Genomic DNA, 72,089 nt, shown 5'->3' with positions numbered 1-72,089 from the left:
TTCGCAACCTCTTTTACTTTTCTTGTGCTCTCTTGTGCATGTTGTACCGTCACCTCAGTTAACCCTGTTGAATCATCTATCTCAATAGGTACTGGCACAAGTGTTTCAATAGGTCAGCTTTCGCGAGCAATCTCTTGCTCCAGATCTAGGTCTCTACCATTTCGTAGACTCACTGCCATAAGCTGTTTTGGGCCCTGGTCTTTTGGATTGACTTGTGTGTCAGCAGGTAATGTCCCTTGGGGACGATTGTTTAGAGCTATAGAAATCTGTCCTAATTGAATCCCAATCCCCTTTATCGCTGATTCATGTGAGTCCACTCTCTCTTGCATTTTTCCAGTGGACCCAATCAGTTGTTGCAGCATTCTTGTTATTGCTGCCCAGCATTCCCTTAAGTTTAGCAAACCCATCATCTTATCTCATAATCTATTGTTGTTGCAGTTGTTGATAAGCCAGATGCTGATTTTGCTGGTTGTAACCCTGTTGCCTTTGGTAAGGCACCACTTGACCCTATGGTCGCATAGCTCCAAGATTGTTGCTATCGTTGTACTGCTGCTGTGCTGGTCTATATTGTTGATTCTGTTGACCCCAATTCTGACCACCTTGCCTCTATCCCCCATAGTTGGCTACATAGTTCATATCTTCCTAATAGTGCTGGTTGTCACCTTTCGCACTCAACGATCATACATAAGGTTGGTTAATGCATGGTGTACATAAGCCCCCATGAGTTGCGTCAACAGTGCACCTGCTGCTTCTGGCCTGATTCATCGATCTTTTTGGTGAGGATACTCATTTGCGTCATTAGAGTGGCCATATTTTTGGCTATAGAGTTGTTTGGGTCCAAAGCCACAGAGTGAACTACAGGAGTAATCGCAGAGTCTTTTGTCATCCATCCTGAGTTTTGAACCATTTTATCGAGTACTGAGCACCTAATTTTTTACTATGCTTGAATTTTTTCCCACTAATACCTCACTTCTCACTCCATCTTTTCCGCTCCCATCTTCCCACGCGTGTCCCCACTCCACTTTCCTTTGCTCCCCACTCTTTGTCCCCAAACTCTTTATACTCCACTTTCCCTTGTCCCCCATGCTTGTCCCTCACTCACAAACTCTATACCACTCTCCCTAGAACTTTTCGCCTAGGGCGATCCAACTCATATTTCTGGGTAGAAGTACTCTTCACCTAGGTTGGTTTTACGTAGCTTAACCCAGGTAGAACCTTTTCGCCTAGGGGGATCCAGCTCATATTTCTGGGTAGAAGTACTCTTCGCCTAGATTGGTTTTACGTAGCTTAACCTAGGTAGAACCTTTTCGCCTAGGGGGATCCAGCTCAAAGTTCCGGGTAGAAGTACTCTTCGCCCAGGTTATTTTTTTGTAGCTTAACCCAGGTAGAACCTTTTCGCCTAGGGGGAACCAGCTTATAGTTCCGGGTAAAAGTACTCTTCACCCAGGCTGTTTTTCGTAGCTTAAACCAGGTAGAACCTTTTTGCCTAGGGGGATCCAGCTCATAGTTCCGGGTAGAAGTACTCTTCGCTCAGGTTGTTTTACGTAGCTTAACCCAGGTAGAACCTTTTCGCCTAGGGGGATCTATCTCATAGTTCCGAGTAGAAGTACTATTCGCTCAAGTTCTTATACGTAGCTTAACCCAAGTAGAACCTTTTCGCCTAGGGGGATCCAACTCATATTTCCGGGTAGAAGTACTCTTCCCCTAGGTTGGTTTTACGTAGCTTAACCCAGGTAGAACCTTTTTGCCTAGGGGGATCCAGCTCACAGTTCCGGGTAGAAGTAGTCTTCGCCCAAGTTGTTTTTCATAGCTTAACCCAGGTAGAACCTTTTCGCCTAGGGGGATCCAGCTCATAGTTCCGGGTAGAAGTACTCTTCGCCCAGGTTATTTTTCGTAGCTTAACCCAGGTAGAACCTTTTCGCCTAGGGGGATCCAACTCATAATTCCGGGTAGAAGTACTCTTCGCCCAGGCTATTTTTCGTAGCTTAAACCAGGTAGAACCTTTTCGCCTAGGGGGATCCAGCTCATAGTTCCGGGTAGAAGTACTCTTCGCTCAGGTTGTTTTATGTAGCTTAACCCAGGTAGAATCTTTTCGCCTAGGGGGGTCCATCTCATAGTTCCGGGTAGAAGTACTCTTCACTCAGGTTGTTTTACGTAGCTTAACCCAGGTAGAACCTTTTCGCCTAGGGGGATCCAGCTCATAGTTCCGGGTAGAAGTACTCTTCGCTCAGGTTGTTTTAAGTAGCTTAACCCAGGTAGAACATTTTCGCCTAGGGGTATCCAGCTCATAGTTCCGGGTAGAAGTACTCTTCGCCCAGGCTGTTTTTCTTAGCTTAAACCAGGTAGAACCTTTTTGCCTAGGGGGATCCAGCCCATAGTTCCGGGTAGAAGTAATCTTCGCTCATGTTGTTTTACGTTAGCTTAACCTAGGTAGAACCTTTTCGCCTAGGGTGATCCAGCTCATATTTACGGGTAGAAGTACACTTCGCCTAGGTTTTTTTTTACGTAGCTTAACCCAGGTAGAACATTTTCATCTAGAGGGATCCAGCTCATATTTCCGGGTAGAAGTACTCTTCGCCCAAGCTGGTTTTCATAGTTTAACCAGGCATAACCTTTTCGCCAAGGGGATTCAGCATTTCTTTTTCAGTAATGCAGGGCGCCAACCCCTGATAGCATTTCCTTTTCAGTAATACATGGCGTCAACCCCTGGTTACATTTCTTTTTTATTAATACAGGGCGCCAACCCCTGGTTACATGTCCTTTCCAGTAATACAGGGCGCCAACCCCTGGTTATATTTTCTTTTCACTAATACAGGGCTCCAACCCCTGGTTACATTTCCTTTTCAGTAATACAGGGCTCCAACCCCTGGTTATATTTCCTTTCCAGTAATACAGGGCACCAACCCCGGTTACATTTCTTTTCCAGTAATACAAGGCGCCAACCCCTGGTTATATTTCCTTTCCAGTAATACAGGGCGCCAACCCCTGGTTACGTTTCTTTTTCAGTAATACAGGGTGCTAACCCCTGGTTACATTTCCTTCTCAGTAATATAGGGCATCATCCCCTAATTACATTTCCTTACCAGTACAGGATACACCACTCCCTGATTTCCTTACCAGTATAGGGTATACCAATCCCTAGCTGTGTTATCCAACATAGGGTACACCACTCCTTAGTTGATTTGATCTTAGATGCAGGATACACCACTCCCTGATATCGTTGCCAATATAGGGTATCCCATCTTCTAGCCACGTTTTCCCAACATAAGGTACACTAATCCTTAGTTGAGACATTCTTTTGGACAATAAAGGAACACCATCCAAAAAAAATAATACAAAAAATCATCATGATATTTTTAGGGTACACCATTCCCGATTTTAATTTTATATATTTTCTTTCAATATAGTAGTTTAGAATTTTGATGTAATAGCAGGACCACGAACCGGAGCCTCGACGGAACCTCACTCGACTCTCCAACTCATTATTCTATCATTTTTCTTGAACTACACGTGACCTGATTCCCTTATACCCGGGATATGTCGGCTGTCCAAACCAAGACTCGGCTGCACTCTTTTCTCTTATCTCTTTCCTTTTTGAATAATGGTATGGCCAAAAATTAGGCATATCGCTCATCTTTTCTTTGCCCAAAAATTCTTCATGTTTCCCCCACTCCTGGTTCCCCATGCTTATCCCTCACTCACAAACTCTATACCACTCTCCCTACCCATTAAAAACAACCCATAACTCCTTTCTTCTTGAAGGGAGAACGGACAGAACCCCCTCCCTTTAAAAAAAACCCTTCCCCCATTTTGAAAACCCTAACTAGAGCCGCCCCTCCCTCGCTTCTCCCTTTTCATCTCTCTCAAAACCAGACTCCTTCCCCTCTCTCTGAAATCGAGCGGCAACCCACTCCAAAAAAAATCCCATTTTTTCCCCCTTCAATATTTGATCTCCAACACCAGCTAAGAGAGACCACCATCTAAAGAGAAATAGACCATAACATAGCTACGAATCAGTGTTTGAGTATCATTAAACGGTGTTAAGCATTTTCAGATTCAAAATTACTTTGTTTTGATATCTATTTCTCCCTTTCTTCTACTGTTTTATGCTTAATGTGATATCATGCTTTTTACTAATTTTTTCAGTCGTTGCTCTATGCTGTTGAATGAGTTCTCGCCTCACTCCTCTAATTTGAGAATGTCTTAATATCTCTTTACTCTACTTGGTCTTTTGTTTTAGTTTAATGTGCGTTTGAATAAGTTTTAATGGCTATGATGAATTTATTATTACTGTTACAACTCTTCATTAAGAGGTAGATGTTTGATGCTTTAAAGACTAACTTTTGCTTACGTAAGAATTTAATTCACTAATTAATTAGATTGATTTTAAAACAAGTGTTAGGCTATGGAATTGGGAATCGAAAATGAAAAGAAGCTTGAGCATCAGAAATATTTTACGGTTTATATTCTTTTATTTTGAATCGCTAGAATGCTTTAGGCACACTAATTAATCGAATCCTCATGATTATGTATACGTTCGCGTGACATAATTACGATTTTCAAACTTAAAACTAAGGTATACGTTCGCGTGACTTTGGCCAAACAATCTTAATAATTAATAAAGCGTGATTAATTGTGTACATGTACGCGTGACATGATTCTTGACGCGTCGAACGAAATGAGTACACGTACGCGTGACTCGTTTTAAGACAATTCCATGTCCATAATAACAAAGTAATTTAAAAGCGGTAAAAGATTAAAATGCACATAGGTTTACAACATGTTATAATTCAAATAATACAAGTCAAATATAACCAATAAAGCTACCGTGCTAGAACCACGGGACTTGGGCATGCCTTACACCTTCTCCCCAGTTAAAAAAATTTCTTACCCGGACTTTGTTTTCGCAGATCAATAATAATAGAGTCAAACATTTCTTTGACTAGGGATTCAAATAAAATGTTACTTGGAACACCCAAAAAATTAATTCCAAGTGGCGACTCTGTAAATAAAATAATCTCTACTCAAATTTGTCACTTTAATTGGAAAAACTCTTTAACCCACAATCCATAACATACATATCTTCTGGGGTTAAAAAGGAGGTGTGACAGCTATGGCGACTCTGCTGGGTGCATGAATTCGAGCTTGCACATTGACTTTATTTGACTTTATTAATTTTGTATATATTGTGATTTATTTGTGCCTAATGTGCTACCTGTTTGCTTTTTATCGCTTTGATATTGTTAAACTGTACATATAAACTGTCTTCTCTCGCACCCCTCTGAGTCTTCTTGAATTTAAATTGGGCATTTTCTTGACATAACCCGCTTTATTTGAGATAGCCGAGGTGCTTGTTACCCGGTGAAGGATTTTAGTCACACATATTTTAGGCGGGGAGCACCACCAGCTAAGTCGGAAAGCAATGCTACCAGTACGCTGACCCTCCTCGGCTCGAGTTGTCCGCTCGAGTAAACCAGTCTAGATACCTACTCCACCAGGATTTAAACCTAGAAGAACAAACCTCATGCCGGATCCCTAGTAGGTTCACTTTATTTGCATCACATGCATTTGACTTAGCGAAGCTCGGCACAGGGGCCGAGTCCGTATAAGACAGGTACCCTCTTTGAGACCATCATGTTCACTTATGTGCTACTTGTTACATCATTTGGAAGACTTGCTTGCATTATTGACCGGTTTTAGAAAATTAGTTGGGCTGAATAAAAAATAAAATAAAAAATAATAAAAAATTATTCTCCTAGTTTAGTACAACTAATCCTTTTTTAATGAGATTTTTGTAGTAGTGTGACATGAGGTGTAAACATTAATTTTCAATAAAAATCAAAAGAGAAATACTTGGTTTCACCGAATTACGCGGGTCTGATTCTCACCGGATGTGAGATACGTAGGCAAACCTCATCGGTTCCGGCCCCCAATATTTCAAAAAGAAAAAATCCAAAAAATATTTTCCTTTTCATTTAATTCCTTCTTTAGAAGTCTTTCCTTAAAAAATCCCATATAAAACAAATTAAAACCAAAAATATTTTCTTTCTTTTTAGAAGTCTTTCATTCGAAAAGAAAAACAAATCAAAAATATTTTTTTTTCTTCTTTAGAAGTCTCTCTCCGGAAAATAAAATCAAAAGAAAAAAAATATATTCTCTTTCTTCTTTAGTCTTTCTTTTCAAAAACAAAATTGAAATCCAAAAATATTTTCTTTCTTCTTAATAAGTCTTTCTTTCGAAAATTAAAAAAAAAAAAAAAAAAAATTCAAAATCCAAAAAAAAAATGTTAGTTTATTTACTTTATTCCTAATCTTTACCGAACTACGCGGGTCTGATTCTCACCGGATGTGAGATACGTAGGCAAACCTCATCGTTCCGGCCCCAATTTTCAAAAATCCAAAAATATTTTTCTTTAATTCTTTCTTTAGAAGTCTTTCCTTAGAAAATTCCAAATAAAAAAAATTATAATCAAAAATATTTTCTTTCTTTTTAGAAGTCTTTCATTTGAAAAGAAAATCAAATCAAAACCTAAAAAAATATTTTCTTTCTTTTGAAATTTACAAAAAAAAAAAGTCAAAATTCAAAAGTATTTTCTTTCTTCTTTAGAAGTCTTTCTTTCACCAATTCCAAAAAAACAAATCGAAAAAAAAAATTAAAAATATTTTCTTTTCTAGGAGATTTTATCGGATTAATTGTATATGAAAAAAAGGAAGTTAGTTTATCTATTTTATTTCTGATCTACCGAACCACGTGGGTCTAATTCTCACCGGATGTGAGATACGTAGGCAAACCTCATCGGTTCCGACCCCCAATTTTTAAAAATCCAAAAAAATATTTTTCTTTAATTCCTTCTTTAGAAGTCTTTCTTTGAGACGTCAAATCCAAAATTCCAAAAATATTTTCTTCCTTTTATTTTTTTTAAAAAAAATATCTTTCTCCCAAAATTTAAAAAAAAAAATCAAAATCCAAAAAAATATTTTCAGTCTTTTTAAATTTACAAAAGAAAAATTAAAATACTTTCTTTCTTTTTTTAAAAAAGTATTTCTTTTGAAGATTCCAAAAAAAAAATCTGTCTTTAGAAGGTTTCTTTCAAAAAAAAAAAAAAATTCCCAACAAAAAAAAATCCGAAATATTTTTCCTTGTTAGCATCATTTATGGGATTATTTGTATATGAGTAAAAAAAAAAAAGTTAGTATATTTTACTTTATTCCTGATTTGCCTGAACTACGCAAGATCTGATTCATGCAGCGTCATGCTACGTAGGCAATCCTCATCGGATTCGATCATAGCCATAAATAAATTGAGTGAAAAAAATAAACCGAAAAAAAGAACAAAAACAAAATTGAGTGAAAAAGAAAAGAGTGACAAAAAATAACAGAGAAAAACAAAGAGCGAAAAACAACAAAAAGAGAAAAGAAATCAAAAAAAAAATATTTCAAAAAAAAAAAGAAAAAAAAAGAGAGCCCCCGAGATGGAATCAGTTCACCCCTGTTAGTGAATCATACTCGAGCTCGCTCTAAAGCTAGTCAGGCTAGGTCTACTACAGCCAACAGCTCCGAACCGGCCAAACCCTGAGTTCTCCTCACATCGGGCTAATGCTAGATGTGAATATTACTCTAGAGCAGTGTGACATGATACGAAAGACTGTTGGACTCTTAAGAGAGCAGTGGAAGACCTCATCGAGGTCAAGACAATAATGCTTAGAGATGAAGAGGCCCCTAATATGATGAACAATCCTTTGCATGTTCACATCAATGGACCAGTAGTCGGAATGATCCATGAAGATGAGGAATTTGATCTGGCACTGAAGGCCATTGCATCCATTACCGAGACAGAAGAAAAGCAAAAAAACGGTCGTCAAATCTGAAAGTCCCCCATCAGACGGGAGACTCAGTAGCCAGTCTTGCTATCTTTTTTGCGTCCAGATTATTTCAGGGTATAATCCAGATGTTTTACATTATTGTCTTACTTTCCGATGAAAACCCTTCTATCTTTAAAATTCAAAAAAAGAAAAATATCAAATTCAAAAAAAAAAATCAATTAAATGAAATTAATATTTCATTGTCTAGGAATGTCTCTTTTCTTAATCTTGTCACCTTTCTTATTCTTTTTTTTTTGAGTTCTGTTAATGCAGATTTTAATAACATGACATACTTGCGGACTTCATGCCCAGATCCTAAAATGCTGTCAGACCTCGAAAAAATGAATCAAGAAACAGAATGTTTTGAAGACAAAGCTTGTAAGAAAATACATAGAAATCATAAGAAGTTGAAATTCCTTCTCTTCAGATCATTGTTGAAGCCGAGATTGAGGATAAAGATTGGGTCAAGAACCGATTAGAATAATTGACACTGATTGATGAAAAATGATTGGCCGTAATTTGCCACGGGCAGTTGTACCAACAAAGAATGGCTCGTGCAACCCAGGAAATTTGAAATAGGATAACTCATTCTGAGACGTATCTTCCCACCTTATGAAGAAGCTAAAGGAAAATTGGCTCTAAATTGGAAAGGTCCATACATTATAACGAGAGTACTGCCAAAAGAGAACGTTGTACCTGGGAAGCATCGAAGGAAATGTCCTGAAACAATTGTCAACGCGGATGTAGTCAAAAGGTATTATGTTTGACCCTCTATGTAGCATTAATGTTCTTTGGTTGGGATGACGAAGGCTTTCATTCTCACTACTCAAACACCATCAACTCTTTGCTAACCTTTTTGTGCTGGTTACCTTTCTTTGATTACCCTCTTTGGTACCTGAAGATGCTATTAAAAGAAAAAATAATAATAAAAAAGAAAAAAAAGGAAAAGGAAAGAAAAAGAAAACAAAACAGACAGAAAGACAAAAGTAAAAAAAATAGTTCATGTTAAATTGAACTACGTTTGACTTGATTCCGAAAGGATACGTAGGCAGCCTCTCTCTGGGGTTCAATCACACCAAAAAAAAAATCCAAATTCCCCCAAAATTGAAACTGGGGAAGATGTTATAATGATTCGGCGATGGTTTCGCCTGAAAGGTTCCAAAGTTGTAATTTAATCCAAATTCTTTTTACCCCAAATCATGTTCAAGTCCTTTCAATCAATCGGCAAAAAAGGTTCAAAATGGGAGATACAGTTTACTTGGATCTGATATAATAAAATGAGAGAGTCTTATTGGTGAAAACCCTCACGGGCACTGCAAAGCGACGATGAGTAAAGAAACTAAAATGAGAGAGTCTTGTTAGTGAAAATTCGCAAAGAGCACTATAAGGCGATGGTGAGAAGAGAAATGAGAGAGGTTAGTTGGTGAAAACCCGCAAAGGGCGCCACTGATCGAAAAGAGGATCTTCACATACATTGGCATTGACACAACCCTAGGCAAGGTTTCTCGGTTTCAAGGCAAAAGTTGTGATGAATTTTTGAGAGTCGGACAGTTGACACAAATCAGGCATCCAACCCAAAAGGCATGTTATGTTCATTGAAGTCCGCATGTACTTCAGATAAGTCCTTCTTTTTCTTTCCCTAAAAGGGATACCTTTTGTTTTAAACTCATTCTTCATTCCATTGTTTGTTTTTCTTTGAATCCTTTTCGGTCTAATTTTGTTCCGAATACTGAGACAAAGAAGATATGGCAAGACTGATTTACAGGACTTTCATTTGCCGCAAGCTGATATTCAAGAGGCACCCAGCCTTTGCAGGGGCATCAAGTCATCCCTGACTAGCCATGGTGGTTGATGCTTTGAAATCAAAAACTCTCAAAAGGAGGAAATCGAATTGAAAGTGCCTACAAGGGCAAAATAAAGTTGAAAAGGTTAAGTCCTAAGTGGCTAACTGTTTTGGCAAAGTTTGAAAAGCCAAAGGTTGCCCAATGCTCTAAAATTGAAAGTTGTAGAGGAAAAAAGTCGAAAGTGAAATGCCACAAAGGCAAAAATAAAGTTGAAAAGGTTAAGTCCCACGCGACCAACCGTCATGTAAAAGTCTGAAAAGTCAAAGGCTCTCCGGGGCCAGAAATGCAAGTGGTATTCACGAAACATCTAGTGGGAGGTTGAAATCATCATCAAAAGAAGATGGGCACAAAGCCAACCTGCCAAAGACATCAAGGCCCAAAACAGATCACCACTTTTAAAACTCACAATTTTTCTTTGTTTGCAGCAGGAAACAAAGCAGTGCAGAATGGCTATTCTTAAAGGACAAATGTCACCAAAGGCGAGTTTTGCAAAATCTCTATTTTCTTTTATTTTCAGCATGCATCACTATTACAGATTATTTTTGTAGCTTAACCCAAGTAGAACCTATTCGCCTAGGGGATCCAGCTCACAGTTCCGGGTAGAAGTACTCTTCGCCCAGGTTGTTTTTCGTAGCTTAACCCAGGTAGAACATTTTCGCCTAGGGGAATCCAGCTCATAGTTTCCAGGTAGAAGTACTCTTCCCTCATGTTGTTATACAGAGCTTAAACCAGGTAGAACCTTTACGCCAAGGGGGATCCAGCTCATAGTTCTGGGTAGAAGTACTCTTCGCTTAAGTTGTTTTTCGTAGCTTAACCCAGGTAGAACCTTTTCGCCTAGGGGGATCCAACTCATATTTCCGGGTAGAAGTACTTTTTGCCTAGGTTGGTTTTACGAAGCTTAACCCAGGTAGAACCTTTTCGCCTAGGGAGATCCAGCTCACAGTTCCGGGTAGAAGTACTCTTCGCCCAGGTTATTTTTCGTAGCTTAACCCAGGTAGAACCTTTTCGCCTAGGGGGATCCAGCTCATAGTTCCGGGTAAAAGTACTCTTCGCCCAGGTTGTTTATCGTAGCTTAACCCAGGTAGAACCTTTTCGCCTAGGGGAATCTAGCTCATAGTTCCGAGTAGAAGTACTTTTCGCTCAGGTTGTTTTATGTAGCTTAACCCAGGTAGAACCTTTTCGCCTAGGGGGATCCAGCTCATAGTTCCGAGTAGAAGTACTCTTCGCTCAGGTTGTTTTACGTAGCTTAACCCAGGTAGAACCTTTTCGCCTTGGGGGATCTAACTTATATTTCTGGGTAGAAGTACTCTTCGCCTAGGTTGGTTTTACGTAGCTTAACCCAGGTAGAACCTTTTCGCCTAGGGGGATCCAGCTGACAGTTCCGGGTAGAAGTACTCTTCGCCCAGGTTGTTTTACGTAGCTTAACCCAGGTAGAACCTTTTCGCCTAGGGGGATCCAGCTCATAGTTCCGGGTAGAAGTACTCTTCGCCCAGGTTGTTTTTCGTAGCTTAACCCAGGTAGAACCTTTTTGCTTAGGGGGATCTAGCTCATAGTTCCGGGTAGAAGTACTCATCGCCCAGGCTGTTTTATGTAGCTTAAACCAGGTAGAACCTTTTCGCCTAGGGGGATCCAGCTCATAGTTTCGGGTAGAGGTACTCTTCGCTCAGGTTGTTTTACGTAGCTTAACCCAGGTAGAACCTTTTCGCCTAGGAGGATCCAGCTCATAGTTCCGGGTAGAAGTACTCTTCACTCAGTTTGTTTTACGTAGCATAACCCAGGTAGAACCTTTTTGACTAGGGGATCCAGCTCATAGTTCCGGGTAGAAGTACTCTTCGCTCAGGTTATTTTTCGTAGCTTAACCCAGGTAGAACATTTTCGCCTAGGGGGATCCAGCTCATAGTTCCAGGTAGAAGTACTCTTCGCTCAGGTTGTTTTACGTAGCTTAACCCAGGTAGAACCTTTTCGCCTAAGGGGATCCAACTCATAGTTTTCGGGTAGAAGTACACTTCGCTCAGGTTGTTTTACGTTAGCTTAACCCAGGTAGAACCTTTTCGGCTAGGGGGATCCAGCTCATATTTTCGGGTAGAAGTACTCTTCGCCTAGGTTGTTTTTACCTAGCTTAACCCAGGTATAACATTTTCACCTAGGGGGATCCAGCTCATATTTTCGGGTAGAAGTACTCTTCGCCCAAGCTGTTTTTCATAGTTTAACCCAGGCAGAACCTTTTCGCCAAGGGTATTCAGCATTTTGTTTTCAGTAATACAGAGCGCCAACCCCTGGTTGCATTTCCTTTTCAGTAATACAGGGCGCCAACCCCTGGTTACATTTCCTTTTCATTAATATAGGGCGCCAACCCCTGGTTACATTTTCTTTCCAGTAATACAGGGCGTCAACCCCTGGTTACATTTCCTTTTCAGTAATACAGGGCTCCAACCCCTGGTTACATTTTCTTTCTAGTAATACAGGGAGCCAACCCCTGGTTACATTTCTTTTTCAATAATACAGGCCTCCAACCCCTGGTTACATTTCCTTTCCAGTAATAAAGGGCGCCAACCCCTGGTTACATTGCTTTTTCAGTAATACAGGGTGCCAACCCCTGGTTATATTTTCTTTTTCCAGTAATACAGGGCGCCAACCCATGATTATATTTCTTTTTCAGTAATACAGAGAAACAACCCCTAGTTACATTTACTTTTAGTAATACAGGGCACCAACCCCTGGTTATATTTCCTTCTTAGTAATATAGGGCATCATCCCCTGATTGCATTTCCTTACCAGTACAGGGTACACCACTCCCTGATTTCCTTACCAGTATAGGGTACACCAATCCCTAGCTATGTTATCCAATATAGGGTATGCCACTCCTTAGTTGATTTGATCTTAGATGCAGGATACACCACTCCCTGATATCATTGCCAATATAGGGTATCCCATTCTCTAGCCACATTTTCCCAACATAAGGTACACCAATCCTTAGTTGAGACATTCTTTTGGACAATAAAGGAACACCATCCAAACAAAAACACAAAAAATTATCATGATCTTTTTAGGGTACACCATTCCCGATTTTATTTTTATTTATTTGCTTTCAATATAGTAGTTTAGAATTTTATTACAATAACTCACGAAATTTTCCTAGTGAAAACTGGGGCAGAAAAATTTCATTTGTTTGTTTGTATGTGATGTCTGAGCAGGTTTTACCTCAAGGCACATGGTTCGAGATGAACAAAAGAAGAAGTCTCAATCCAGAATAAAGAAAAGAAAAGGAAAAGAAGTGAATCCAAATGTAGAAGCAGATGGAAAGGATATGGACTGCTCAAGACATGACTGAAGTTACGAACTTCACATTTTCCGTTTTGCTCAGAAGAAGCCGTAGAAGAATGAACTAGCACCTACAGATAGTAAGCATCAAGGTTCAGATCAGAGTCTGCATGAACAACCAGTCAAGACTTAAGATCAAGCTACAAAAGACTTATAGATAGGAATCTTGTAACTCATAGTTGATAGGCTTGTTTAGATTCTTTCGATTTTGATATAATAGCAGGACTACGAACCGGAGCCTCGACGGAACCTCACTCGACTCTCCAACTCATCATTCTATCATTTTTCTTGAACTACACGTTACCTGATTCCCTTATACCCGGGATATGTCGGCTGTCCAAACCAAGACTCGGTCACACTCTTTTCTCTTATCTCTTCCCTTTTAGAATAATGGTATGGCCAAAAATTAGGCATATCGCTCATCTTTTCTTTGCCTGAAAACTCTTTATATTTCCAAGCAAAGAGGGGCATGCTGTGAGCGCCTAATTTTTGACCATGCTTGAATTGTTTCCCACTCATCCTACTAATACCTCACTTATCACTCCATCTTTTCCGCTCCCATCTTCCCACGTGTGTCCCCACTCTACTTTCCTTTGCTCCCCACTCTTTGTCCCCCCCCCACTCTTTATACTCCACTTTCCCTTGTCCCCCACTCCTGGTTCCCCATGCTTATCCCTCACTCACAAACTCCATACCACTCTCCCTACCCATTAAAAACAACCCATAACTCCTTTCTTCTTGAAGGGAGAACGGACAGAACCCCTTCCCTTTAAAAAAAACCCTTCCCCCATTTTGAAAACCCTAGCTAGCGCCGCCCCTCCCTTGCTTCTCCCTTTTCATCTTTCTCAAAACAAGGCTCCTTCCCCTCTCTCTCTGAAATCGAGCGGCAACCCACTCCAAAAATATCCCATTTTTTCCCCTTCAATATTTGATCTCCAACACCAGCTAAGAGCGACCACCATCTAAAGAGAAACAGACCATAACACTGCTACGAATTAGTGTTTGAGTATCATTGAAGAAGATACAAAACACTTTAGTTTTCCTCTCTGTTTTTAATCCGATTTCGAGAGGAAAAATCAGAACAAAATTTGGTTGTAAGCCGAGGTTTGAAGCTGGTTTGAATCGTCGTCGAGGCTTGTAGTCTGAGGTTTTCGGGCAGATTCGTTGTTCTGTTGAGGTTGTCGTTGTCCAAATTTTCCGGTATTAAGCATTTTCAAATTCAAAATTACTTTGTTTTGAGGTCTATTTCTCCCTTTCTTCTACTGTTTTATGCCTAATGTGATATCATGCTTTTTACTAATTTTTTCAGTCGTTGCTCTGTGCTGTTGAATGAGTTCTCGCCTCACTCCTCTATTTTGAGAATGTCTTAATATCTCTTTACTCTACTTGGTCTTGTTGTTTAGTTTAATGTGCATTTGAATGAGTTTTAATGGCTATGATGAATTTATTATTACTGTTACAACTCTTCATTAAGAGGTAGATGTTTGATGCTTTCAAGACTAACTTTTGCTTACGTAAGAATTTAATTCACTAATTAATTAGATTGATTTTAAAACAAGTGTTAGGCTATGGAATTGGGAATCGAAAATGAAAAGAAGCTTGAGCATCAGAAATATTTTACTGTTTATATTCTTTTATTTTGAATCGCTAGAATGCTTTAGGCACACTAATTAATTGAATCCTCGTGATTATATATACGTTCGCATGACATAATTACGATTTTCAAACTTAAAACTAAGGTATACGTTCGCGTGACTTTGGCCAAATAATCTTAATAATTAATAAAGCGTGATTAATTGTGTACACGTACGCGTGACATGATTCTTGACGCGTCGAACGAAATGAGTACATGTACGCGTTACTCGTTTTAAGACAATTCCATGTCCATAATAACAAAGTAATTTAAAAGCGGTAAAAGATTAAAATGCACATAGGTTTACAACATGTTATAATTCAAATAATACAAGCCAAATATAATCAATAAATCTACCGTGCTAAAACCACGGGACTTGAAAATGCCTTACACCTTCTCCCCAGTCAAAAGAATTCCTTACCCGGACTTTGTTTTCGCAGACCAATAATGTCATGACCCAATTTTACCTATAGGTCATGATGACGCCCAACACTGCAGCTAGGCAAGCCAACTAATAAGTCAAACGTACATTGGTTAAACTTTTATTCTAAGAAAATAATTAAATACCAACTTCTACCAATGTGTGTACCAAGACCCGGTGTCACAAGTGCATGAGCATCTAGTAGATAATACAAAACTCTAAATACTGTCTGAAATAAAATAGACAGAATATAAATATAAGAAGAGACACTGGTAGCTGCAGAACGGCTCAGAAAGGCAGCTCACCACTATGCCTCGGGATGACGTGGGTATGTGATGATAGGTCCTCCACTAGTACCTATCTCAGATCCTACACAAAATGTGTAGCAAGTGTAGTATGAGTACGTAAACAACGTATACCCAGTAAGTATCAAGCCTAATCTCGAAGTGGTAGAGACGAGATGGCCGACTTTGACACTCACTATGGGTCAATAATAACTGAAATAAAACTAGGATATTTAAATCAGCATAAATTACAGAATTTATAATAATTTATTTAATCATCGGAAATAATCAAATTCCTTCAAATGTAACAATTCTCAATATATTAATTAAATTCCTTCAATTCAAATAATTTCCAATTTATCAATTAAATCTCATTTACAGGAGTAACAATTAATTCCTTAACAAGCAAGAATAATAATTCATTAAATTCCAAAGATTTTCCAATTTATTAATTAGCTTCACAAGCTGAAATAAATTATTAAAGCATCGTGTAATTATTATTATTATTATTAAGCACGATTTCTGCCGAGGACGTATGGCCCGATCCAGAGTGTCGTGTACACTGCCGAGGGACGTGCGGCGTGATCCATAGATGCATCTATCCTGCCGAGGCGTTCGGCTCGCTCCACAAGAAAGGAGGACATTTTCTAATGTGCCTCCGGAAGGAGAGTATATTTATTATAAGGTAAATTAGGGAGGAGAATAATTTCTTTTAACAATTAATTGATTTAAACAAAAATTAAGCATATGAGATTTTCATCCTTTAATATCTTTATCTAACAATTCACAATATGTTCATATATATCAATTAATATAAATAAATCAAAGAATACAATTTACACAAGTAAGGCATGCTTTGAGTCCTAAACTACCCGGACTTTAGCATTAATAGTAGCTACGCACGGACTCTCGTCACCTTGTGTGTACGTAGCCCCCCACAATTAGCAACAATTATTTAATCTTAATCACCTATGAGGTAATTTCTCCCTCACAAGATTAGACAAGAGACTTACCTTGTCTTGCTCCAATTTAATCCACTATAAGGCCTTTTCCACGATTACCCAACTCCGTCTGGCTCGAATCTAGCCAAAATAATTCGATACAATCACTAAATATTATAGGATTCAATTCTATAAGAAAATACTACATTTTAAAGAAAAGATCCCGAAATTAATTAAAATTTGCCCGCGGGACCCACATCTCGGAATCCGGCGAAAGTTACGAAATCCGACAACCCATTTAATTACGAGTCCAACCATGCCAGTTTCACTCAAATCCGACTCCGAATCGATACTGAAATCTCAAAAATTCGTTTCTATGAGATTTCTAAAAATTTCCCAAATTTAAATCTCAAAACACTAATTTATGGTGAAAACAATAATATACTTGTATATGTAGACCAAATCCGAGTTAGAATTACTTACCCCAATGTTTTTCCCTTGAAAATCTATCAAAAGTCGCCTATGCTCAAGCTCAAGTTCGTCAAAAATGGCAAATGGGACGAATGTCCTCTGTTTTAATAACTTACAGCTCTGTCCAGTTGGATTAAGGAGCTCGATCAGGGGAGCTCGATCTCGGGAGCTCAATCTCAGGGAGCTCGATCTTGGGAGCTCGATCTCAGGGAGCTCGATCTTGGGAGCTGGTCATGGCCTCGATCAGGCCTCGAGCCTGGGACATGGTCATGGCCTCGATCAAGTTCGATCTTGGGTCTTGATCCTGGCCCTCGAGCCTTGCCTTCGATCATGGCCCTCGAGCCTTGCCTTCGATCGTGGCTTCGATACTGAGCCCCGTCCCTGGCTTCGACTCAGGCCTCGATCGTGGGCTCGATATCTGGGTTCGATCTGGGGCTTGATCACAACCCAGAATATACAGCAGAAGGGAAAATTGCAGTAGCTTTTTAAGTCCAACTTTTGATCCGTTAACCATCCGAAACTCACCCGAGGCCCTCGGGACCTCAACCAAATATACCAACAAGTCCTAAAATATCATACGAACTTAGCCGAACCTCTAAATCACATCAAACAATGCTAAAACCATGAATCATACCCCAATTCAAGCTTAATGAAACTAAGAGTTTTCAACTTCTACATTCGATGTCGGAACCTATCAAATCAACTCCGATTGACCTCAAATTTTATACAAAAGTCATAAATTATATAATGGAGCTATGAAAACTTTTGGAACTGGATTCCGACTCCGGTATCAAAAAGTCAACTCATCGGTCAAACTTCCAAACTTAAATTCTTGTTTTTAGCCATTTCAAGCCTAATTTAATTACGGACTTACAAATAAAATTCCGAACACGCTCTTAAGTCCAAAATCACCATACGGAGCTGTTGGAATCATCAAAATTCTATTCCGGGGTCGTTTTTCTCAAAATGTTGACCGAAGTCAAACTTAGCACTTTAAGGCCAGCTTAAGGAACCAAGTGTTCCGATTTCACCCCAAACACTTCCAAATCCCGAACCAACCATCCCCGCTAGTCATAAATCATTACAAGCACCTACGGAAAGTTTTATTTTAGGGAACGGGGTTTTAAAAGTTAAAATGATCGGTTGGGTCATTATATTCTCCACCTCTTAAACAAACGTTCTTTCTCGAACGGTTTTAGAATTGTACCTGGAGTGCTGAATAAGTGTGGATATCTGCTACGCATGTCTTCCTCGGCCTCCCAAGTCGCTTCCTCGACTGGTTGGCCCCTCCACTGGACTTTTACTGCAGAAATCCTCTTGGACCTCAACTGGCGAACTTGTTTATCAACAATGGCAATTGGCTCCTCTTCATAACCCAAGCTATTATCTAGTTGAACTGTGCTGAAGTCTAACACATGTGATAGGTCGGCATGATACTTCCGGAGCATAGATACGTGGAAAACCGAATGAACTCCTGATAGGCTAGGAGGCAATGCAAGCTCATAAGCAACCTCCCCAACTCGTTTCAACACCTCAAATGGGCCTATAAACCTTGGGCTCAACTTGCCCTTCTTCCCGAATCTCATAATTCCCTTCATCGGCGAAACCTTCAAGAGAACTTTTTCACCTACCATAAATGATATATCAAGCACTTTCTGATCCGCGTAACTCTTTTGTCTGGACTGTGCTGTACGAAGTCACTCCTGAATCAACTTTACCTTTTCCAAGGCATCACTTACCAAATCAATACCATATAACTTAGCCTCACCTGGCTCAAACCATCCGATAGGTGAACGACATCGCCGACCATATAAAGCCTCAAATGGAGCCATCTCGATGCTGGATTGGTAACTGTTATTATAAGCAAACTCGGCCAAAGGCAGGAAACGATCCCACTGACCTCCAAAGTCGATCACACATGCCCTGAGCATATCCTCCAAAATATGAATTATCCTCTCTAACTGTCCATCGGTCTACGGATGAAAGGTTATGCTGAGCTCTATACGGGTCCCCAACTCACTATGTACTGCTCTCCAGAAATATGAAGAAAGCTGAGGGCCTCTATATGATATGATGGAAATTGGCACACCGTGCAACCGAACTATCTCCTGAATATAAATCTGGGCCAACCTCTCTGAAGTATACGTAGTCACAACAGGAACAAAATGTGCCGACTTAGTCAACCTGTCAACAATGACCCAAACTGCATCAAACTTCCGCAAGGTCCGCGGCAACCCAACTACAAAATCCATAGTAATTCGTTCCCATTTCCACTCTGGTATAGTCATCTGCTGAAGTAGGCCACTTGGCCTCTGGTGCTCATATTTAACTTGCTGGCAATTTAGACACCGAGCTACATACTCAACTATGTCCTTTTTCATCCGTCGCCACCAATAATGCTGCCTCAAGTCACGATACATCTTCGTAGCACCTGGATGAATAGAATATCTAGAACTGTGTGCCTCTTCCAAGATCGTTTTCCTCAGTTCATCCACATTAGGAACGCACAGACGATTCTGGAGTCGCAGAACACCATCTGCACCAATAGTGACTTCCTTGGCACCACCTCGTAGTACTGTTTCACGAAGAACCATCAGGTGTGGGTCATCATACTGGCGAGCCTTGATCTGTTCAAATAGTGAAGATTGGGCTACAACACATGCAAGAACTCGGCTGGGCTCTGAAATATCCAGCCTCACAAGTCTATTAGCCAAGGACTGAATATCTGAGGCTAATGGCCTTTCCTCTACTAAAATGAAAGCCAAACTACCCATACTCTCCGCCTTTCTACTCAAGGCATCTGCAACCACATTTGCTTTGCCCGGATGATACAGGATAGTAATATCATAATCTTTTAGTAACTCTAGCCATCTGCGCTGCCTCAAATTTAGGTCCCTCTGCTTGAACAAATGCTGCAAACTGCGATGATCAATGTAAACTTCACAAGACACCCCATAAAGATAATGCCTCCAAATCTTAAGAGCGTGAACAATCGCAGCTAACTCCAAATCATGTACCGGATAATTCTTTTCATGGGGCTTCAGCTGACATGAAGCATATGCAATAACTTGCCCTTCCTGCATCAATACACAACCCAAGCCAATGCGCAAAGTGTCGCAATACACTGTATACATCCCTGAACTGGAAGGCAACACTAACACTGGTGTTGTAGTCAATGATGTCTTGAGCTTCTAAAAGCTCACCTCACAATCGTCGGACCATCGGAATGGAGCACCCTTCTGGGTTAATTAGGTCAAAGGTGCTGCAATAGATGAAAAACCTTCCACGAACCGACGATAATAACCTGCCAAACCCAGAAAACTCCGGATCACCATCGCCGAAGGTGGGACGATGCCAATTCTGAACTGCCTCAATCTTTTTGGGATCAACTTTAATACCTTCGCCCGATACAATATGTCCCAAAAATGCTACAGACTCAAGCCAGAACTCACATTTAGAGAACTTAGCATATAACTTTTGTTCCCGCAATGTTTGAAGCACTACTCTCATATGCTGCTCATGTTCCTCCTTACTGCGCGAATAGATTAATATGTCATCAATGAAGACAATGGCAAACGAATCAATATATGGCATGAATACCCTGTTCATCATATCCATAAATGCTACCGGGGCATTAATTAAACCGAAGGACATCACCAGAAACTCATAATGACCATATCTAGTCCAAAAAGCAGTCTTCGGAACATCTGAATCCCGAATCTTTAACTGATGGTACCCCGACCTCAAGTCGATCTTAGAGAATACCCTAGCACCCTACAACTAGTCAAATAGATCATCAATACGTGGCAACGAGTACTTGTTCTTAATAGTGACTTTGTTCAATTGGCGATAATCAATACACATCCGCATTGTTCTATCCTTCTTTTTCACAAATAATACTGGTGCACCCCAAGGCGATACACTCGGTCTGACAAACCCTTTAGCTAGTAACTCTTCAAGTTGTTCTTTCAATTCTTTCAATTCTTTCGGAGCCATGCAATACGGTGGGATAGATATAGGTTGGGTATCTGAAGCCAAGTCAATACAGAAATCAATATCACGATCAGGTGGCATACCTGGAAGATCTGACGGAAATACATCGGGGAACTCTCGAACTACAGGCACTAAATTAATAGCCGGAGTCTCTGCAGTAGTATCCCGAACATAGGCTAGATAAGCTAAACAACCCTTCTCAACCATGTGTTGAGCCTTTATAAAAGAAATAACTTGATTAAATGAACTAACAGGCGAACCCTTCCACTCCAGCTTAGGCAATGCTGGAATAGCCAAGGTAACAGTCTTGGCATGACAATCTAGAATAGCATGATATGGAGATAACCAGTCCATGCCTAGAATAATTTCAAAATTGGTCATTTCAAGAAATAGGAGATATGCTTTAGTTTCATAACCACATAACGTAATAATACAGGACCGGTAGATCCGGTTCACAACAACAGAATCGCCCACAGGAGTGGACACATAAATAGGAGTACTCAAAGACTCACGAGAAACGCCCAAGAATGGAGCAAATAGAGATGACACATATGAATATGTAGATCCTGGATCAAATAATACTGAGGCATCTTTGCCATAAACAGATATAATACCTGTAATCACGGCATCTGAGGCCTCTATATCTGGTCTAGCCGGAAAAGCATAGAACCGAGCTGGAGCGCCAACTGTCTGGCCTCCACCTCTAGGACGGCCCCTACCCACCTGTCCTCCACCTCTGGGTGGTCGGACTACTGGTGGAGCAACTGGTCTGGTAAGTATAGGCTGCTGACCCTGCTGTACTGGTCTACCCCGAAGCCTAGGGCAAAACCCCCGCATGTGACTGGGATCCCCGCACTTGTAACAACTCTTCGGTGCGATGGGCTGCTGACTAAGTGTCTGGCCCTGGGGACGTGAATACCCACTGGGAGGACCCTGAATAGCTGGCGGGCGATAAGAACTCTCTGGGATAGCACTGAGATAAGGTCGCACTGGAGCACCTCAAGGAAGTGGTGGTGCTGGATATGGGGGTCTACTGGACTGCCCCCTCACGAACTGACCTCTGCCCCCGGACGGAGCACCTCTGAACTCTCCAGAGTACCTGAACCGCTTCTCTCTCATAATCTACTCTCGGCTCCGCTGACATACACCCTCAATCCTCCGGGCTCTCTCCACAACTCGCTCATAAGAAATACCCATCTCAACCTCTCAAGCCATAGTAGCCTGAATACCAGTATGTAAACCGGCTACAAACCTTCGCACTCTCTCCGCCTCAGTAGGGAGTATCATTAGTGCATGGCGAGATAATTCAGAAAACCTCGCCTCATAATCAGTCACTGACATTTGACCCTGCTGGAGCTGCTCAAACTGAAACCGCAACTCTTCCCTCTGGGAGGGTGGAATATACCTGTCCAAGAAGATACGGGTGAACCTGTCCCAAGTCATGGGAGGAGAATCTGCTGGTCTGCCAAGAGCATAAGACTGCCACCATCTACGGGCTCTACCCTCTAGCTGAAAAGTAGCGAAATAAATCCCATGGGATTCTAATATCCTCATGTTGTACAGTCTATCCTTGCAACGATCAATGAAATCCTGTGGATATTCATGTCGCTCACCCCCGAAGATAGGAGGATGTAGTCTAGTCCATTTGTCCAATAGTTTCTGAGGATCGGCGGCTACAGCTGGCTTGGGCTCAGGTGTAGCTGCTTCCACTGGCTGGACTCCACCCACGGGTAGTGCACCCTGGGTCTGATATACAGCAGCTGCCTATCCATGAGCCTGCACGGTAGGGGTCTGTGCTCCCCGCCCGCCTGATATGTGGCTGGGTCTGTCGGAAATAAACCAGCCTGAGTCATATTGTCCATGAATCGCAGCATACGACCCATGACATCCTGAAATCCCAGTGCAGATGTGAAGTCCACCGGAGCTGGCTCTGCCACAGGCACCTTACCCTGCTCCTCAATAATGGGATTCCCTATTGGATCCACTGGCGGCATAACTGGAATAGTCCTGGGACGTCCTCGCCCTCTACCACGGCCTGGAGCCCTCCCTCGGCCTCTACCTCGGCCTCTAGCAACTGGGGGAGTAGCTCTTCCCTGGTCTGGACTCTCATTAGAGCATGTTCTCACCATCTGTGAGAGAATAAGAGAAGGATACTTAGTACTACATCAATTGCACGATAGAATATGAAGAAAGGTAGTTTCTTAACACCATATAGCCTCTCGAAGATAAGTACAGACATCTCCGTACCGATCCGCAAGACTCTATTAGGTCTGCTCATAACTTCTGAGACCTACGTGAACCTAGTGCTCTGATACCATATTGTCACGACCCAATTTCACCTATAGGTCATGATGGCGCCCAACACTGCAGCTAGGCAAGCCAACTAATAAGTCAAACGTACATTGGTTAAACTTTTATTCCAAGAAAATAATAAAATACCAACTTCTACTAAGATCCGGTGTCACAAGTGCATGAGCATCTAGTAGATTATACAAAACTCCAAATACTGTCTGAAATAAAATAGACAGAATATAAATATAAGAAGAGACACTGGTAGCTGCAGAACGGCTCAGAAAGGCAGCTCACCACTATGCCTCGGGATGACGTGGGTATGTGATGATAGGTCCTCCACTAGTACCTGTCTCAGATCCTACACAAAAAGTGCAGCAAGTGTAGTATGAGTACGTAAACAACATGTACCCAGTAAGTATCAAGCCTAATCTCGAAGTGGTAGAGACGAGATGGCCGACTTTGACACTCACTATGGGTCAATAATAACTGAAATAAAACTAGGATATATAAATCAGCATAAATTACCGAATTTATAATAATTTATTTAATCATCGAAAATAATCAAATTCCTTCAAATGTAACAATTCTCAATATATTAATTAAATTCCTTCAATTCAAATAATTTCCAATTTATCAATTAAATCTCATTTACAGGAGTAACAATTAATTCCTTAACGAGCAAGAATAATAATTCATTAAATTCCAAAGATTTTCCAATTTATTAATTAGCTTCACAAGCTGAAATAAATTATTAAAGTATCGTGTAATTATTATTATTATTATTAAGCACGATTTCTGCCGAGGACGTACGGCCCGATCCAGAGTGTCGTGTACACTGCCGAGGGACGTACGGCGCAATCCATAGATGCATCTATCCTGCCGAGGCGTTCCGCCCGCTCCACAAGAAAGGAGGACATTTTCTTATGTGCCTCCGGAAGGAGAGTATATTTATTATAAGGTAAATTCGGGAGGAGAACAATTTCTTTTAACAATTAATTGATTTAAATAAAAATTAAGCATATGAGATTTTCATCCTTTAATATCTTTATCTAACAATTCACAATATATTCATATAGATATCAATTAATATAAATAAATCAAAGAATACAATTTACACAAGTAAGGCATGCTTTGAGTCCTAAACTACCCGGACTTTAGCATTAATAGTAGCTACGCACGGACTCTCGTCACCTCGTGCATACGTAGCCCCCCACAATTAGCAATAATTATTTAATCTTAATCACCTATGAGGTAATTTCCCCCTCATAAGATTAGACAAGAGACTTACCTCGTCTTGCTCCAATTTAATCCACTATAAGGCCTTTTCCACGATTATCCAACTTCGTCTGACTCGAATCTAGCCAAAATAATTCGATACAATCACTAAATATTATAGGAATCAATTCTATAAGAAAATACTACATTTTAAAGAAAAGATCCCGAAATTAATTAAAAATTCGCCCGCGGGGCCCACATCTCGGAATCCGGCGAAAGTTATGAAATCCAACAACTCATTCAATTACGAGTCCAACCATATCAGTTTCACTCAAATCCGACTCTGAATCGATACCGAAATCTCAAAAATTCGTTTCTATGAGATTTCTAAAAATTTCCCAAATTTAAATCTCAAAACACTAATTTATGGTGAAAACAATGATATACTTGTATATGTAGACCAAATCCGAGTTAGAATCACTTACCCCAATGTTTTTCCCTTGAAAATCTATCAAAAGTCGCCTCTGCTCAAGCTCAAGTTCGTCAAAAATGGCAAATGGGACGAATGTCCTCTGTTTTTATAACTTACAGCTATGTCCAGTTCGGTCAAGGAGCTCGATCTCGGGAGCTCGATCTCAGGGAGCTCGATCTCAGGGAGCTTGATCTTGGGAGCTCGATCAAGGAGCTCGATCTTGGGAGGTGGTCATGGCCTCGATCAGGCCTCGAGCCTGGGACATGGTCATGGCCTCGATCAAGTTCGATCTTGGGTCTTGATCCTGGCCCTCGAGCCTTGCCTTCGATCATGGCCCTCGAGCCTTGCCTTCGATCATGGCTTCGATACTGAGCCCCGTCTCTGGCTTCGACTCAGGCCTCGATCGTGGGCTCGATATCTGGGTTCGATCTGGGGCTTGATCACAACCCAGAATATACAGCAGAAGGGAAAATTGCAGTAGCTTTTTAAGTCCAACTTTTGATCCGTTAACCATCCGAAACTCACCCGAGGCCCTTGGGACCTCAACCAAATATACCAACAAGTCCTAAAATATCATACGAACTTAGCCGAACCTCTAAATCATATCAAACAATGCTAAAACCATGAATCATATCTCAATTCAAGCTTAATGAAACTAAGAGTTTTCAACTTCTACATTCGATGTCGGAACCTATCAAATCAACTCCGATTGACCTCAAATTTTACACACAAGTCATAAATTACATAACGGAGCTATGAAAAGTTTTGGAACTGGATTCCGACTCCGGTATCAAAAAGTCAACTCATCGGTCAAACTTCCAAACTTAAATTCTTATTTTTAGCCATTTCAAGCCTAATTTAACTACGGACTTCCAAATAAAATTCTGAACACGCTCCTAAGTCCAAAATTACCATACGGAGTTGTTGGAATCATCAAAATTCTATTCCGGGGTCATTTTTCTCAAAATGTTGACCGAAGTCAAACTTAGCACTTTAAGGCCAACTTAAGGAACTAAGTGTTCCGATTTCACCCCCAAACACTTCCATATCCCGAACCAACCATCCCCGCAAGTCATAAATCATTACAAGCACCTACGGAAAATTTTATTTTAGGGAACGGGGTTCTAAAAGTTAAAATGACTGGTTGGGTCATTACAAATAATAATAGAGTCAAACCTTCCTTTAACTAGGAATTCAAATAAAAGGTGACTTGGAACACCTAAAAAATCAATTTCAAGTGGCGACTCTGTTAATAAAATAATCCCTACTCAAATTTATCACTTTAATTGGAAAAATTCTTTAACCCACAATCCATAACATACATATCTTTTAAGGTTAAAAAGGAGGTGTGACAAGTAGGATCTTGCATTCTCGGAATGATTTGCTCAAAAATGCTCCACCCGCTGAAGCATCAACATTAGCCTTTAAGCTGTTTGTCAATCCCATGTAGAACCTCTGCCCCAACATTTGCTCTGGAATACCATGATTTGGACACTTAACAAGCATACCCTTGAACCTTTCCCACGTTTCTTGTAGTGTTTCTGTTGGTCTCTACCTGAAGCTCAATATCTCATCAATTTGTTTGGCAGTCTTATTGGGTAGGTAGAACCTGTTTACAAATTGCTTGACTAATTCCTCCCAAGTAGTGATGGAGTTTATGGGGAGTGAATTAAGCCAAGTCTGAGCCTCTCCCGTCACCGAGAATGGAAACAATAACAACTTTATTGCTTCCGGTGTCACATTAGGTTTCCTTTGTGTGACACATATTGACAAGAAATTTTTTAGATGCTGCTGAGGATCTTCAATGTAAGACCCTGAAAACAATCCATTGTTCTGCAACAAATGTAGCATATTGTTTGTGATTTGAAATGATTCCGCTTATATTTGAGGGACTGCAATTACGGTTGCCAGATTTTTGGCGGTGGGTTGTGCCCAATCATACAAGGCTGCTTCTGGCACAAGAGGCGCCATACCCTGATTGTTCGGGTCATTCGCATTATTTATGTTATTTGGATTTTCTATTACGTCATCCATGTCTAGTTCGATTCGTTCTGTTGAGTTCTGTTGCTGTCTGTCCTTCTTGTTTGCACGATTCAATGCCTTGAAAACTTTCTCAGGATCTGATAATGCTTCGAGCAATTCACCAGTTCTCGGGGAGTTCCTAGGCATGCACCTATAACACCCAAGACTACAAACGTTAAAATTTCAATGTATTTGGTTTAAAATGAAGAAAGTTGACTACACTAAGAATTCTAGCAATTCTTTTAGCTGCAAATAATACACCGTTAATTCTCCGGCAACGGCGCCAAAATTTGATCACGCCCAACTATGCTTTGTAAAAAGGACTAAGCGGTCGTTGCAAATATATTCTGGCTAATAAGTCCGGAGTCGAATCCCACAGGGAATTAACCTATCAAACACAGCTACTAGACTCGCACGAACTCACACAATCAATCTTCAGAAATATTTAAGTAAAAATTTGGATGTTTACTAACTAAATATTACGTAATGAAAGTGCAACAATTAATAACTTACTACTACGGTTTGTAGAGAAGAATTAGAATCTTTTCCGCTACGTTTTCTATAAATTTGCCTAAGTCTTCTCTATCGATCATGAGCACTTTGACTGTCGTAACTCTCTCCCGAGTAATTACCATAATTTACTAGATATATTCTCTCGAATTATGCTAGTTGGCATTAAGTACGGCTCACTCGGATCGCACCAAGGTTCGTTATCCATAATCCCGCCTTTAAACCCTTCGTATTGGTCCCTCATATACGTTAGGAGTGATGTTGTTCAACAACTACCTAAATATGCACTCTCTCCCGAGTAATACATACTAAATAGGCACAGTCGATTGAGGGCCCTTCAATCAACAACAATAATAATATAGTTGAACAAATAGAGAAAATACTACGGCAAATCTATATTAATGTAACAGGAAAATCAGTCTCCATTAGGTTTCATCAAACCCTAGATTAGGAGTTTAGCTACTCATACTCATAGTCACAATATCCAAAGTATTTTGTATAATTAAATTATAAAGTAAGGATAAAGGGTGTAGAAATCGATGAGTCTAATTCCCAACGGTTGTTCCACGAGCTCTCCTTGCCTCCGGTTGCAAAAGTCCTCCAAAGTGGCATTTTTAGGTCTATTTATATGTGTAGAAAAAGACCTAAATACGTAGGCCAAGTCCTAGTCAAACCAGGAGACGAAATAAGTCTTCAAAGCTATGAATGTGCACGCCCAGACCTGGCCTCGCGAGGCATAACGCTTGCTTAAGCTCGCCCCAGGCCTGGCGTCGCGAGGTGTAACGCCTGCTTGAGCTCGCCTTCTGCCTCGCCTCGCCAGCTTCACAGCCTGGTGGACCTCGCCCCAAGCCTCGCTTCGCCAGCTCCCACGCTAGCTAAAGAGCTCGCCCAGCTTACTCTAACGCCTGCTCTAGGCCTGGCTTCGCCAACTTTTCATTTGTCAGCTGCTCACTTCTTTCCTTCTTCTTTTCAACTGTTGTTTTTGAGCACGCTTTAGATTTTAAGTATTCCTTTTTGCTCTACTTTCATCTCCAATTCACCTACACACAAAATAGACTCCATTACGCACAAATAAAGTGTAGTTTATCATTAAAGTATATGAAATGCAAGGCAAATAATGTACGAAACTATGGAATTATAGCCACACATCAATCTCCTTTTATAAACTACTTATATTTATTTCTCTAATAAATAAAAAAATTATTTAATAAATTTCCTAATATTTAGATATACTCATTTAATTATTCTCCTACTATTTAGGATTTTAATTTTCTATTCCTTCTAATTCTACAAGTCGTGCCTTTTCAAATCCATGTAGATTTGATAGTATTAAATTTCATGAACTTTCAATTACCACTAGAAAAATTTTCGAAACTTTGTATTCCTTATATGTTTAAGATGATCTTAAAAGAAAATTGTCGTCACTTTCAAACTCCATTTAGTTTTAGATTTAGGATGGTTTTTCACTTTCTACCTCCACTTAAATTTAGAGGTATTAAATTTCAAACACAATTTATTTTAGGAAAGTTTTCGACCACTTTGTAACTCTTTTTAGTTTTAGGAGGCTTTTTAAATAAAATTTTAACTCAATTAAATTTCAAGCACTTTCGTTTTATACTAGAAAAGTTTCAACCACTTTGTACTCATTTTACGTTTAGATTAATTTTTTTATAAGTTATTAGGTAAAAAATAAGCACTTTGAACTCCTTTTTTGTTTTAGGAGTCTTTATTTTTACCTTACATAAATCTTTTCCTGCTTCAATTATATATGCAATGCTTCCATAAAAGAAGTTTTACTATTCTATTATTTTTATCATCAAAACTTGCATAGTTTTACTTTAGGAAGTGTCAAAAAATTTGCAATGAACAAAATAGTCATTTAATTATTTTTTAAATATTTAGGACCTTAATTATTTATTAAATATTTAGGACGTCAAAATTAATTAAATTTTATGTATTAATTATTTTCCTATTCTAATTATGTATTATGCCTTATTTGTAAAAGAAAATCACGTTTTCAGATTTAGAAGCTTAAAAACCATATATTACAAATTCATATTAGGCTAAGGCACGTAGGCCAAATGCCTTGAAATCATATTTTTAGTTTCGAACATAATTTTTAGGTTTAAGGGTCTTAATTATTATAGTTCTACAACTTTTAAAGAGGATAGGCACAAAATATATTTTCACATTTCAATCAAATGTTATTCCTATGATATTTTTGTATAATGAAGCAAGTTTTTGAACAAATTAAAGGAAGAACTATAGAATAGATCAAATTTCTAAACATGGTTAACACAATTATCATTTAAAACATATAATTTTTTTGTTAATTATTATATTATAACATAAACACATCTTTTGAATAATACTTATGTCGTTTTTAAAAACTTTTCTCATTAATACGAGGTAACGGCCAACGAACATACAATAAGATGCAACACACGTACTTTGCATCTATCGATACAATATTAAAAGCATGAAACTCCTTAGTAAAATTTTATTCGCATTTGTATTCTTTAAAACAACTTTCATATTAGAAAAAAATTATAATTTAATTAATCTTCTATTATTTAAAATTTTAAAATCAAATAAAATTTGAATTATTAAATTTTATTTTATTATTATTTTAACTATATAGAAATTCCTAATATTTAGAACTATACATCACCAACAAATTTTCTTTCGCATATTTGACATAAAACTTTACTCTCCAGAATATTGTTATTACATATTTTTTTATCTAACATTAAATGTACGTATAATATTTTACTCCTATGATTAATATTTTAGTAATTTACATGTATTTTTTCCCACAATAATATACATGCATTCTTACTTTTAATATTCTTTATGTGCATCTACTTTAATGTCCATTACAATTTTGCATAAACTTGTTCTTTTGCATAAAATTTAATTGATTGACGTGATAAACACGTGCAGCGCACGTACCCTAAAGCTAGTATACTTATAAAGTAGTTTTAGATATATGTTGTGGTAAATCTAGAATTTATATATTGTGTGTTCTGAATCAGATTATAAGTTCTAAAATGTACTCCCTCCGTTCACTTTTACTTGGCACGTTTTGACTTTTCGCGCCCCTTAAAAAATAATGAATGAAGTACATAATTTACCATGATACCCTTATTAATTGATGCATATTTTATTGGATTTGAGAAAATAATTTGAAATGAGTTATAAATATTGTGGGTATAACAGGAAAAAAAAAATTTGTCTTCTCTTGATATGCGTAAAATGACAAGTAAAAATAAAAATCTATTTTTAGTATACATGCCAAGTAAAAGTGAATGGATGAAGTATATATAATACTATCTATACTTATTTTGGTACATATATATATTTGGATTATTTGATCAAAGCACTAGTTTCTGCTGAGTTCGTGAAACTACTGTTAGGTGCGCCACTGGATATAAGATTAAATTAAATCATCTTTTTAAGTAAAAAATATTTAGAAATACATATAAGTATTATAAATCAATCTTTTTGGAATTAAAAATATTTCAAAACGATTATGGTAAACTAAAGGTTTATTTTTTTCTTTTCAAATAGTAATAGTAGTGTGATATAAAGAAAGTTAAATTCAAATTGAAGAAAAATTCAGTACATACACTCATGCAAACGCATATGCCACGGATGATGTACTACAACTTGCTTCCACCTAAATCTCCAATTCTTTTATACACAAAACTAAAGTTGAATTAATATGTATAAAGAAAATAATTATTAAGGAACTAGGTCTAGCTGCAAATTGAGAAAAACAAATTTGTGTCCAATTATTCATGTAAGTGTTAATTAAAATGTTATTTTTTTGGGATATAACTTGAGTCCGTTATTATTATATTACTATTAATAAGAGAGAATCGAGAGGAGCTTTCGCTCAAAGTGAAATGACGGAACAACCATAGTATTTTAGTTTATTCTTTTAGTTGTCCTAATACAAATTGAGGTATATTCGGTTATATTTTGAATCAGAAGGGGTACTTTGGAAATTACAGTACTTCGTGCTTCTGTAGCTGAAAAAGGACAGATGTTCACTCAAAATTTTACCCTGATATGGTCCATTATTACTTGAGTTGCCATTATACATTGTGGTAATTAAGGCAACTTTGCAGGCCCTTAAAAGTGTAAAAAATGTCATTCATCACTTTTTGCTTTGCATGTAATGTTAAGTAAAAAATTACCACGTGGACTGCCAACATGTGCACATGTTTTTCCTTTTGGCGACATTGCAACACAGTTGTATTCCAACTTCTTATTTTAATTGGAAACACAAAATAACGGAGTAATAATAATAGAGAATATACTAAAATTTGTAAAATAGCATACGACTGCAGTATTAGGAAAAAGAAAAAAAGAAAACCCAATGACGATATTTCACGTGAAAAAGGAAAAAGAAAATAGAATATTAGTAGTAAATTTATGTTTTTTGTATATATAATAAGAAAAGAGTAATCTGATTAGAAAATAACATGGGTTCAAATTAGAACTCACGATATTATTATTCAAACTATAATAACTTTACTATCTTCATGATTATTTTGAAGGTCAAGTCAACAATTTAAGATGTAATTGCTCAAATAATTATCTTTAATTCAAGCACTTAATAAGAAAAGTCTCTAAAAAGAAAGAGTAGAGCTGGTATTCTTTTAGAAATATTTGTTTCTATATTTTTTCAGGTCCACTTTTAATGTAACACATGGTTTCCCTTATGCTAGAAGAGGACATCTCATCTTATTTAAAACTATTGGCAAATGAATTATCAACGAAAAAAAGTACAAACTCTTTAGTTATTCAGATGAGATTTAAATAAATTAGGGTCTTTTTTTTCTTTTACATTTAACTCACTAAGAAATTATCAACATGTGTTGCCTATGAATTTTTTTGTGTTACCAACAAGCCTACTTATTATTTTGCTAAAAAAAATTATTGTAAATTTTAAATTAGAATATGAGAAAAAAACAATACACAAAAAAAACAAAAAAAGAAGCAAGCTAATGAAATATTGGAAACTTTTTTATATCTTTTTCGCTGATGTTTAATTCCAACAAAATAAATTTAAAATCAGATGTTAACTCGAAAAAACAATATTTTTATTAAATAAAGATGCGTATAAATTTTCTATCTTTAAATATATTATTTAAATTAGTATAAATAATCTTTACGAAATAACTAGAGAAATAAAATTAAGAAAATTATTTTTGTAATTAAGTGTTGGCCCATGCTGAGCATGAGCCATCCCTCCTCTAGTATATTTTAGATGATGAAATCGGAAAAAATAATGTAATGTTAATAATGTAGTGTTCCATTTCATAGAAAAGCACAAGTAAATGCCATGGTCCATGGCACCTCATTCATAATTTATCTGAAGTGATGAGGCCGAAGTACAGTCCGCGACTAGTGATTCTCGAACAATTATACTATGTATACAGGTCAAATAACCGGTACATGAATTGAAATACCATATATGTAGGAACTTCATAAAAGTACGACAAATCACATTATTTATAATGGAATGTATTAAAAGGTCCTAGAAAATCTTAGTTTGTGATACTTTGACTAGTACTGGGGCTTGATGTCCAGTAGTCTTTTTTCCTGTATAAACACTCCAATTTTGGTAATAAAAGTCGTTTATTTACCCCAAAAAAAATGTCAAGAAAATCTTTGCCAATGGAAACGATGTTTGAGTCTCAAAATGGAATTTTGGGGGTTGAGCTGAACAAGTGCTTTGGCTCAAACTATATATACATATATAAAGCAAAATTAAATTTTATACATATTATAAGATCACTCTATTTTGAATCAACCAACTCTAGAGCTATTTTATACATAGAGAAGGATGATAGCATTAGGTTTAATAATGACAATGGACAAAAGCTAAGAGTCACTGAAAAAAATCATAGACTAGTTGCCAAAATTGATATGATTAAAAGATAGCAAAAAAATTGAGGCTACTGTCTTTTTGTGGTCTTTGGACAGACTATAAGCACTAGTTATAAATATCACAAAGCAATAATTGTGATATTTTGGGTGCTTCCCAAAATATCATCACTAAGAATCTATTACCTCCACATTTGCATTATGCTATGCAACAGTGGTATTTCTTGTTCTCATTACCAGCCAGAGAGAAAGTTAACCACTTGCCAATTGACACTTTAGAGCTTGTTTTGCACTTTGCTTTACTAGTTGAGAGTAACTGATAACCATTCAAAAGCACTTTTTAGTTTGAAGCAACTTTTATAAATAAGTAGCTATAATGTGTTTGAATCGAAGTGCTAAAATGCTAATAAGCACATTGATTTGTTTGGTATAGAAGTGTTAATTTTCTTGAGCCGATGTCTATTGAAAACATCTCTACCTTGTATACACTATCCTCCTCAGACTACACTTACGTGAGATTATATATTATTGTACAAAGTGTTGATAAGCAATTTCTGTTAAAATGATTAAAATGCCTTTACAGACATCTACAAAAAGAATTATAAATTAAAAAATTTCTTTTCAAGGACAAGGACGAACTACGAAAATACAATGAAGAGGGAGGTAGGGTTTTGTATGAGGAATGATATTTCGGAGATTACAAAGACATTAAGAATAAAATAGTAATCTTGGTCAAACCAAAATTTTAAAAGCCGATTTATAGTTTTTGATCGATTTTAAATTATAAGCACTTTTAATGTTTACGAAATTTGTAAAAAGCCAAAAAGTACTTGATCAGTTTATAAATTTACACACACCCTCTTAGTCATTTTAATGAATGCTAACTCAGCCTCAAAAAATGGCTCCACATCCATGAATAAACAAGAAATCAACTAAATCCAAGTACAAAAAGTCATTTAATTGTCATTTCATCATCTACTTGGCCTGGCAATCTCTCCTGCACTTACAAGCCTCTTTTCAACATTTCATCTCATCAAATACTTCTAATTTACAAAAACATAGGGCTGTAAGAAATCTTACTAATAAGATAAACTATCAACATTTACATAAGTCAAGAATTATAGCAGCCTAATGATACTTTTGTCCCATAATCGCAAAGATTACATTGTATACACAGTTTTCATCTCACAACATCAGAACATGGATTACTTCTTTGTAAGATGAGGTACAGATGTATGATACAAATATTGATTCTCGTAACTACTAAGAATAATTGCACATGTACAAGTGACGTAGAAGAAATATACCAACAAACATCACTTCGATCACAAGCCTATTTTCCTTTCACTTCTAGGATCAAGAAAACTCTTGACTCATCTTTAGTATATGCCTTCTCTTTGAATTACCAACCTGTGATCGTGGTATATAACAGTGGAGTTTATAGGAGTTAAGTAGCTGTCAATGACCTTAGTAACACATACAAAATCAAGCTGGCCGGGTGCCAGCACGCCGTGTCCATCTGGTCCAGGAATATAGCTTTGTTTTCCTTAGAGCAAAGATGATGACGTGAAAGTCCTTACTCGAATTTTCTTTTGATACAGATGACTTGGTTAAGCTTGCAGCTGTCATCCAGAGCTTGCTTGCAATGGAAGTAAAGACTCTTGCTTGCCCTTAACAAAAAAGTTAAGTTCCGCCGGTGCAACGACCATGCTCAACCATTCTTGTAGTTCTTCACCTTCTACTTTCTCTTTCTCTGAGGTGGAAGAAAGAGAATATTAAAATAAGATCTTCATTGTTAATCAATAAATCAAAATAAGATTCTCTTAACTTACTTTGTTAAATTGTGTGACCTTCTCGTCTTAAAGCTTAAGCTGTAAAAAGAGCACTTTTCTATTTACTTAAAGTATGATTCAACACACCCCTACACATGCAAGCATGATTGTTTTTCATGTGCTTGGCACATGAAAGTTATTTTTGATAATGAGTTACAGTGAGAACCAAGTTAAATCGTGTGAGCATCTCATCTAAAAGCTTAAGTTGTTATAGAGAGCACAACTTTATTTACTTAATTATGTTTACACAAGCTTCAATGTAAAATCACTGCCTTGTGAAGATGCTAAAAGAAAGCAATACTAAAGAATATCAAAATGTTAACCGGTAAGTAAAAGCATCATTAAGTATTACCTTCCAATTGAGCTCCCAACCCCTCAAGAACTGTGGGATTAGCACGTACAACACAAAGTGCAATATCAAGTGCAGACTGTAGTAAGGCCTTGACCTCTCTTTGGACAAGATCAACAAGATGCCCCTGTTGGAATAAATTTTAATTACAGTTCTGTTAAGGAGGTTGTATTCTTAAGTTAGAAACCAGAGTATTAAAGCAGAAGAAAGCGGACATTGCACCCAAGGGTGTGGCCTAGTGGTCAATGAAGTGGGTTGAGAACCATAAGATTTCAGGTTCAAATCTCAGCGGAGGCAAAAACACTAGATGATTTCTTCTCATCTGTCCAAGCAAAGGCTAGGGCAGAGTTACATGGTACATGTTGCTGGTGGGAGGTAGCATGTATCCCGTGGAATTAGTCAAAGTACGCGCAAGCTTGCCCCAACACCACGGTTATCCAAAAAATAAATAAAGCAGACATCACGAGAGAGGGAAAAGTAGAAAATACCTGATCCCTTCCCCAGGGCATGGATCCACTATCATCCATTCCACCAGCGGAAAGAGTTGCCACTGAAATAGGGCCAATGGTTTCATTAAGACCATATTCAGCCACTGCCTTGTAGGCCATGTCTGTTGCTCTGCGTATATCGTCAAGAGCACCTGTAGATACACGTCCAGAGTACAAGACTTCTTCCGCTGCACGTCCACCAAGAAGAGTGACCAATCTTCCCCGTAACTCATCAACAAATAGCAGATATCTGTCCTCATTGGTTGGAGGAATATAAGTAAATCCTAAAGCCCCTCCAGATCTCGGCAATATGCTTAGCTTCTGATTAACGAGAAAAGGGAGCTGTTATTGAAACCATAACTGCAATATTCCCAATTACGTACAAGAAAAGCAATAATTGCAGTTTGAGTCTTTGAGATGAGCACGATTGAGAAGCAGCAAAATACTCATTTTGGTAAAAGCCTTTAAGGATCATGCACCGATATAGAAACGGCTGACTTCACTTGGAATATTTCACACAAGAAGGAGCAAACAAATTGAGAGACCTTTGCAGGAAGACAACTTTCAGAACCATGTTGGTATTGTTCCATTGATATAGAAATACATTTTAATTGCAGGATAATCGGGGGAGGAGATAATGAACTAACTGGCGCCATCAAGATCAATAAAGAGAGGGAAGGGGAAGTAACAAGGAAAATGTCTTCAGATGTTTCATAAGAAACAACTTTCACATTGAGAAGAATGAAGTTGGGTTGTTGGGTTGGGGGGGTGAGGGGGAGGGGAAGTCACTCTCTATTTACTAACACCAAAATCTTGGAACAATTTACCTTACCTACTCAACCAAAAAATTATAGTATTCTTTTTGAGGAAACACATTAAGGAAAAACAAACCCAGAGCTGCTTGCCACAGAGGCCAAGAACCTTTTAGCCAGTGCATACATTTCCATGAATCTGGAGAAAGACAGAAAAGAAAGGGAGGGAGAACCTTATGTTTTTTTTCCTGATAAGTAAGATGCTTATGTAAATAATATTCTTCCAGCTTTGCCTCATTAGGTATAATAGAGGTCAAGTAATAGGCAGCATATTGAGTTGTATTCGAGTCTGACATCAGAACCAAGTCATTTCCTATTCCTTATCAAATCCAGACACCCACTTGTTTTTCCTTTTCTGGGATAAAGTATTAAATCCAGACACTAATATCTTTCCATTTCGGACATTTTTATCACTTAACGAGACACCAAAAATTCACTACTTCCCCATTTTCTATTTTTTATTTTATTTTGCCATAATAACAGTTATACTACGTCAAGAAGGATAGGTCAGAGCAGTGACATTGATCAATGATCCAACTGTTTTTTAAGGCTCCATAACCCAAGAACAAGCAAAACCCAATTTAAACGATATTAGAATTTAGAGGTCCCATGCCAAATGCAAAGGAGAGGTCTTGCTGATGTATTATGTCTCTGGAAATGGTTAAATACCAGGCTATTCAAGATTTGCAGACGTGCTGATTTTCCTATTCTGAAAATATCTTTCTAGAAATTCTAAATATTGAGTAATTCTATTAGAGAGTTCTCTTCTTTTTTCTTTTGTTTTTTTGGTTTGTGTTTGTGTGTGTGTGTGTGTGTGTGGGGGGGGGGGGGGGGGGGTCAGTCTCTTTTATCAGATGATATCCAGTGTGACACAAAACCAGTCGACTAGTGAAACAAATAATGTGGGGGGATCAGTCTCTTTTATCAGATGTTATCCAGTGCGACACAAAACCAGTCGACTAGTGAAACAAATAATGTGAGCTTGTAGTAAATCAGTAAGAAATAAACTTTCTCAGAGCAAGTGAAAATAATGATTACCTCAACCCGTGGCTGCCCAGAAAGAAGATTCGCAACAGCAGTCCCAACTACTGCATGACCTGCTTCATGCCTTGCAACTACAGCCTTCTCACTGCCCTGCAGCTTGGCAGTCTTCTTCTCAATGCCCTGAAACATTGAAAATGAAGCTTGTAAACCTGAATGGAATTGGTGAACAACTAAAATATACAAATCACCTGGCATAGCAGAGCATGATCAAAAATGGGTGGCAAAAAGGTTATAAAAAACAGTTAACCACCCATATTATCCACTAAAAAATGGGTTGGATAATGAACTATTTAAAAACGGGTCAAATATGGATAAGAACCATATTATCCATTTAGAAAATGGATAACCAATGGATACCTAATGGGTTTAACTTTTACATTTGTAAAGCCTCAAATTGGAGGTTCCTCAAGTTTGGGAGACTAGGAATTCTTCCAAAAGTAATCATATTCATGAAGTCATGGATAATATGGTTACCAATATTATCCGCCGGTTAACCCGTTTTTTATCCTTATCAAATATGCGTCGGGTCGGATAATTTATCCGTTTTTTCATTACCCGTTTTCGACCGTCCCATATCCGACCCGACCCGCCCGTTTGCCACCCCTAATCAAGAACAAGAAATACTTTTATCATTTATTTTCCTATTGACCAACAAACCAGCAGTGCTAGATTAAGCATGGGGGAAACAAACTATAACTTGTAGCCCATCTAGAATTTCCAAGAATTAGACCTTCAACCTTGTTGGATTTTCCTGGGACAATGCTCTTCCTTGCACGGGCTCTTAGAGGGCAGTCACTATTCCCCATCCTATTCAAGCTTTTTACAATTTTGTTATACAGGATTCATAGACATAAATTGAGTAATATGTAATTCTACTCAAAGCCAAAGACTGCTCGTACTTCAAGTTTGGTGCACATGAAACTAGAAGACACTGGTCCTGAGCTAAAAGAGGGATCAAATGAAGCTTGACTCAGCCAATTCTACCATTAACGCTAATGTTAGGAATCTTGAGTCTTGCACATATTCCTCATTGCTGACCATTATATTTTAACTGTATACAAAATTCTGTTCATTTAAAACTATCAAGGTCCAAAACAGTGGAACATAGCACCCAAGGGTGTGGCCTAGTGGTCAATGAAGTAGGTTAGAACCATGAGGTCTCAGGTTTAATTCCCGGCGGAGACAAAAAGCACTAGGTGATTTCTTTCCATCTGTCCAAGCCTTGGTGGATAGAGTTACCCGGTATCTGTTGTTGGTGGGAGGTAGCAGATATCCCATGGAATTAGTCGCGGTGCGCCTAAGTTGGCCCGGACACCACGATTATCACAACAAAAAAAAAGAAAAAAAAAAAGGAAGAAGACAGCGGAACATACACATTCTAAGTTTAAGGACCGATAACATGCACCTCTTCTCTGAAGCAATGGCAATACAAGTTTGTTAAAATTATCATATAATAGAGCCCAAAAATGTAAAATCCTTCCTAGTGGGCTCTTGTTCAAGGGAGAATACTTAAGATGGATATCTTTTCTTATAACAAGCTTCTTAAGTGTGCCCACTTAGCTCTTATTGAACTACTACAAGCAGCAATATTCGAGGATATAGCACATGAGAATGGAGAAACATAGTTTCATGTAATGCAGAAATAGTAATGGTGCATGCATGTCACTTGGCTATTAGAGCATTGTTTTGAGAGGGAAGAAGCAATACCGCAATTGAACGCTCAACAGCTTGAATGAAATCTTCTTTTTCAACTACAACTTTATTCTGCCTTCCTGCCAACAAAGCAGCTTCATTCACTAGATTTGCAAGGTCTGCCCTGTACAATCCCCAAGATGAACAGTCAGACAGCCATAGAAACATCATAGACGAAATTGAAAGCTTAAGAAAATCAGAGAGGAAGGATTACCCCGTGAAACCAGTAGTCATAGAAGCGATGTTACCAAGATTAACATCTTGTGCCAGGGGAAGTTCTTTCTTGGAGACATGTACCTTTAGGATAGCTTCTCTTCCAGCCCTATCAGGCGCTTCCACCTTGAAACAAAAACTTACATCACCACTTCCCTTCTATAGGAGTTGTTGTATGAGGAGGTCATGACCAATGCTCCAAATCATGGACAAAGCTTTATAATAAACGAAATTTCTATTCCAGCAGAGGATAGATACAAACCATCACTACACGATCAAATCTTCCAGGTCGGCGAAGAGCAGGGTCTAAAACATCAGAGCGATTTGTTGCTCCAAGGACAATTACAGCAGAATTACTGTCAAATCCATCCATCTCCTGCCGATTATTGTAAAATATTAATTTCTTATGCAAAACTGAAGTGATGTAGCACATAAAAAAATCAGCACATCTTACAGTGAGTAGTTGGTTCAGTGTCTGCTCTCTTTCATCATTGCTTACGATGCGGAATTTACCATCACGGCTTTTTGCCACAGCATCTATCTGCACATCCGGGAAAATGGAGACACTTTTTATTAGGATATTTTGAGTTTGGAGAGGAAGAAGGAAAGAGGGAAAGCACAGGCTACCTCATCGATAAAAATTATTGAAGGTGCCTCCTTCTTTGCCCGTGCAAACAGGTCCCGGACACGTGATGCTCCCATACCGACATACAATTCTACAAACTCACTTGCAGAACAACTGATGAAAGGAACCTCAGCTTCCCCAGCGACGGCCTTAGCTAGAAGTGTTTTTCCTGTCCCGGGAAGACCTACCTGCAAGAATTTAAAGCTACTTGAACAATGTATACACTAAGAAGCGCAAAGATGATAACTAATCAAAGGGTGTCCCCAAGTAGAATGGTCTATGAGTCAACAGTCACATAGAAAAATTAGCAGGAAATAATGATGTAATTTAGTTATAGAGGCATCACAAAGTGAAGGGATAGAGAGAGAATCCCTTCAGGAAGACAAAATAACTAAATAAATAAATAAATAAATAAATAACCAGAAAGCAGAAAGTTTCAATGAGTTATGATTTGAAGCCTCCAATTATTGTATCAGTAGTCTTGCAGCTTTTCACTTTGATAACCACCTAGCAGTCCCATTACTATGTTGAATTTGAAACTCACCAGTAGAACACCACGAGGAGGACGTGCACCAAGCCGTATGTACTTATCTGGATTCCTAAGAAATTCCTGGAGAAAATAGCAGTTATAAAAGACCACAATAATGAATTATAAACTATTCAATACTTTAGGTATCACAATGCAGCACTCGCGAGGAAATATTGCTAAGAGAGTCCACCAAATGAAAATGAAACATACCACAATCTCTTCTAGCTCCTCCTTAGCCTCGTCAACACCTGCAACATCAGCAAATGTGATAGTTTCCCCAAGTTCAGATACTTTGGCGCCACCTGAACCCCCTGACTTGCGATTTCTGAGCTGACCAGCAGTGCTCTGTAATTATGCAGCCACAATAAAGTAGGTGATGTATTCATAAATATGGTGGATATTGGAATTGCCACAAATATATTCACAAATATACCTGAGAAAAGTTTACTGGGAAGCGATGAAGAAGCCCTGCTAGTACAGCAACATAGAATAAAGCTATCTGCAAAATCAAAAGTAAAGTTAATTTTTAATTCCAACATTTGGAGCAAAAAAATAAGGATTGAGACAAAATAATGAAATGCTTAGGGGACACCAGAAAACAGATGGATAACATGAACGGCTACTGGGGGACAAAGTCAAGCAACATGAGACAAAAATTCACATGAAACAAACTAGAAGGAAAAATATAGAAAGCATGCCATGATTGCCCTTGAGCAAAAAAAAAAAAAGTGAAAATTCATCTTACACTCCAGAATGTTTCATGTCAAAGGGCCGTTCTAACAGGAAAGCGTGAAAACAGGGAGTTGTTTTCAAACTTAAGAGCAGGATGTTTGTTTCACAGGAACGACTGTGGTACTTTTCCTAGCAAATTAAGAGAATGGGCTAGCTTAGAATCAACAGCAAATCTGCTCATGCTTTAAAAATTTAGAATCACAAGACATTTCAAATTAGGAAAGCAACAATAGGAACATATGATTCAACTCAACACTGAAATATTTTTCATTTGATATAGTCATTTGTTCCCTCAAAATACAACAACCATGCCTCCATCCCAAGCTAATCGGGGTAGGCCATATGAATCCTCAATATACATTTCACTCCATTTGGACCCTGCTTCCTTCCAATACTTGATAATTCGGAGTCTCTAACTAGAGATACTCTACATTTTCTACTGACATGCAATGTCTAAACATGTTTTAAAAATATTCTAACAAAAACATGGACCTGATGTAACTGCATAACTAAACCTTAATCTCAAATAGTTGGTATATAGTTTCTTTCGCATTTATTGTGTTTTATTTTGCACCGACTCTGCTTGGATTCTCAAAGATTGTAGATTTTTGCAACTTCCTCCACATGATTTTAGGTTTACCTCTTCTCTTTAACAGATTGAATAATCATTTGTTTCACACCATCGGACCAGTGAACTTGGAGATCTTCATAATACATGAACAAGAGTGATGTTTATTTTCATTTTATCGTCGGATACGGTCATTTTTTATCTTGTTTAATCTTATAGATTGCACATCCATCTTATCATCCCCATTTCTATGACACTCATCATATGTTGGGCCCTAGAGGCCCAACATCCACTCTCATATAAGTTGCTGGGCTTACTACCATGCTTTAGAACATGCATTTTGCTTTTGTAGGCATCCTCCCATGGCAGAACATTTTCATCACAGTGACACTCCTCTATTTCAACTATCCTATTTTAATTTTATGTGTTATATCTTCATCTATCATACCATTGACCTGCAAAATTGAGCATAACTATCAGAATTATCTGCATTTGGTAACCACCATCACATCTATTCACATTAACTTCATTCTTCTTATACCAGCTAAACTTGCGGTGAATTGTTCTTACTTCTAGAATCCTAGATTTTTACTTCCTAAAGTGCTTCTCCATGTTCAAGCTTCTGGTTAACACCCTCGCTAGCTTCGTCAGTTAATACAATATCATGTTCAAAATACAAATAGTATACACCATGAGACATTATCATGTATACCTCTTGTTAGATTATCCGTAACTAGTGTAACAATAAAGAGCTCAAAGCAGATCTCTGGTTGAAACCCACGATTATGGAAAAAATGTATCTTCTAACTGCTATGTTTTTAGTTCTTTCTTCTTTTTTTTGGAGTCCAGGGTAAGAGGCCATGCACACATTTGTGCAGTAAAATTGGTTTAGTTTTTCACTATGTTTTCCAATCACTCAAACTTAGTGATACTTCCTTCCACTATTAAGAAAGATGTAATTGAAAAATAACTCAACCCTATAATCAGAGGTTTACATCTTAAATCCTCATTCACATCCTTTTTGTCGGCCAAAGAATGCATTTTGAATATGGGGTGTTGAATTCGAAATTCAATGTGAGATGGAAATATAACTTGTTCATATCATTATAGTGAATAATGAAATAACATCAGAAAAAAGGGAAAAAGGAAAAGAATATAGACGACTCAAAAACATCATTTTGGTGAACCATCAAACTCCACTCCAGTGGTTTCTCCAAATCCCCAAGTCAAGTCATCTCAATCAAGTAACAACTCATTGAGAATCCACATACAGAATGTCTGTCTTCTAATAGAGTACCTTAAACACTTGTTAAATGAGCTTCACATAACTGGTCCTAAATCCCAATAAAAGAGGAAGGTTGAGAAAGGTTAGCCGACTCTAACCAGTGAGGAATGGAGTCCAGCTGATTAAATGAAATAGAACGTGCTAGTAGACAGAAATACCTTAAGTACCATGAAAGCTCAGTGAAAAGAGATATTAACTACATGACATAAAGGCAAGACAACATTTTTCTTCCAACAAAGGTAATAACAACTTTTCAGTTGGTCTAGTTATAACTACTCCATTTGTGGCAATTCCAGAAAGACAAAATCAAACGCAGTGAAGTCACAATAGTAGCATTTAGAAAGATTGAAGAAAGAACTAAGACATTCTAAAGATAGCTGTTGCGGAAGCATCAAATTTCTAAATACCAGTCCATTTTCAAGCTAGCTCTACGGGTTTTTCTATTCTACTATCTGGTGTTACTGCTCCTTTTGCTAAGATGAGTTTAAGTTCTGTGCATTGACAGTGTATAAATTATTTTACACCATCGGTTAAAATTGACCTACAACATGGTAACTTGAAAACTAGATTGGAACTTGTTATAACCGGTAAAATTGAACTATCCAAAAATAATTTACACTGATAATGCACATAACTTAAATCCTATACAGACAGTGGCAGACCCAGGATTTTGTGCAAGCGGGTTCAATCTTAGAAGTACATAACTTTAGTCGTAAAATACTAGTTGTCAAGTGGGTTCAAATAAAATATTTATACAAAATTTATGCAGCTTTAATCCTAATTTATACATATACACAGTATTATTTTTTGATGAAGCGAGTTCAGTTGAACCCGCTTGCCACCACGTGCGTCCGCCACTGTATACAGATATAGCAAGTGAACATGCAAGGTGTAAGTATACCACTTAACATTGCATAACAACATTATGAACTAGAAAAGTTGTTCATCTAAACCTTACCAATGCAGAATTCAAGAAACCACCAGACCTTTTATCTGGAGAACCAAACTCAACATCATTTTCAAGCATTTTCTCATAAGGGGTTTTTATATCAATCGGTCTCGTCGTCGTATACACAATTTTCTTTGTAGGACTCACACTCCTTAACAATGCCTCAGATTCTTGCAACTTACTATCCTCATTATTCTCTATAACAACACTACTACTACTCACTTCACTTTTCAACTTAAACATAATATGTACACCATCAACCTCAACTTTCTGCACCTGATTACTATTCACCTTACTCAAAAACTCACTGTAAGGTACACTTATAAAACTTGTCGGGGCTCTAGGATCCGACCCGGGTAACGGTAAACCAGGTCGGAGCAACCTCATAACAAACATCACAATCCCCAATTGCAACAACAAAACTCCAATTTCTTGAGCCTGTACTATCGGCTCCCACCTCAACTTCTTTCCCTTCGACCACCAACTGTCTTTCCGGCCTGGACCGGACCCAGGAACTCGACCCGGACCCGAATCCGAACCCGGGTTTTTCTTGCTGTTTTCAGCTGAGGATTCGGTTTTTTCCGTCGAATCCGAATCTTGCTCGCACGACCCGTTAGCTCGGGCTAAGATTTCACGTTTCTTCGCTAAAAATTGAAACCCATTTAGGGATTTGGAAAATACAACAGCGTGTGGACGAAAAGGGGAATTTTTATTGATCAAAGAAATGTTTTTATTTTCGTGTAAAAAACCATAACGATTGCAGAAGAAAGTGTGTCTGTACAAATACTTGGTATTAAACTGAAAATTTAAGGAAATTTGTGCCATTTGAGAGGAATTTTGAAGGGAAAAAAATTGAATTGAAAATTTGCAGATTGTGAGAGCTTATATTTTCCCGGCGATAGCTTGTAGAAGAAATGATGGCCGTTGGATTTAGGAAGTCGGTTGATTTTGTCCGTTAAATTGGTGTCTTGTTTCGTGCTGTGTGTGTTTTTCGTGTTATCCGATTTTTGCTTGGGATTGTCCCAACTCCCATGGAAAGTTGATTTTATGTATACGTGCGACACAAACAACCAATGAAAAATATCTAAATAAAATTGAGAATGATTTAATTAAGGAAAAATGGTCAAATTTATTTTTCTACTACTCGAGATTGATCATTTGGTCTAACATTACTCTCGTCGTTATAAATAGTCTCGTTTTTTTTTCTTTTAAATGATAATCAAAGTAGAGGGATAACTTTTGACTTTTTCTTGTTAAAGAACTTGGGCACGTGTGATCCACTTGCTACTTTGTTAATAGCTAATACAAATACTTGACGATTAACTAATAATAAGAATTAAATAATCTAAAAGTGTACGAACGTCAAATTAAAATTTTTGTGGATAATACAAGAACAAATTTAAATATTTTTTCTTTAATACTCACTTCATCACAATTTATATGAAAGTATTTAACTAGACATGGAGTTTAAGAAATGTAGGAAGATTTTAAAAAATTATGGTTTAAAAGAAACCATGAAATTTTATGTGGCTAGAAATCATTTCATTAAGGTCAAGAAGGAAAGTTGACAACAATAACAATAACAAACCCAGTGAAATCCCACAAGTGGAGTCTGTGGAGGGTAATGTGTACGCAGACCTTACCCCTACCTTATGAAGGTAGAGAGGTTGTTTCCGAAAGAACCTCGGCTCAAGAACAGTAAAAATGAAGCAATTGAGAAATAATAGCAACAACAAGGTAATAACACAATGGAAGCAAATAATACAACGAGTAATAAAAGAGTCTAGGGATACAAAATTACAAGAATAGTGTCAATCCTAGTGATAATAATGTCACACCATATAAAAACAAGGGACTAGGAATAGGAAAATACCCCGAGTAGTACTACTACTACTAGTAAGACAAGGCGAAACTCTAGACTGTCTATCACCCCACCACCCTAATTCTCGACCTCCACACCTTTCTATCAAGGGTCATGTCCTCGGTAAGCTGGAGCAGAGCTATGTCCTGCCTAATCACCTCACCACATTTCTTCTTAGGCCTCCCTCTACCCCTCCTCTAACTCGCCATGAAAAACCTCTCGCACCTCATAACCGGGGGTATCAGAGTCTCTCCTCTTCATATGACCGAACCATCTCAGCCTCGATTCCCGCAACTTATCTTCCACAAAAGCCACACTCACTTCATTTCTAATTTCGTCTTTTCTGATATGCTCACACATCCATCTCAACATCCTAATTTCTGCTACTTTCATCTTCTGGGAATGAGATTTCTTGATTGGCCAACTCTCGGCTCCATACAACATTGTCGGTCTAACTACCACTTTGTAGATTTTGCCCTTAAGTTTAGGTGGCACATTCCTGTCATACGAAACACCAGTAGCGAGCCTCCATTTCAACTACCCCGCTCCTATACGATGTGCGACATCCTCGTTAATCTCCTCGTTACTCTGTATTATAGACCCAAGATATTTAAAACTCTCTCTTTGGAGATGACTTGTGTATCAAACTTCACGTCCACTTCTTCTTCATGTGTCCCAACACTAAACTTACACTCTAAGTATTCTAATTTTGTCTTACTCAAGAAGGAAAGTTGAGTTGCTACTAAATACAGAAAGATATCATTCTTTTTTAGACCGACTAAAACGAAAAAATTGTTACATAAATTGGGATGAAGAAAATAGTACTATACTATAGAGATCATCTTTTGTAAAGTACAAATGTACTCATTATAGAAAGTTACTTGCAATTGATTTTTCTATGCACTAATTTTATATTATTAGTGTATAAAAACTAAATTATAACGACCCGACTTGTTATTTTGTGAATTAGCATCTCGTTCAGTGACTTAAGGTCCCGGACATCTACATAATGTGTATTATGACTTGCGTGTGCGGTCGAGTTTGGTTTTGAAAGGTTCAGAATTAAATTGGAAGAACAATCCTTATTTTTGAAACTTAAATGAAAAGAGTTGACCGGAATTTGACTTTTGAGCAAATGACTCTGGAATGGGATTTTGATGATGTCAATAGCTTCGTATGGTGATTTCGGACTTAGGTGTATGTCCGGATTTGAATTTGAAAGTCCGTAGGACAATTTGACGCATTTTGGCAAAATTTGGAAAATGGGTGATTTTTAAAAAGTTTGACCAGGAGTTGACTTTTTGATATCGGGGTTGGAATATAATTCTGAAAATTTGAATAGGTCTGTTATATCATTTATGACTAGTGTGCAAAATTTGAAGTCAATCGGACTTGATTTGTTCGGTTTCGGCATCGAATATAGAAGTTGGAATTCGATAGTTTCATTTAAGCTTCAAATTGGGGTGTGATTCGTGTTTTAATATTGTTTGATGTGATTCGAGGTGTTTCACCCTATATTTTCGCATGTGAGAGTACGCCACAAATAAATTGATGAAAGCTCGGAAATGAGATGTCACATCCCGCATTTTCGTACGTTAAAAGTTTCTTACGTAAGCTCGTGAACGAGATTATTTTGGAATTATAAGTATTACGTTATTTCAAACAAGTGATGAGTAAATTCGTGAAGATGAGAGGGTAAAAAAATCAAAAAAAATAAATTTACGTCAAAGTTTGACATGTTGGGATAAAATACGGCCCAAGCTAAAATACCCGGTATTTATGTGCTAGTATCATACAAGGTACCACATGGCCACGATAGTAAGGTATATAAAGTATGTTAAAAAGTGAATAGTATTTTAAAGTAATTTGAGATAATTCTTAATTATGTGGGTAATTGATTAATTATTGAATTAGTGGGGGATTAATAAGTTGATTAAGGGAAATGAGTAAAAATTTGAATAAGCTTTAGTGCATCAACGTGGCTGCCACCTATGGTCCATAAAGTGACTCATATACCATGTATAAATGTGTCATATTATAAGAGCATACAACAAGATTCACCCCTCTTTAGCCTCAGAACGTGATTATAATCAATTTAACACATGAAAACTAATGTTTGCTTACCCCCTTGATATTAGAAGATATAAGCATCGGTTGAGCACAAAATTAAGCTCAACTTGGCAATGGCCGAAACTGGTGTATTATCAAAACCGTGTATAATTTCATACAAATTATACACGCGATTTGCTACAATCAAATCTCATACAAGAATACTTAATACTTAGCAACGTGAAATTTTGCGGTTCTAAAGGAGTACGGTGCAACCTTTTCCAAGAATATTATACGGATATTTTCCTACTCCAGGTATGTTAAGGCTATCCCTTCTTTTCTTTTGGCATGATCTATACGAAACGAGCAAATGCACAATTTCCATAAATGACTCTATTCATAGAAATATTAGGGGTGTCTATATTCTTGATTCCCCATATGAATTATTATTATATCTTCTGTTCATGGGTCTCAGAAAAATACATATTTGATAAAATTTATTCGACGGACATATTATTTCTATAACTTTCCGAAAAAATCTTATTAACGTATTTCTTATGCATTTCATACATTTATACATGTACATTGACCCATGACCAGATATATACGCGTATATTATATGTATATGGGATATGAAAAAAGGTTACAGCGTTATATACGCACCACCACCTGATCAGCTGGTATACGTTGATGATTTGCCCACAGCGGCCGAAATGATATGATGGGATGCCCTCAGAGGCTTGATGATATTATGAACGCATATACCAATGCATGGTTTGACATTTATACGCATATGCATGACATTATAAAAATGAAATGATTCACAGAGCTAGGCAGACGTACATGTCGAGTCTTTTACTCTATGTTTCTCTCATGTCTATTATTTACTGAATTTCATTCCTTACATACTCGGTACATTATTTGTACTGACGTCCCTTTTGCCTGGGGACGCTGCGTTTCATGCCCGCAGGTATCGATAGACAGGTCGAGAATCTTCCAAGTAGGTGATCAGCTCAACGGAAGATGTTGGTGCACTCCATTTGTTCCGGAGTTGCTTATGTGGTCAGTATAGTTAGAACATGTACTAATTAGTATGGCGGGGCCCTGTCCCGACCTTTATGACAGTTATGTACTCTTAGAGGCTTGTAGACATATGTCGTGTACGTGAAAGATTGTACGGTCTTGTTGGCCTATGTTTTGAGTTTATAAATGATGATGCTGGCCTATTAGGCCTGTATGTCACGTGTATATGATGATGTAATAAGAAAGATATGTTACGTTGGTACTCGGTTGAGTAAGGTACCGGGTGCCCATCGCGGCCCATCGGTTTGGGTCGTGACAAAAGTGGTATCAGAGCAGTTCTTTCCTAGGGAGTCTACAAGCCGTGTCTAGTAGAGTCTTATTTATAGGTGTGTCGTGCACCACACTTATAAGTAGGAGGCTACATGGCATTTAGGACTGTCACTCTTTCTTCTTACTCTAGATCATGTGGTAGAGCTCAGTTGTTAGAACTCAATTTCCTAAACTCTATATTATTGATAGTACGATGACGCCTCCATCCAGAAAAACGGTTGGTAAGAGATGTAGCTGTGGAAGAGTTGAGTTAGAGGAACTCAATTTTTGCATCATGCTTATGATGGATAAATATGAGGTATTCAACAGATCATGTGTGTACTAAGATGTGTAAACTTCTTGATAAGGATCCCTAAGACTAGAATGTCTATCCACTCTTACGGTAAAAAGGAATAAGAGAATCGGAAGGTACACACAAGTTTCAGCAAGTAAAAGAAGCAAGATGAAAAAGGGTACGAGGTACCCAGTTAATGAAAGTTAACAGTATTTACAATTCAAACAGAGAAATATAAGCATTCTGAGTTACCTTTAACAGTAACGGAGATATATACAATTGATCACACCCATTTCAGTTATGTCCTCTGGGGGCTGACAAGTGTAGTTTAAGAGAAGGACGGGATATCAGGATCCGGCTGGGGTTAGAGTAACCCAAAATAGTAAATGGATTGTTTGTGTTAGTTGACATTTCCGAAGGGTATTGTAAATGTGGTAATAGATCTCCTTGTGAGACACCCAAATGGTACACTCTAAAATAGTACAGCTAGATATGAGTACTACAAAGATAGGCACTAGAAGCCTTGAAGGGATAAACATTACCTTAGTGTGGCTCCCGTCCTTAGTAGAACGAGAATGTTAGGCAACCCGAAGAGCCAGGGGATGGAGCAAGGGGAGCTAAAAGCAAAGAATGTCTTGTTGAAGTTTTCTGAATAAAGTAATAGACATAAATGTCAGCGGGAAATAAGAAGAGAGTTAATGAAGCATTATGAGTAAGATGTGATACATGGACGACAATGACAGATCAAAAAGATGACAGTATTACTGAGTTTATACTCAAGTGAAGGAAAATACGAGAGGTGACAGGCCTTGAGACAACAAAAGAGTATATGCCATAAAGTCATATCCTCATTTCGAGAAATAAGTTCGTAACTCCAACGCGACTACCAAAAGAAAAAGTTAGACCCCAGAGTAATAAGAAATCAGCATGGACTGATGAACAAGATAAACTAAGCATGAACTAGGGACTGAGTAGTAGTCGACATCATGAGAATTTCAGAGATTGCGTCCTGGTGATAATAGAATGGAGGACAGAAGAATACCCTTTAAGGGTCATTCAGGAAGACGCTTCCCCAAAGTAAGCAAGGTGAGTAAAGTTAAGCTTAAGGGACTGTATGTGCCAGTTACACTAAGTGGCATCCTCGCGAGCGAGGAATTTTGTTATCCTTGGTACAGAAGGATTACCGCGAGGTGAGTAAGGATCATCGATGATGTGAAACTATGCCACAGATGAGAAGGTAAAACATCTATACGTAGATTATCTTAATATTAAATCTTAGTGCTCCCCTAAAGGGAATATGGAGTGATGTGGTATTAAGTCAGAATTAAGTTGTTCTAGTAATTATGGAATGGTAAGGGAAGAATGCGAAAAAAATAAAAAAAAATGAAAAAAGGGATGAGATTGCACTTATTCAAAGCCTACAGATATGCTATGATTCCAGAACATTATGCAAATACGGCGTCAAGGAAAGGAAGTAAGGGTCCCTGCCCGAGATGTTATTGATAAATAAGGTGCCAGTGAGAGCCGTAAGTTAATGCAAAGGAAATAATCCAAGAAAGATTACGCGAAATATTGATGTGAGGATGGGCCAACGAGTAGTTAGTAGTTGATCCAGGAAGAGCCTAGTTATGGCTAAACAAGAAGACACAGATAAATCAACAAATTATACAAGATGAACATAGTGAACCCCAACATGGGGAATTCAGTCTCGCAGATACGACATCGTGATCCTTGAGAAATATTCAGATAGGACTTGGGGTAGTAAAGGTACCGTATGAGTGTTATGAAAATAAAAGAGCGTCCCACTAGGAAGACAATCCAAATATCAGTTCACAAGCAACCCTACAAGCACAAGAGCGTGGAGGTAAGTAACTACGGGTAATTATAGGCGAGGAAGGACATCAAAAATTCTATCAGGTATACGATGTGATAAGCTCATAGCTTTACAAGAATCAGAGGATCCTCCCTAAATACTACAATGAAAGACTAACTAAGGAAGTAAGGAAGAAGGCTTCAACCTAAGCTCAGTAACCTAAGGAGGAAATGGTCTTGTAACAATAGTCTCACAACAACATTGTATGCTCTCCATAAGGAAGTGGTACCTACCGTGGCTAAGGAACGGGAAGAAAAATCAAAAGTAATATTCGAGATCATATGAGTTGCACGAAAAATTTAGCATGTGTGGGAACTAAGATAAGCCAAGTATACATGCAACAAGTGGCAAAACGACCAGGAAAAGTAATTGCTTACATTTAAAGAAAATAGAGAAGGAACAAAAGGAATTATTTGATCAGTGATCCAGGGTGAGTTACATTATGAATGCACGTAAGATTTCGGAGTATTATCCATGCAGCATATATGTGACAATCATACAGCCGTAGAAGACTCCAGTATAAGTAAAAGAAAGAATTGAGCCCAGGGCATAGACAAAGGATTGAATTATTAGAAGATTATATCATGGATAGTCCATAGCTCCCATGAAAGTCTAAAGTAATAACTAATCCCAGGAGCCGCATATCGGAAGATAGTTTAAGCTTACATAAAGGCTGATCAGAAGGAAGAGGAAACTAAAGAGTTACATCAACTCAATAAATCATGAGTCAGATTATTGGACAAAGAAAATTTTAGACCTCGTGATTGAGAACATTGCAGGATCACTCTTAAATACAAGAGAGATAGTACATTAGCCATATTCTATAACGGCTCTACGATAAAGCCAGTCAGAAAAGTACCAGCATCATAAGAAGTCAGTATGAAGCTCCCACCGGATTGTGTATGCACCAGAGGCGCAAGTATTATAATGGAGTTTCAAGTTGTGGATGTAAATAATACCTATGTGGAAGGTAGGTTATAAAAGAAATAAAAGATGTGATGCGAGATTTTAAGGCAAGTAAGGTAAAGGTGAACAACGTACGAGATACTCAAGTGCAGAAGATCGTGAATAGTCCATACTTCAGGCAGAAGGCTAGAAATGCTGGGATTCAGTATCCAGGAATGATAGCACCGTCGTCAGTGACATATCTTCCAGTCGATGATTTCTAGGTATCGAGAGGTCCAGTTAAGAGAGTAAAGAAGAGTTAGAGACGATGTGATGTCTCGCTTGATGTTCCAAAATCACATAAGGAAATTTGTGGTGCAAGGAAGTTGAATGAAGGTTACGAGCAGTATAAATGAATATGTATAGGTCGCAAGCTAAAGTATGGTAAAGCGACAAGGTTTTAGGAAGACAGGAGTAAAGATAAGAAAGGGCGAGTGAGAAGGTGATGAGAACGGATAATTCCTTGGGATTAAGCCCATGAAAACAAGAGAGCTAATGGTTTGTCTAAGTTATAGAAAGTTCCGTATAGCCTGAATGAACTCAAAGGAGTCTAAGACTAATAGCATTTAGAAGAGATGGAATGCTGCCCTGGTAGTAGAATGAGGGTGTAATTGTGAAAGATAAAGGATGACGTTTGGGGTTTCGATTGAGTGCTGATTTGATTTCATAGACGGCACAGGATTAGAATACCCCCACCCATAAGATGAATCACGTTGGGATGCTATGAAATATGGTTATGGAAGTACGGTATCGCCCCCAGGTGGGTCAGAAAAATCACTTCAAATGATCCTCAATGCAACGTGAGCCCTAGTGATTACGTAAGAGGTTTCAAGTTATCAGTGGTATATTGTAGATCAATATTGAGGTGAATTAACAATGGATGGACAAAAGTCACAAAGTATGAGATGAGAATTAGGTTGTCATTCTTAAGATGAATAGTAATGAGGAAGCATTAAAAGACCTAGATTTATACATATGGCATAAGCAACAAGAGTAAGCTGGAATTTGGTAGCAGACCTCAACAACGATAAATCGAAGTAAGAGTTATGGTATAGTATGACCTACCTAGATGCAGTAAAGTCATGCGGATAGATAACCGGGCCTATGAAATAAGATATAGCAATATTCATAAGTTTGACAAAGTACCGAGCAAAGAACTTCAGTATACCTATAGATGCTCAGACAGACATCTTGTCAAGCTCTGTATATGTTTACAAAGTGAGGCCTAGAGATGGGCTAAAAACTGGAGGAAAAGGGAAAGAAGAGTCGCATAGGCGCACTTATAAAGTTAGAGTCGTACAGACTGCATGATAAAATATAGCAACAGTTACAAGATTGGAATGATTCCGACCACGAGTCGTTGTGTGAGAAAGAGGCCTAAAGGGGGGAATGCCCTGGCCTTTGGATTTATTCAAAGAACAGTTTCCTAAATGGCAAGAAGAGTATTAAAGTATTCGCAAGAGCTACGGGTTATGAGAATGATAAGAATATCAGTCAACGTTCGAGGATGAATGTTCCAAAGGGGGGAATGATGTTACACCCTATATTTTTATACGTGAGAGTACGCCATAAATAAATTGATGAAATCTCGGAAATGAGATGTCACATCCCGCGTTTTTGTACGTTAAAAGTTTCGTCGTAAGTTAATCGACGTAAGCTCGGGAACGAGATTATTTTGGAATTATAAGTATTACGTTATTTCAAACAAGTGATGAGTAAATTCGTGAAGATGAGAGGGTAAAAAAATCAAAGAAAATGAATTTACGTCAAAGTTTGACATGTTGGGATAAAATACGGCCCAAGCTAAAATACCCGATATTTATGAGCTAGTACCATACAAGGTACCACATGGCCACGATAGTAAGGTATATAAAATATGTTAAAAAGTGAGTACTATTTTAAAGTAATTTGAGATAATTCTTAAGTATGTGGGTAATTGGTTAATTATTGAATTAGTGGGGGATTAATAAGTTGATTAAGGGAAATGAGTAAAAATTTGGATAAGCTTTAGTGCATCAACGTGGCTGCCACCTATGGTCCATAAAGTGACTCATATACCATGTATAAATGTGTCATATTATAAGAGCATACAACAAGATTCACCCCTCTTTAGCCTCAGAACGTGATTATAATCACTTTAACACATGAAAACTAATGTTTGCTTACCCCCTTGATATTAGAAGATATAAGCATCGGTTGAGCACAAAATTAAGCTCAACTTGGCAATGGCCGAAACTGGTGTATTATCAAAATCGTGTATAATTTCGTACAAATTATACACGCGATTTGCTACAATCAAATCTCATACAAGAATACTTAATACTTAGCAACGTGAAATTTTGCGGTTCTAAAGGAGTACGGTACAACCTTTTCCAAGAATATCATACTGATATTTTCCTACTACAGGTATGTTAAGGCTATCCCTTCTTTCCTTTTGGCATGATCTATACGAAATGAGCAAATGCACAATTTTCATAAATGACTCTATTCATAGAAATATTAGGGGTGTCTATATTCTTGATTACCCATGTGAATTATTATTATATCTTCTGTTCATGGGTCTCAGAAAAATATATCTTTGATAAAATTTATTCGACGGACATATTATTTATATGACTTTTCGAAAAAATCTTATTAACATATTTCTTATGCATTTCATGCATTTATACATGTACATTGACCCATGACCAGATATATACGCGTATATTATATGTATATGGGATATGAGAAAAGGTTACAGCGTTATATACGCACCACCACCTGATCAACTGGTATACATTGATGATTTGCCCACAGTGGCCGAAATGATATGATGGGATGCCCTCAGAGGCTTAATGATGTTATGAACGCATATACCAATGCATGGTATGACATTTATACGCATATGCATGACATTATAAAAATGAAATGATTGACAGAGCTAGGCAGACGTACATGTCGAGTCTTTTACTCTACGTTTCTCTCATGTCTATTATTTACTGAATTTCATTCCTTACATACTCGGTACATTATTTGTACTGACGTCCCTTTTGACTGGGGACACTGCGTTTCATACCCGCAGGTATCGATAGACAGGTCGAGAGTTCTCCCAATAGGCGATCAGCTCAGCAGAAGATGTTGGTGCACTCCATTTGTTCCGGAGTTGCTTATGTGGTCAGTATGATTAGAACATGTACTGATTAGTATGGTGGGGTCCTGTCCCGACCTTTATGACAGTTATATACTCTTAGAGGCTTGTAGACATATGTCGTGTACGTGAAAGATTGTACGGCCTTGTCGGCCTATGTTTTGAGTTTATAAATGATGATGTTGGCCTATTAGGCCTGTATGTCACGTGTATATGATGAAATAAGAAAGATACGTTACGTTGGTACTCAGTTGAATAAGGTACCGGGTGCCCATCGCGGCCCATCGGTTTGGGTCGTGACACGAGGTATCGACTAAGTTCGTATGATATTTTAGGAATTGTTAGTATATTTGGTTGAGGTCCCGAGGGCATCGGGTAGATTTTGGATGGTTAATGGAATTTAATTTGGATATTTCTAGAATATTTCGACGTTGATTCTTCAAGAATACGTGGTATCAAATTAAGGAAATGAGCTCCAAATTCAGTTTTGATTGAAGCATTAGATCCATATTGAAATTACAGAGCCATAGCAAAAAGAATCGTCGAATTCGGACTTCGTATGAGAGAGTTATGCCCATTGCCGTGTTAGAAAAAAATAAAATCCCGTCACCAGTGTCTAGGGTTGCGTGGGGCGTTAGCCCTGGCGCTGGGATGTTTAGAGGTTCTGGAAACAGCGCCACAGGCAGCGCCCCATGCCACCTGTGGCGCTCGAACATTAAAAATCCCTATAAACGGGAGGTTTTTGCCATTTTTAACAAAAATAGAGTTGGGGAGCTCGGTTTGGGCGATTTTTAAAGGGGATTTTCACAAGTTTGAACTGGGTAAGTATTTTATATCCGAAAGTGATTATATTTCATAATACCATAGTTATATTCATCGTTTAATTTGAGTTTTGATGGAAGAAATTGAGATTTTTGCAAAATCTTTCAAAAACAAAAATTTTAGATTTGGAGGTCGATTAGTTATCGGAATTTGATAAAATTGGTATGGTTGGAATCATATCAGAATGGGTGTTCGGATTTCGTAAAAAATCTATCGGGTTCTGAGAGGCGGGCCCCGCATTGATTTTTGGTTGACTTTTTAATGTGAAATTTTAATTCATCATTTTATTATCCGGAATTATTTTCGATGAATTTTAATGTTATACAATTAATTTGGATAGATTTGAGATGTCCGGAGGTCAATTCAAGCTAGAAGGCTATTTTGGAATATCGGCCCAACTTCGTTAAGGTAAGTGTCTTGTCTAGCTTTGTGTGGGGAAATCACCCCTTAGGATTTGAGTTGATTGTGTCATTCGTGTTATGTGAAGGTCGTGTACGCGAGGTGACGAGTGAGTACACGACCTATATGTGTTATTTGACTGGTTTGGACTGTAGGCTCCCTGCATGTAACTAATTGTAACTATTGTTCTATGACTACATCTTTTGTGTTAGAATTGTTTGTATGTGCTTTACTTGAAATTGTTAGCACATGTTCCATCTTTATTGTTAAGATCACCTTATATGCCAATTGTTGATTGTAACCACTCGTTGAATTCATTCTTTACCTGCCAGATGCCTTAATTGTCAATTGATGCTCATAAATTGTGCCTTGGCTTATGGATTGTCATTTCCTTGCTATTTGATTTCGTGAGCTATCGTGTAGCCTTTTTCATTAGTTGTGACTTCTTTGTGTAGCCTCGTTATTCCTTTTGACTTTGTGGTATACCGTAGCTGGTTATAAATTGGTTGCTTAATTTGTGTTGCTGATGGATCGGGTTGCACGCCGCAACAAAGTTTAATTGGAAGATTATATTGTTGTATCGGGTTGCACGCCGCAACGGATTTTATTTTAAGTTTATATTGTTGGAACGGGTTGCACGCCGCAATGGATTTTATTTTAAATTTATATTGTTGGAGCGGGTTGCACGTCGCAATGGATTTTATTTTAAGTTTATATTGATGGATCGGGTTGCACACCGCAACAAAGTTTAATTGGAGGATTATATTGTGGGAACGGGTTGCACGCCGCAACAAATGTATAAATATGAAATTATTGCAAAAATTAAGGTTAATTTCCATTTGTGATTCTCATGATACATTTCATGCTAGGACGGTTACTGTGGTTTCTTAAATCACCTCATTATATTTTGATTATAATTAATTAACCATCAATATATTAAAAATGGAATAATATGGACTTCTTGTGTGAGTCATGCATTCTATGTGATATGTTAAGTTGCTGAATATTTAGCAGATATAAATGAAAGGATTTTCAAGTTATTCCACTTGTGTGTCTTTCAAAAATAAAACTCATATCTTATCCGAAGATCTACTAGTTTAAATGGTGATTATAATTTTACTCTAATTGATACCTCAACTTCCTCATCATCTTATCGTCATGTAATTTATGTGAAAAATTGTTATTACATTTTACTTTAATAAATCCTATATTTATCTAATTAAAATTTGATTGAATTTCTTAATTTGTATAAATACAATATTATATTGGATCTCATATATTTCTAAATTAAACTAAATTGATATTCTATTTGCACAACCTCTCCACTATCTTACCTTATTTAAATCCTAAATTGGCTTGATAACTTATTTGATGCTTTACTATGTTCAAGTTGGAATAGTGTTAATTATGTTTAAATTATTCATCATTTCATGGGAAAGACGAGAGTAAAAGCACGAAGGGTGATGCCGTGCCATTTTTATATTATATTTGTACTCTGACTGTGTTGTTGCTCAATTGCTTGATTGTTTGCTCGATGCCATTCATGTTCTCATTATTTTCATTATTGATTTGGATTGAAAATTCTTCTATTATTGGCCTTACATTGATACTCTTTCCTTGTTAGCTTCATGTAACATATTGTATAGCTTTATACGTCTCGTAGGTCCTTGGACTCGTCATTACTCTACCGAGGTTAGACTTGATACTTACTGGGTACCGCTGTGGTGTACTCATACTACGCTTCTACACATCTTTTTGTACAGATCCAGGTACCCCAGAGTTATTGATATTCTTGTTAGTTGATCGAGCATTGTTGTGGAGACTCCAGGTATACCTGTTGTCGCGTCCGCAGGCCTCAGAGTCGCCTTCTGATGTTTTCATTGCACTGTTGATTTGTCACGACCCAAATTCTAACATGTCATGATGGCGCCTATCTCGAAACTAGGCAAACCAAAAATCTCAGTAAACCACAACTTCTTTTAAGTTTGAAAATATTATATTTAAATAAAATCCACAAATCTTACAAATGCCGATATAACCACTCCCAAAACCTGGTGTCATTGAGTACATGAGCATTTAATATGATTACAAATCTGGAAAATACGGTCCATAATAGTCTGAGATCAAATACAGTAAATAAGGAGATAGGGAAGGAGAGGCAAGGTCTGCGAAACATGGCAGCTACCTCAGAATCTCCTAAAATCAGCTTTGCGAAAGAATCAACACCCGCTATGTCCGGGAATACCTAGATCTGCACACGAAGTGAAGGGTGTAGTATGAATACAACTAACTCAACAAGTAACAATAATAAATAAATAACTGAAGATAGTGACGAGCTACACAGTTATAGTTCACTTTCAGTAATTCCAACAAAGAATAGACATGCTTTCAAATCCGGTAGTTTAAGTCAAATCAATTTTATACAGTTCAAATTCATGTAATCTGGATATAAATCCTTCAGAGATTTCACAACAATGACAGATAGCAACCAAGTGCAACAACAAATGCAAAACAAGTACAACCTCTCAGTCAACAGTCACTCAACTCATCACAACAGCTCAACCACTCGGCTCTTGGCCCTCAGCACTCACACTTAATGGGTACCCGCGCTCACTAGGGGTGTACAGACTCCGGAGGGGATCCTACAACCCAAGCGCTATAATCTGCACGGACAACTCACGTGCTGTACGGATAACTCACGTGCTATACTATAATACAAGGATCCGCACGGATAACTCACGTGCTGCACAGATAACTCACGTGCTATAATATCCCGCACGGACAACTCACGTGCTATAATATAATATCTCACAATCAGGTCCTTGGCCTCACTCAGTCACTAATCTCTCCAGTCTCTCGGACTCTCAATAATCAAGAAATCAGCCCAAACAACAATGATATGATTCATCAATAATGAACAATAGAGACTGAGATAAAATAAACAAGTAAACTGTGACTGAGTACAAAACAACACTTACACAGGTAGTTCAACATGTACACGACCTCTGTGGGTCCTAACAGTACCAACATATAGCCTAAACATGGTTTATCACATAATTTGCAGTCAAATCTCTATAACACAAAGAGAGCATATAGGTAGCAACAAGTTATACAACTTTACAGTTTCACGGAATGGACCAAGTTCTAATTTCTACAGTGCACGCCCACATGCCCGTCACCTAGCATGTGCGTCACCTCCAGAATACTCACATAATCCAATAATCCGGGGTTTCATACCCTCAGGACCAGATTTAAAACTGTTACTTACCTCAAACCGTGAAATTCTTTATTCTGCAATTGCTTTTCCTCGTTAATTGGCCTCCAAATGCCTCGAATCCCATTGTTTCCTTTGAAAATTTCCCAAAAATTGCTTCAATCCGAGCTCCAAATCGTTAAAAATGGAAAATGGGTTTAGAATTTAAACTTTCTGTCCAGGCTTTTTCTTCTATGCGATCGCGGTCAAAGGCACGCGATCGCGAAGAACAAAATAAGGTTGCCCAGAATTAAGCTTATGTGATTGCGGATAACTCCACGCGATCGCGAAACACATCATTCCTAGACCTACGCGATCGCAGACTCATCCACGCGATCGCGAAGGGTTAAGCGCGTGAACCAGGTTTTGCCTCGTTTCCTTTTCGCGAACGCGGTCTTAGCCACGCGTTCGCATAACACAGCTTGCCAAACCTACGCGATCGCGGACTCGCCCACGCGATCGCATAGCACAAAATTTCAGCTGCTTAATTAATCCTACGCGATCGCATACCTTCTCACACGATCGCGTACAAGGAAACCAGAACCTGCAGAAACCAGAACTTCAGCTATCAAGCCAAGTCAAAAAATGATCCGTTAGGCATCCGAAACTCAGCTGAGCCCCTCGGGATCTCAACCAAATATACCAACAAGTCCTAATACATCATACGAACTTAGTCGAGTATTCAAATCACATCCAATAACACTAAAAATACGAATCACACATAGATTCAAGCCTAAGTAGCTTCTTCGACTGGCTGGCCTCTCCACTGTACGTTCACTGATGCTATGTTCTTTGACCTCAGCTTTTGAACTTGCGGGTCTAATAGCCACTGGCTCCACATTATAAGTCAAATTACCGTACAACTATAATGTACTGAAATCTAGAATGTGAGATGGATCCCCGACATAATTTCGGAGCATGGATACATGGAACACTGGATGAACACCTGATATACTAGGTGGCAAAGAAAGTTCATAAGCCACCTCTCCAATTTTCTTAAGTATCTCAAAAGGCCCAATATACCGAGGGTTCAACTTGCCCTTCTTCCCGAACCTCAACACACCCTTCATGGGTGAAATCTTGAGCAGAACCTTCTCCCCAACCATGTAAACAATATCACGAACCTTCCTGTCGGCATAACTCTTCTGTCTAGACTCTGTCGTGCGAAGCCGTTCCTGAATCACTTTGACCTTCTCTAAAGCATCCTGAACCAAGTCAGTACCTAATAGCCTAGCCTCACCCGGCTCAAACCAACCCACCGGAGACCGGCACCATCTCCCATACAAAGCCTCATACAGAGCCATCTGAATACTCGACTGATAGCTATTATTGTAAGCAAACTCCGTGAGTGGCAGAAATTGATCCCAAGAACCCCCAAAATCAATGACACAAGCGCGTAATATATCCTCCAATATCTGAATAGTGCGCTCGGACTGTCCGTCCGTCTGAGGGTGAAATGTTATACTCAAGTGGACCTGGGTGCCCAATTTTCACTGCACTGCTCTCCAAAGCTGCGATGCAAACTACGTGCCCCGATCTGAAATGATGGACACTGGAACACCGTGTAGGGGAACAATCTCGCGAATATAAATCCCAGCCAACTGCTCCGAAGAATAATTAGTACCAACTGGAAGAGAATGCGCAGATTTCGTCAACCGATCTACTATCACCCAAACAACATCAAACTTTCTCAAAGTCCGTGGGAGCCCAACTACGAAGTCCATGGTAATACGCTCCCATTTCCACTCCGAAATTTCAAGTGTCTGTAGTAATCCGCCCCATCTCTGATGCTCGTACTTTACCTGTTGACAATTTAAACACCGAGCTACAAATCCAGCTATATCTTTTTTCATTCGCCTCCATCAATAGTGCTACCTCAAATCCTGATACATCTTTGCGGCACCTGGATGAATAGAGTACCGCGAACTGTCAGCTTCCTGGAGAATCAGCTCATGCAATGCCTTGTATCCGTAATACACCGTTATCTCCAATAGTGACTTCCTTGGCATCACCATAATGCACCGTGTCCTTAAGGACAAGTAGATGTGGATCATCATACTGGTGCTCTCTGATGCGATCATATAAAGAAGATCGAGAAACCACACAAGCCAAAACTCGATTCGGCTTGGAAACATCCAATCTAACAAACTGGTTAGCCAAGGGCTGAACATCCAATGCTAAAGGCATCTCTGCTACCGGTAAGTATGCTAAGCTGCCCAAACTCTCCGCCTTATGACTCAAGGCATCGGCCACTACATTGGCTTTTCCGGGATGATAGAGAATGGTAATGTCATAATATTTAAGCAACTCTAACCACCTCCGCTGCCGCAAATTAAGATCCTTCTGTTTAAACAAATATTGTAGACTCCGATAATCGGTATATACCTCATACTGGACACCGTACAAGTAATGCCGCCAATTTTTTAAGGCATGAACAATAGCTGCTAACTCAAGATCGTGGACCGGATAATTCTTCTCATGCACCTTTAACTGTCTGGACGCATAGGCAATCACCCTACCGTTTTGTATCAACACTGCGCCGAGACCAATACGTGACGCGTCACAATACACAGTATAAGACTCTGAACCTGTAGGCAACACCAATACTGGAGCTGTAGTCAAAGCTATTTTGAGCTTCTGAAAGATCTCTTCACACTCATCCGACCACCTGAACGAAGCACCTTTCTGGGTCAATTTAGTCATAGGCGATGCAATAGACGAGAATCCCTCCATGAAATGACGATAATAACCGGCCAAGCTGAGAAAACTCTGAATCTCAGTAACTGAAGATAGCCTGGGCCAATTCTGAATTGCCTCTATTTTCTCCGGATCCACATTAATTCCTTCACTGGACACTATATGTCCCAAGAATGCCACCGAACTAAGTCAGAACTCACACTTAGAAAATTTGGCATAAAGTCTCTCATCTCTCAGCCTCTGTAATACAATACCCAAGTGTTGTGCATGCTCCTCCTGGCTACGTGAGTACACCAGAATATCATCAATAAATACTACGACAAATAAATTAAGATATGGTTGGAACACACTATTCATCAAATGCATAAATGCTGCTGGGGCATTGGTTAGCCCAAAAGATATCACAAGAAATTCGTAGTGGCCATAACGAGTTCTGAATGCCGTATTTAGAATATCCAAATCCCGAATTTTTAATTGGTGATACCCAGATCTCAAATCAATTTTGAAGAACACCCTCGCTCCTTGAAGCTGGTCAAATAAGTCATCAATACGCGGCAATGGATATTTATTCTTGATTGTAACTTTGTTCAACTCCCTATAATCAATACACATCCGCATAGTACCATCTTTCTTTTTCACAAACAGAACCGGTGCACCCCAATGTGACACACCAGGTCTAATAAACCCTTTTTCAAGGAGTTCCTGAAGTTGCTCTTTCAATTCTTTTAACTCAGCTGGTGCCATACGATACAGAGGAATAGAAATGGGCCGAGTGCCCTGCACCAAGTCAATACCGAAATCAATATCCATGTCGGGCGGCATACCTGGCAAGTCTGTAGGAAATACATCCGGAAAGTCTCACACGACCGGTACTGAATCAATAATAGAAGTATCTACATCAACATCTCTCACAAAGGCCAAATATGATAAGCATCCCTTTCCAACCATATGTTGGGCCTTCAAATAAGAAATTACCCTGCTAGGAACAAGATCTAGAGAACCCCTTCATTCAACCTTTGGCAACCCCGGCATCGTCAACGTCACGATTTTTGCGTGATAATCCAGAATAGCATGATATGGAGACAACCAATCCATACCCAAGATTATATCAAAATCAACCATACCGAGTAATAAGAGATTAACTATAGTCTCCAGTTCCCTAATAGTTACCACACACGACCGATACACATGATCCACAGTAATAATATCACCCACCGGTATAGATACACGAACAGGTAAAATTAAGGACTCATAGGGCATATCCAGATAATGAGAAAAATATGATGATACATATGAATAAGTGGAACCAGGGTCAAATAATATAGAAGCCTCCCCGTGGCACACTGAAACAATACATGTGATCATTGCATCTGAGGCAACAGCATCTGGCCTGGCAGGAAAAGCATAGAATCGAGCCTGCCCGCCACCTGATCGACCTCCCCCTCTTGGGCGACCCCTAGCTGCCTGACCCCACCCCGTGCTGGCTGGGCGGGTGGTGGAACTGCTGGTGCTGGTGCCGTCAGCCGAGGACTCTGTTGTGGAGCCCCACTCAACAACCTAGGACACTCTCTCTTGAAATGACCTAATTCTCCACACTCGAAAACCCCCCTTCTCTGACGGAACTGCTGCTCCTGATAACCCGAGGAATTACATGCAGAAGCCTGAGCGGACAAGGCATGATGAGAACTCTACGCTGGTAGTGCACTGAATGAAGATTGGCCTGAGTAAGCACTGTAAGAACCGCGGCTAGCTGATGCACCACGATGAACTGGACGACTCGTCTGAGCGTGTCTGTAAGAACGACCCCTACCGCGGTAAAGCTGACCCCCTGAAGGAACACCACTATAATCACCTGGACCATGAGGCCTCTTAGCCGCTCTCTCTCCACATTCCTGGCTACGAACTACCTCTATCTGTCGAGCAATGTCCACTACCTCATCAAAAGTAGCACCAGATACTCTCTCCCTAGTTATAAGTAACCGCAGCTGATATGTGAGGCCATCAATAAACCTCCTAATCCTTTTCCTATCAGTGGGAACCAACCAGACTGCGTGACGAGCCAACTTAGAAAATATCATTTCGTACTGTGTTACTGACATATCACCATGGCGAAGCTGCTCAAACTGTTTGCGCAGCTCCTCTCTGCGGGACTGAGGCACGAACTTCTCCAAAAAGACCACGGAGAACTGCTGCCAAGTAAGGGATGCTGCGCTAACAGGCCTACGCCCCTCGTAAGTCTCCCACCATCTGAGTGCAGCCCCAAAAAACTGAAAAGTAGTGAATGAGACCCCACTGGTCTCTAGAATATCCGCCGTCCGAAGCATCCGTTGACACCTATCCAGAAAACCCTGAGCATCCTCCGACTCCGCACCTCTAAAAGATGGAGGTCGAAGCCTCTCAAATCTCTCAAGTCTCCTCTGCTCATCATCTACCATAACAGGAACTACCGGGGCCTAAGCAACTGCAGCCGGCTGGGCTGGTAGTGCCCCCGGTATCTGAAGTCCTTGTACTACCTGATCTGGAGTACGGGCAACAGGGGTATGAGTACCTTCCCCGGCTTGAGAAGTTGCAGGTGCGGCCTGAGCCGAAACCACCTGAGCTAGACCAGTGCAAGCTGCCAATATCTGGGCCAAAGTCTCCTGAAGGCCTGAAATCTAAATGGGCACTGCTGGTGCCTGAGCTGATCCTGGAGCAACTGGTGGTACTACAGGTGCTGGTCTAACTGTGGTGCGAGCTATACTTCGACCTCTACCTCAACCCCGGCCTCTACCACGGCCCCTGCCTCTCGCGGCCCTAACTGGTGGCACTGGTTGCTGACCGTCCGATCCGGTAGTACGTATCCTCACCATCTATGAGAAAATAGATTAACAGAAATTTAGTTTTTAGAATCGATAAATTCACACGACAGAATATAAGAAAGTGAATTTTTTTTTTCTAAGGGTTCTGCATCCTCTCGAAGATAAGTACAGACGTCTCTGTACCGATCCACAAGACTCTACTAAACCTGCGAATGACTCGTGAGTCCTATGTAACCTAGGCACTGATACCAACTTGTCACGACCCAAATTCTAACATGTCGTGATGACGCCTATCTCGAAACTAGGCAAGCCAAAAATCTCAGTAAACCATAATTTCTTTTAAGTTTGAAAATATAATATTTAAATAAAATTCACAAATCTTACAAATACCGATACAACCACTCCCAAAACCTGGTGTCACTGAGTACATGAGCATCTAATATGATTACAAATCTAGAAAATACGGTCCATAATAATCTGAGACCAAATACAGTAAACAAGGAGATAGGGAAGGAGAGGCAAGGTCTGCGAAACATGGAAGCTACTTCAGAATCTCCTAAAATCAGTTGTGCGAAAGAATCAACACCCGCTATGTCCGGGAACACCTGGATCTGCACACGAAGTGTAGAGTGTAGTATGAGTACAACCAACTCAACAAGTAACAATAATAAATAATGAACTGAAGATAGTGACGAGCTACACAGTTATAGTTCACTTTCAGTAATTCTAACAAAGAATAGACATGCTTTCAAATCCGGCAGTTTAAGTCAAATCAATTTTATACAGTTCAAATTCATATAATCCGGATATAAATCCTTCAGAGATTTCACAACAATGATAGATAGCAACCAAGTGCAACAACAAATGCAAAGCAAATACAACCTCTCAGGTAACAGTCACTCAACTCATCACAACAGCTCAACCACTCGGCTCTCGGCCCTCAGCACTCACACTCAATGGGTACCCGCTCACTAGGGGTGTATAGACTCCGAAGGGGCTCCTACAGCCCAAGCGCTATAATCTGCACGGATAACTCATGTGTCATAGTATAAATATCTGGATCCGCACGGACAACTCACGTGTTGCACGGACAACTCACGTGCTATAGTATAATACAAGGATCGGCATGGACAACTCACGTGCTGCACGGACAACTCACGTGCTATAATATCTCGCACGGACAACTCGCGTGCTATAATATAATATCTCACAATCAGGCCCTCGGCCTCACTCAGTCACAAATCTTTCCAGTTTCTCGGGCTCTCAATAATCAAGAAATCAGCCCAAACAACAATGATATGATTCATCAATAATGAACAATAGAGACTGAGATAAAATAAACAAGTAAACTGTGACTGAGTACAAAATAACACTTACACAGGTAGTTCAACATGTACACGATCTCTGTGGATCCCAACAGTACCAACATATAGCCTAAACATGGTTTACCACATAATTTGCAGTCGAATCTCTATAACACAGAGAGAGCATATAGGTAGCAACAAGTTATACAACTTTACAGTTTCACGGAATGGACCAAGTCCCAATTCCTACGGTGCACGCCCACATGCCCGTCACCTAGCATGTGCGTCACCTCCAGAATACTCACATAATCCAATAATCCGGGGTTTCATACCCTCAGGACCAGATTTAAAACTGTTACTTACCTCAAACCGTAAAATTCTTTATTCTGCAATGGCTTTTCCTCGTTAATTGGCCTCCAAACGCCTCGAATCCCGTTGTTTCCTCTGAAAATCTCTCAAAAATCGCCTCAATCCGAGCTCCAAATCGTTAAAAATAGAAAATGGGACGAAGTCCCATTTTGAGAACTTAAATTTTCTGTCCATACTTTTTCTTCTATGCGATCGCGGCCAAAGGCACGCGATCGCGAAGAACAAAATAAGGTTCCCCAGAATTAAGCTTATGCGATCGCGGATAACTCCACGCGATCGTGAACCACATCATTCCTAGACCTACACGATCACAGACTCATCCACGCGATCGCGAAAGGTTAAGCGTGTGGACCAGGTTCTGCCTCATTTCCTCTTCGCGAACGCGGTCTTAGCCACGCATTCGCATAACATATTTTGCCAAACCTACGGGATCGCGGACTCGCCCACGCGATCGCATAGCACAAAATTTCAGCTGCTTAATTAATCCTACGCGATCCCATACCTTCTCACGTGATCGCGTACAAGGAAACCAAAACCTGCAGAAACCAGAACTTCAGCTATCAAGCCAAGTCCAAAAATGATCCGTTAGGCATCCGAAACTCACCCGAGCCCCTCGGGACCTCAACCAAATATACCAACAAGTCCTAATACATCATACGAACTTAGTCGAGTATTCAAATCACATCCAACAATACTAAAAACACGAATCACACATAGATTCAAGCCTAATGAACTTTGAAACTTTCAATTTCGACAAACGACGCCAGAACTTATCAAATCAAGTCCGATTGACCTCAAATTTTGCATGCAAGTCATAAATGACATAACAGAAGTATTCCAATTTTCAGAATCGGATTTCGACCCCGATATCAAAAGGTCAACCCCCGGTCAAACTTTCCAAAATTTAACTTTCGCCATTTCAAGCCTAATTCCACTACGGACCTCCAATTAATTTTTCGGACACGCTTCTAAATCCAAAATCATCATACGGAGCTATTGGAATCATCAAAATTTAAATCCGAGGTCGTTTACACATAAATCCACATCCGATCAACTTTTCTAACTTAAAATTTTCAATTATGAGACTAAGTGACTCATTTCACTTCGAATTCCTTCCGGAACCGAACCAACTAACCCGATAAGTCATAAATCAATTGTAAAGCATAAATTGAGCAGTAAATGGGGAAAATGAGGTTATAACACTCAAAACGACCGGCCGGGTCGTTACATGATTCTATTCTGGAACAATTGTATTTAGAGATTTTCTAGTAAATTCTGTAGAGCTTAAGATTTGTACTACCGGTTTTGGGAATTGTAGAATATTTCTATCTCATATTTAATAATTGTTGGTTGAGTTGCCACTAATTCAGTAAGTGTTAGGCTTACCTAGTCCCTAAGACTATGTGCCATCACGACATCCTACGGAGGAAAATTTGATTCGTGACTCAAACTTAATTTGAAATATTGTTATTGAGAATAGCAAATTAATGTACATCAATCTATTGTTTTAAGTATGTTATAGATAGATCAATCGATTATGTCTCAATACCAAAATTTAATTATGATACTCCACAAAGATTCTGATCTTGTTCAAGTCCAGCATTAAAAATAGAAATTAAAAGATATTATTAAATTTGTTACGAATACAAATAAAAAGAATTAGAAATATTGTTTTCACAAGATTACAAAGAATTGAAATCTTGAGTGCAAGTGACAAATATTCAAACAGACTTTGGTCTGTTAATAGAAGGGGAGTCTTGGAATAATATTAAAGTTGTCTTTGTGTGATCTATAGATTACGAGTTCGAGTCGTAAAATATTTATATCAGGATAAGTTGCCTACATCACACCCCTTAAGATACGATCCTTCTCCAAACCTGCGTGAACGCAGAATACTTCGTGCATCAGACACACCTTTTTTACTTTGGTTAATAATATTTTGGCTGGTAAATTTCCTTCTTACTCCTAGTTCTTACCATCTCTTTTAAATTTTCTTGTGAAAGGAGTGGACATGTGAATTAGAGGAAAACAGGACGATGAGGACTTTAATGAGATTTGACACTCTACTCCACTTTTAACCTCGAATATTTTGTAGTATAATTATTTAGTATTCGGTATTCAATTATTTAATTAATTCATATAAAGAATAATTGTTTCTTATCCTTAGATCTTTTTATTCTCGTGACTCAACCCGAAATTCATGATTAAGAATAAAAGGTCAACTTAAGATTATTTCCCCTTTGGATTGGTCCGAAACGTCATTCACCTATCATTTTAGGATAGTCAAACATTCTTTTGGTTTTTTGGTCCTTTAAGTGCCAATTTTATTGTTAAACTATCAATATAAAGTTTCATTGATTCAAACAAATATATACAAGTGTATGTGGATATATATATACCACGTGCACATCCATATATATTCACTATAACTTAATGCAATAAATATAGTTTTGCAATCCTAAGCATAAAGTTATCATAAGAAATTGCACACATTATTGGTTTTACTTATAATGGGACTTGTAAAAACAGGTACAACATAATTTGCCTAATTTAGTAAATTAAACAGAAGGACAAATAATTTACTTATTTGTATTATCCGTGCATAATAGTAAAGTATTACTTAGTATTTTATTTGTGATTGCAAGCTGCATCGTGGAAGGCATAAGAAAAACATATTTTGTTACCCATGGGAGCCTAGAAGGTTAGCTATGGGTTATGTCGAATTTCATAGTTCTAGTTTAAATTTTATATTTATATTAAGAAATTCATTAAGTATGTATGAAATTCATAAATTTTAAATTCTGAATTCTGAATCTCTTTCTTTGAGTATATAGACTTGAAGAAAAAGTTACAAAATTCACTAAATATATATGAAATTTATAAATTTCGTATATAAACGAAATTCAAATCCTGAATCAGAGTTGTAGTGTGTGACTTGAAGAGAAAGGACAAGAAAGCTAATAAGAGAATGTAAGAGACAAGGGGGAAAACAAATAAGAGAATGTAAAATTTTTATATAATAGAAGTTGGCCAGTTTGCATGGATTATATTATTATGTGCTGCTCAATAATCCTCTTGTCCTCATCCGATCCACAATTCACACCACATATATTTTACAATTTAATTATACTAAAATTTTCCAGTTTGCTTTGATTTTTCTATTTGGCACAATGGAAAAAAGCTTGCGGTGAGAGAGACCTCATCAATATTTTTCGGTGGCAGAATGAGAATTTTTACTAAAAATAGCCAAAACACATAAAAATAAATATATAAAAAAGTCAAGAAATATATATATAATTTTTTTTACTTATTTATATAGTGTATAGTTTTCCGGCGAAGGATGGCTCCGTAATTACTTCCTTCTCGATATTTTTGTTTTTGTGTTAATACCTTAAAATTCCCTTAAACTATACATTTTTGTTAGTTTCCTGCTTAAACTATTCGGTATCCCCAAAATCTCCTGAACTATATTGTCCTTCATATTAAAACTTCATCGTTGCTGATCTGGCATAACGTGTATAAACACTCGCTTGGGAGCGCATGACAGCTGAAAAAAGCCATCAAAATGGCTCAAGAAATACATAAAAATAAATATACAAAAAAGTCAAGAAATACATATATATAATTGTTTTTTACTTATTTATATAATGTGTAATTTTCCAGCGAAGGATGCTCCGTACTTAATTTTTCTTATTTTTAAAACGTGTTCCTAGTTCGGAGTTTGACTACTTTCACCTCTCTTTCTCTATTTTTGTTCTCTATCTATCTCTGTTTTTATAGGTAAGTTCACAACCTCTTGTTTTAATACTACGAAAAAAATAAAAAATAAAAACAAATTGTCTTTTCTTGATTTTTTCTTGACTGTATGCATAGTACCAGTTACACCTATTATTCTTTGCACACTATAATGTTTTTATATTGTTTACTTGTTCTGAGGCCATTATGAATTAGAGTAAATTATCATTTTAAAAAAATTAAACTATCAGAGATCGAACGCTATATATATGTATTTTAGGTGTGCACATATAGAACTAGTGAAGTATATATTACTTTCCTAAGTTCTAAGGTTTAGATAATACTGTAAGTTTATCTATTGAAAACAACATTTACCATTTCAACCCTAAATTAATGCTTTGATGTAAAACATCTCTTACAATACTTTCTTTTGTAACTAGATATAAGATCTTAGCAGTATATAAGAACCAAGATTTCAATTTCTTTGTTTGTTCAAACTTTTCTATAAAAGCAATTTAGTAAAACATAAATAAAAAAATAAAGATAGAAGGAAGGAAGAACTTTTCTTCTTCAATTGTGTATCTTTTTCAATTTGGCTACAAGCCAATTTATAGGCATAAAAAGGTCAAAATCACTATAGTAAAATAGTGCAAGGGATGGGCATAAAGTATAGAAATTCATCTACAAACTATTCACACATGGACATTCATCCATATGCTATTTACAACACTCTCCTTTGGATACTATGTAAAAAAAAATGTATCATTAAGAGCTTAATAGAAAAAACCTACGGAGTACATAGTTATTTGTAATATGCATTACTTACTGCCTCATTATAAACTTTACAAGGAAAACCCAATGGGACAAAACTTTGGTTAAGAAAAAAAGAGTACAACGCGTGTTTTACTTCCCTCGATTAAAATATCACTTAAGG

At 38.3% G+C, this 72,089-nt stretch overlaps 1 protein-coding gene across 2 annotated transcripts; it reads right to left on the bottom strand.

The window, feature by feature from the left end:
* Positions 1–34,355: 34,355 nt before the first annotated feature.
* On the bottom strand, positions 34,356–45,286 carry LOC104108834 (ATP-dependent zinc metalloprotease FTSH 9, chloroplastic-like). Of its 2 annotated transcripts, XM_009617963.4 has the most exons (14): positions 44,306–45,286; positions 41,196–41,261; positions 40,973–41,107; positions 40,778–40,843; positions 40,236–40,421; positions 40,063–40,149; positions 39,871–39,984; positions 39,610–39,734; positions 39,411–39,519; positions 37,698–37,823; positions 35,848–36,168; positions 35,363–35,486; positions 35,011–35,049; positions 34,716–34,931 (listed from the first exon to the last, which is right to left on the bottom strand). In XM_009617963.4, exons 1-13 carry the CDS (start codon positions 45,119–45,121, stop codon positions 35,045–35,047), a joined length of 2,280 nt encoding a protein of 759 aa, XP_009616258.1. In that variant the 5' UTR covers positions 45,122–45,286; the 3' UTR covers positions 34,716–34,931; positions 35,011–35,044. The 2 variants fall into 2 exon arrangements, with proteins under 2 accessions (XP_009616257.1, XP_009616258.1); XM_009617962.4 differs by lacking the exon at positions 35,011–35,049 and having other exon boundaries at positions 34,356–34,931.
* Between the last annotated feature and the right edge of the window lie 26,803 nt (positions 45,287–72,089).

This window comes from Nicotiana tomentosiformis, chromosome 2, assembly GCF_000390325.3.
Source record: "Nicotiana tomentosiformis chromosome 2, ASM39032v3, whole genome shotgun sequence".
Taxonomy (NCBI): Eukaryota; Viridiplantae; Streptophyta; class Magnoliopsida; order Solanales; family Solanaceae; genus Nicotiana; species Nicotiana tomentosiformis.
Note: the sequence above shows the minus strand (reverse complement) of the source record. Positions and strands in the feature narration are given on the sequence as shown.

Coding starts and splice junctions, on each gene's coding strand:
- LOC104108834 (XM_009617962.4), bottom strand. CDS start 45,121: ATGGCACAAATTTCCTTAAATTTTCAGTTTAATACCAAGTATTTGTAC. Junction 41,108..41,195: donor TCCCAGTAAACTTTTCTCAG/GTATATTTGTGA, acceptor GCATAATTACAG/AGCACTGCTGGTCAGCTCAG. Junction 40,150..40,235: donor CAATAATTTTTATCGATGAG/GTAGCCTGTGCT, acceptor CCGGATGTGCAG/ATAGATGCTGTGGCAAAAAG.